At 45.3% G+C, this 71229-nt stretch overlaps 2 protein-coding genes, 1 non-coding gene and 1 pseudogene across 6 annotated transcripts; 2 read left to right on the top strand and 2 right to left on the bottom strand.

Annotated features, from left to right (window-relative positions):
• Window positions 1-11353: 11353 nt before the first annotated feature.
• Window positions 11354-21982, bottom strand: LOC100387103 (BLCAP apoptosis inducing factor). Its single transcript, XR_013535151.1, has 3 exons — window positions 21740-21982; window positions 14685-14910; window positions 11354-13269 (listed from the first exon to the last, which is right to left on the bottom strand). It is a non-coding gene; the product is annotated as a BLCAP apoptosis inducing factor (transcript).
• Window positions 21983-30707: 8725 nt separating this feature from the next.
• Window positions 30708-41063, bottom strand: BLCAP (BLCAP apoptosis inducing factor). The gene is made up of 2 exons (XM_002747543.8): window positions 40981-41063; window positions 30708-32646 (listed from the first exon to the last, which is right to left on the bottom strand). The coding sequence occupies exon 2, from the start codon at window positions 32468-32470 to the stop codon at window positions 32207-32209; it is 264 nt and encodes an 87-aa protein (XP_002747589.1). The 5' UTR covers window positions 32471-32646; window positions 40981-41063; the 3' UTR covers window positions 30708-32206.
• On the top strand, window positions 34554-36970 carry NNAT (neuronatin). 3 transcript variants are annotated; one of them, XM_002747541.6, is made up of 3 exons: window positions 34554-34709; window positions 35649-35729; window positions 35958-36970. In XM_002747541.6, exons 1-3 carry the CDS (start codon window positions 34638-34640, stop codon window positions 36048-36050), a joined length of 246 nt encoding a protein of 81 aa, XP_002747587.1. In that variant the 5' UTR covers window positions 34554-34637; the 3' UTR covers window positions 36051-36970. The 3 variants fall into 3 exon arrangements, with proteins under 3 accessions (XP_002747587.1, XP_008994154.1, XP_008994155.1); XM_008995906.4 differs by having other exon boundaries at window positions 35649-35724; XM_008995907.4 differs by lacking the exon at window positions 35649-35729.
• LOC144582799 (peptidyl-prolyl cis-trans isomerase A pseudogene) lies at window positions 40855-43952 on the top strand (annotated as a pseudogene). The gene is made up of 3 exons (XR_013536255.1): window positions 40855-40899; window positions 41103-41259; window positions 43162-43952. The product of XR_013536255.1 is annotated as a peptidyl-prolyl cis-trans isomerase A pseudogene (transcript).
• The last annotated feature ends 27277 nt before the right edge of the window (window positions 43953-71229 follow it).

Here is a 71229-nt window from a genome sequence, read left to right on the forward strand (position 1 = left end):
GCTCAGAGGATAGATTTCAGTTCACTTACAAATCTTTCTACTTTTCATCCTCTCCCTTTCTGGGGGTGCCCTCTTTCAAGACCAGGAAATTCTAGGGTTTCTCTTGTTTTCAAAAACCGTCGCTTGATTGCCCACATTTTTCTTGCTGCCATTCAACTCCTTCCCTATTCTGCCACTCCTCCACCTATGCAGTCCGCTGACCCTGAGGAAGCTAGCTTTTACCCCTTTGCCCCCAAAATAGTTCCTGCCAAGATTCATAGTAGCCCCTTGATTGCTGCATTCAAAGACTTTGTGCTTCTTATTTTTCTGAGATTCGGGGCATTGAGCAGTGTTGATTACTTTCTCCGTGAAACTCTTCCCTACCTTGGTCACCATGGCAACCCCCTCTCTTAGTTATTTGTCTCATTGCTCAGGTCCTTCCTTTCCTCTCTCCTTTGTCACCCACCCACACCTCAATCAGCCCTCACATGTCTCTGGGACTTAGGATTCTGCCGTGAGCCCTCTCCCATCTTCCCTCTACACTCTGCACCTGACGGTCCCATTAACCTCTGTCCCCGGGTTGGTCCCTCCAGTCAGATCTCTTCCTGAGTCCTGGCTGTGGCATCCAGCTGTCTGCTAACCTCTTCCTGGCTGTGCCCCGGGCCCCTCAGCTCTACTTCTCTGAGACTGAGTTCATTTTGCCCTCCCCCAAATGGGCTACCATGCCGTGTTCCCCATCTCAAGCACCTCCCCACCATCTGCCAAGGATCCCAATCAAGACACATGGGAATCACTCTTGGTTCTACCCTCTCACCCCAACAGCCAACAATCCTTATGCATTTCTGACTGTTTTCTAAATTGGTCTCCCTGCCTAGAGACTTATCACCTTCCAAATGTAGTCTTTGCACTGACCACCTCAATGATCTTCCCAAATCATAAATCTGAACGCATCAGATTTATGTAGTGTAAAAACTTTCAACAGTGCCCAATGGCTGCAGAACAGTGTCTGAACTCCTTGACATGGGGGCATCCAAGGCCCTGCAGGGTCTCTCTCCACTTAATCTTGCTCTTCCCATCCCCTCCACCTCCTCCTTTTTCTTCTTCTTTTTTTTGAGACAGAGTCTCACTCTGTCAACCAGGCTGCAGTGCAATCTCAGCTCACTGCAACCTCCACCTCCTGGGTTCAAATGATTCTCCTGCCTCAGCCTCCTGAGTAGCTGGGACTACAGGCATGCACCACCATGCCTGGCTAATTTTTGTATTTTTTAAGTAAAGACAGGGTTTTGCTGTATTGGCCAGGCTGGTCTCCAACTCCTGACCTCGTGATCCGCCCACCTCGGCTTCCCAAAGTGCTGGGATTACAGGTGTTAGCCGCCATGCCCAGCCTTCTCCTTCTTTTCCTATAGTCCAGGAACACCAAATTCCCTCCAGCTCACTCTTGCTGCTTCTCCTTCCTAGGGCTATGCTTGTGCTGTTTCCTCTGTTTGAAATGTCCTTCCAGTCCCTTCTACCTTGCTCATTCCTGCTCATCTCTAAGAAGTCAGATCAATGGTCACCTCTTCTGGAAAGTTCTGTGCATATTTATGGTTCATTACTGCACTTACCATACTGCACTATGGTGGAACATTTAAATGCTGTGTGGTAGGATCATATTTTATATATTATTTGATGTGCTTCCCCCCCACACACTTCCTTGCCCATCACCGTTTTGCTGCACAACAAACTACCCCAAAGATTAGTGGCGTACAAACACAATTTATTGGCTGGGCACAGTGGCTCATGCCTGTAATCCCAGCACTTTGGGAGGCCGAGGCGGGCAAAATACTTGAGTTCAGGAGTTTGAGACCAGCCATGGCAACATGGGGAAGCCCCCTCACTACAGAAAATACAAAAGTTAGCCAGGTGTGGTGCACATCTATAGTTACAAGGAGGCTGAGGTGAAAGGATCGCCTGAGCTGAGGAGGTCCGAGGCTGCAGTGAGCCATGATTGTGCCACTGTACTCCAGCCTAGATGACACAGCAAGACCCTGTCTCAAAAACAACAACAACAAAACCCCAAGAACACAGTTTATTATTCCTCATGGTTCTGGGGTTGATAGAGCTCAACAAGGTGGTTCTTATAAGTGTTTCATGTAGCCGCAGTCAGATGGCAGCTGGGGCTGGAGTCACCAGAAGGCTCCTTCACAGTTGGCTGGGGGCTTGCTGAGGCCATTGACTGGAGTGCCCACATGTGGATTCACCATAGGCTTGGACTTCTCATAGCACGGCAGCCAGTTTGCAAGGAGTGTTCCAAGGCCAAGCATTGCAAGATCCTGGCAGAGGCTACAAGACTTCCTGTGACCTAGCCTTACAAGTCCCAGAATGTCCCTTCTGCTATATTCGACTGGCCAAGAAAGTCACTAAGGCCAGGATAGATTCATGGGGAGGGAGTTACACGTCTCTTCCTGATATGAGGAGTATGATATATATAACAGGAGGGCAAGTATGGGTGGTGGCCATCTTTGGAGACTAACTACCGAGGTCACTGGTTCCTGATTCAGTCAGAGCTTTGCAGGATTTGGGTTGCTGCAGCATGAATGCAGTGAGAAAGATGGTCAGTAGTTTCAAAGAGTCTCTTGAAACCTACAGCAGAGACAGACAGGGTGGTTGGTTGCAGTAGCTAGGCTTTTGTAAAGAGGAAAGAGCTTGAGGGACTGAGCACTTGAAACTGATGCCAGAATGGTAAACAGGGAAGAATGCAGAAGTTGTTTTTCTGCCTAAAAGGAAATAAAAGTTTGACAACTACTGGGAGGAGAGGAATCACATACAGATGTAGCTAAGGGTAGATACTAGAGCTCCCAGAATAATTTGAGGTACCCCAGAGCAGAAGGGGACTGTTGCCCAGCTCCTCAGGTGTTGCCTGGGAGACCAGAAGCTCCTGGCATGGGCTGGAGAGGCTGAGGAGCCCTGGTGGGAGAAGGTGGCCTGGAGGTCTCCTCCAGGATCCTGTTTGTCTTTGTAACATGGTGTTAGTGGTGAGGGTGTACAGAAGAGGGTGAGTGTAGCCAGTGGACTTGGAGGTGCCTCGTGGTCAGGACAAGGATTCAGCAGGGATCCTATGGCTCAGTGGATGGCAGTGGATAGTTGCTGGCAGGCCTGGATCACCTGCATGCCCTGGTGCCAGGTCAGAATAGAAGCTCCCAGAACACCAACCACCCACAAGGAGAAGGAGCAGTGGGAAGCAGAGAAGCTGGAAGTGGGCCAAGAATCTACTTAAGAGAGACTTTGGAAATGCCCAGATGTGGCTGTGTTTACCTTCAACTCAGTTTGTGCTACTGAGCAGAACGAGTGGCGGTGGTGGTGGGAAGAGTTAACTTGAGTAACGAAGCGACGTTTTCAAGAGGCTCTGTTTGTAGGTGTCCGGGCTAGCACCTGGGGCCACCTTCAACCTTTCATTCTCTCTCATCTCTCTGGTGCACTTGGCACCATGACCCCTATTTCTACCTCCAAAACTTCTCTTGGCTCCGCCTTCTCTGTCCCTGCACTGTTGCTTAGCTCAGGTCTGCACCATTTCTTACCTGGACAGCTGTGATACCTCTTAGGTATCTCCCTGCCTCCAGGCTGTTGGGGCCTGATCAAACCCTTTTCTGCTGGCAGATGAGGGATGACCTCTGTTCTTTACCTAGAACTGTGCCAACCCTTCTGGGAAATCATTCCGCACCCCACCCTATTTGTTTTGAAATTCACCCTTCTTATTTGTTATGCAAACCACCTTAATGGCCATCATTGATTTGCCAGAGGTGAGCCCCAACTCAACTGGGCCAGTGGAAGCCTTTCTGCAGATTTCTGGACTTGGGAACAGAGAGAGCTCATAACTAACATTCACGGAGCACTTAGTGTCGATCCCGAGCTGAGTACCTGATGGGCATCATCTCCTTTGACCCTCACAACACTAGGCTGGTGCAGTTTTTATCCCTGTTTCCCAAGTGAGGACACTGAAGGCAGAAATTAGACAAAACAGTGAGTAAGCAAGTAGCTCTGCCTCTTAACCAAGTTCCTACAATCCCACCTTGGTCTCTTCATGGTCATAAACCTAAGAGACGTGAAACCTTGGTAGTCACGAATGCCAGTGTGTGGAAGAAGCATACCCGAGAGAGGGAGCTGCCAGACAGAGAGACGTGGAGACATAGAGATGAGAGAGGGGAGAGGGGCAGGCTGCCAGTCGAGTCCCTGGCCCCAGGGGACTGGAAGGTCAACTGAACCTAGCCTGGCTTGTGGTTTGCTTATAGAAGCCAGTTAAGTTCTCTCTGTGTCTGAGCTGGTTTGAGTTGAGCTTCTTTCACTGGCAAAGAAAAGAAACTTGACTAAATGAAAGTGATCACACCTGTCTTCCTGCTTAAGCACAGCCACAGCTGGGCACAGTGGCTCATGCCTGTAATCCCTGCACTTTGAGAGGCCAAGACGGGCAGATCATCTGAGGTCAGGAGTTCGAGACCATCCTGGCTAACATGGTGAAACCCCGTCTCCACTAAAAATATAAAAATTAACCGGGTATGGTGGCACATGCCTGTAATCCCAGATACTCTGGAGACTGAGGCAGGAGAATCGCTGACACGGGAGGCAGACATTGCAGTGAGTGGAGATTGCGCCACTGCACTCCAGCCTGGGGGACAGGGTGAGGCTCCATCTCACACACACAAAAAAACACAAAAAAACACAAAAACAGCCACCAGTTCCTCATTACCCTTGGCTCACTCCTTGTCATGACACAACAGCAATGCATGTGCGGCCAGCCTGGTCTGTCACTGCTCTCCCTCCTGCCACACCCATGCCCCCAACCCTATGTGTCCCAAATCAGCTGGACCCCTGCAGTTCCTTTAAGAACCCAGGAAGGTTGCTGGCCCTCTCCAGGATCAGGCGGATCTCACATCCACCCACAGTTTGCTCCTCATCCCCAGCTCTAATGCCCCTTGAATCCATCTAGGATTTCACTGGTCGGTCTCACCAGCTGTGGGCCTTTTCTTTTCCGGAGTCAAAAACTTAACCTCTCTTACATGTCAGCCATTAAGAATATTTGACATCTTAGAAAATCGCAAAGTACCCAAAGGTACCCAGAGGCAACCACTGTTAACATCTTAACACACTTCTTATCAAAGTTGTTTTTAGGGAAGTGTCTCGTCTCTGTTGACCAGGCTGGAATGCAGTGGTTATTCACAGGCACGATCACAGTGCATTGCAGCCTTGAGCTGCTGGGCTCAGGAGATCCTCCCGCCTCAGCCTCCCAAGTAGGTGGGAATACAGGTGCACAACATGCCCAGCTTATCAGACTGTTTTTTTTTTTTAAACTTCTATTTCTATTCAAGTAATCCATGCATATCGTTTTTTAAAAAATCCAAGAGAATCAAAGGGCTTTTGATGAAGAGCAGCAAGTTTGGGATGGGCCCTCTCCCAACCTCAAACTCTTACCCCAGAGTGTGTGATCTCTGCTCCTGGAGGTTGTCTCCTAACTCTAAGCTTGCAGGTTGTTTGTATTAGGAAGGACGCTTTCACCAGAATGTAACAGATCACCTAAGAGTGGCTAAACAATAAGAACATTTATTTCAAGTAATGAAAGTTCAAGTCAGTGGTTCCCGGTAGCTGAGATCTGAGTAAGCTGAGAGCCACAAGTCTCCGGGCCTTCCCCTCCTGGTCACAAGATAGATAGCTGTCAGGGCTCCAAGCATCATGTTTTCACTCAACAGCACCTAGGCAGAAAGAAAGAGGGCAGCCAAGAAACCTCTCCAAGTACATCTCTCTTTCTCTCTCTCTCTCTCTCTCTCTCTTGAGACATGGTCTCACTCTGCCATCCAGGCTGGAGTATAATGGCATGATAATAACTCACTGTAGCCTCAACCTCCCAGGCTAAAGCAATCTCCTCACTTCAGCCCCTTGAGCAGCTGGGACGACAGGTGCATGCCACCACGCCTGGCTAACTTTTATATTTTTTGCAGAGACGGGGTTTCACAATGTTGCCCAGGCTGGTCTCGAACTCCTGGGCTCAAGCGATCTGCCCACCTCAGCCTCCCAAAGTGCCTGGGGCTACAGGCGAGAGCCACTGTGCCTGGCCCCAAGTGCATCTCTTTAATTAGGGAGGAAAGTGTTTCCCTGAAGCTGCCTGAAGATATCCCCTTTCAAGTCCCAAGTCAAAATTGGGTCACGGGAGTTCTCTAGACAGCATCTGCTATAACCTATTTCTAGTTCATAAGATCCACTGATGTCTCGGTGGATTAGACATTGGGTCCCTTGGAAACTACTCCCCTCTATCCTTACTTCTCCTCTTAAGTACTTCTGTTGGTTATCTACTTAATTTTAAGAAACCTACTTGGCCCTTCATTCCTTGTTCTACCACATGTCTACAGAAGCTCTTGCTTCCCTACTATTGTCCCTGTCAGCCTTCCTACCCTCCTCCCTCCGTTGCTACCTCCCAACTTTTATATCTTTACTTTCACATTGTGACAGATGATAACGCTGACATTCTATTTTGTAACCATAATAAAATTCAGGTCAATATAAAAGTTTGATATTAATAAAAACTAGAAAGGAAAAACAAAATTTTCATTATTTGAGACAACTATACCATATATTTCCTTTGGGTACCTATCTATGTATTTTTAAGTTTTTAGAAAGGTCTAGAAAAGTACACATTGAGTCCATGACAGTGGTTACTGCTGGAGAGGAGGAAGGGAATAGGGTGGCAGTGGGTGGCCAAAAAGGACTCTAGCTTCACCTGCAACGTTCTCTTTTGTAAAGAGGGGAATGTATTCATGTTTCGCTTGTGTCATTAGACTTCAATTTTTTTTAATGGCTATTCATTTTCAGTCATTTATGTGGGCTCCGTGTGTTTGGCTGTGCTTGTGTGTTTGTGCCTAGGGACGAGGAACATTTACTTTGTGTGTGCCTGTGAATAAAATAGAGTGATTAGTAAGTAGATGAAAAAAGAAATGTAGGAAGCAAAAGCAAAACAAAAAAGGGCGGTGGAGAGAACTCATTCACAACAATAATAAAAACTACAGGAATAAACCCATTAGGAAATGGGCAAGTTCTTTATGGGGAGAACAATAGTGTGTGAGTGAAGGATATACAAGATAAATAAGAATAAATGTGGAGCTCAACCGTATTCATGAATTCAAAGCCTCGGTATTGTATTGATGTCAATTTCTCCAACATGACAAGCAGGCTTTAAAATTCATGTGGAGGAGTTAATGTGCGGTACTAGTTAGCTAAGACAGCTGAGAAGGAAGCACAATGAAACATGGCATTTGACTTCACAGGTATCAAAAGGTGGGATGGCAAATAAAATAGTCTGGTACTGAAAGGAATAAACAGACTAGTGGGAAAAACAGGGGCTTCAGACCCACCTAGCCAACATGACTCAGAATATGAGGGAGTTTTACCTCAGATCAGAGGGGAAAGGAAGAACTAGTTAACTCCTCATTGTGATACTTGGCTGCCCATTTGGAGAAAGGTTAGATCATTTCTCAATGTGATCATCAAAATATATTCCAGATGCATCAAAGAACCAAATAAAAACAAAATTATAAAATTATTAGAAAAGAAGAAATATTTAAATCTTAGGAGTAGGGAAGGACTAAACATGGTATCTGTATAAAAACGATCAAAAGAAAAGATTGATAAATTGGATTATGTCCAAACTAACTTTTGTCTAGCAAAAGATTGTACAAAGAGTTAAAGGCAATGACAAGCTGGAAGAAAATATGTGTCACATATCCACAAAAGATCAATATCCAGATTATATTAGAATATTCCACAAACCAGTGGGATAAAGACAACCTAATGTTTAAAATGAGAAAACATAAACAGACAATTCAGAAAAGAGAACATACAAATGCCCGATATGCATATGAAAATCTCACAAGCAAACAGGAAAATACAAATTTTTAAAAGGATTCAATTTTTCACCCATGAGATTGGCAAATATTTAAAACAACTGTTTACGGATGTGGGGATTAGAGCCCTCTCAGACCCCCTGACTGGAAGCTTAAATGGTTTAGAAATCATGGAGGGCACTTTGGTAGTATCTGCTAAAACTAAAACTGTGGACATCTTGAGACCCAACATTTCATTTCTCAATCACTCCAGAGAGATCCCACCACAGAGGAACGTGAAATGTGATTTCTGCAGCACTGCTCATGATGGAGGAGAGAAAGGGAAGCAATTAACTGTCCATGAAGCTTACAGAAGATAAAATGTGTTACATTCATGGGAATGAATACAATATAGCTATTAAAGGCAAAAGCTCTATGTATCAATATGAGTATATTGTAAAAATGTAAGGGCCAGCTTGGTGGCTCAAGCCTGTAATCTCAGCACTTTGGGAGGCCGAGGTGGGTGGATCACGAGGTCAAGAGATCGAGACCATCCCGGTCAACATGGTGCAACCCCGTCTCTACTAAAAATACAAAAAATTAGCTGGATATGTTGGCGTGTGCCTGTAATCCCAGCTACTCAGGAGGCTGAGGCAAGAGAATTGCCTGAACCCAGGAGGCGGAGGTTGTGGTTAGCCGAGATCGCGCCATTGCACTCCAGCCTGGGTAATAAGAGCGAAACTCCGTCTCAACAGAAAAAAAAAAAGTAAGACTGAGTGAAAAAACCCTGCAGCTTATAGTAAAATCCCTATAATGTGGTATGACTCATTGAAAACACATCAGGACTATGTGTCACTGTGGAGGGAGACACATAAAACTGTGGAGCCGGTAGGAAATAAGGACTTCAGAGGGCGGCCAAAGGGGATGACAGTTATATTTATACTGTGCTACTTTTAAAAAGGAGAATGTATGCACACTTTACTTGTTTAAAGTATAATTTGAAAAGATTCTAATTTGTTTTCAGCCAATTACACCACCTCTGTGCATTTGGCTGTGCTCAAATGTTTGTGCCCTGGGAGGGAGAACGTTTACTTTGTGTGTGTGTCTGCGAATCAAGCACAGTGATTAGTAAACAGGTTGAAATGGGATATGAAAAAGCAAGGGCCAAACAAATAGGAGCAGAGGGCAAACTATTCACAGTTAACAGCAAAGCCTATAATATACCTAGGAATACATTCAACAAGAAATATACCAGACTTTAACCAGAGAAAACCATAAAACTTTCCTGAAAGACATAAAAGATGACCTGAATTGAGAGTAGAGCAATGTGCCTTGGTAGGAAGACTCTATATTATAAAGATGTCAGTTTTCCTTAAATTTATCCATAAACTCAAGTAACCCCAACAAAATTCCAGTAAGAATTCTGAAACTTAACAAGCTGATTCTAAAATTCATACAATGGGGCCAGGTGCAGCAACTCACACCTGCACAGCTAGCACTTTGGGAGGCTATAGTGGGAGGATCACTTGAGCTCAGGAGTCCAAGACTGGCCTGGGCAACATAGTGAGACCCGCTTCTCTAAAAATATATACAAAAAATTAGCTGGGTGTGACGGCATGCACCTGCAGTCACAGCTACTTGGGAGGCTGAGGCAGGAGGATCACTCGAGCCAGGGAAGTTGAGGCTGTAGTATAGTGGTCTATGATCGTGCCACTGTACTCTAGCCTGTACCCTGCCTCAAAAAATAAAATAAAATGTATATATTGGAACAAATATGCAAGAAAGACTAAGGCAATTTTACAGAAACAATGAAGAGAGGGATATTTGTCTTTCCAGTTAGCAAAGCCCAGGAGCAGACAATAGATGAATAAACCAGAAAGAGCCAACACAGACTTGCATTGGGATTTGCTCTCAAAGGCAGCAATTTTAAATCATGGGGGAAATCACAGATTATCCAATAAACAGTATTGAAAAGGTTGGTTCTTAATTTTGAGATTTATTAACATTAAACACCAATATCACACTAAAAATAACTTTCACATTCTGTAAAGGCTTAAACATGAAAATGACAAAATAATGTAATATATAAATGCAAGAAAGAAAACAAAGTTTTAGGAAAAATATAGAAAAAAATAGTTGTGATCTTGGTGTGTAGAGAGACTTTTTATGATGAAATAACATTCTAAATTTTTATAAAAATAAAAACTTCAGTAATAAAAGATACAATACAGTTAAAAGATAAGGGTCAGAATGGTAGAGAATTATGTATAATGCATAGAATAATTAATATCAAGAAAACATAAAGAATTCCCGTAAATCAGTAAGAAAAAGACAACCCAGCAGAAAGATGGACAAAGAATATCCAAAGATAAGCCCAACAGGAGGAAAGAAAAATGATCAGTAAGCCCACGAGGAGAACTGGTCACTAGTGTGACCAGTCATTCAAGAGATACAAATTAAAGACATAAGAAGAAACCACATTTTCACCTCTCAGATCTGTGAAGTTGAAAATCTGGCAGTGATGTGGAAAAATGAGGATCCACATTTACTTGTGGAGGGAGTTCAAACTGGCACAGCCACTTCAGAAGACAGGTGGGCTTTATCTACTAAAACTTAAACAGCAGACAATCCTAGGACTCAGAGTTCCACTCTCAGTACCTATCCTAGAGAAGCATTTCAGGAGGAGGCATGTACCAAGATGCTCTCTGCAGCACTCCTCATAACAGACAGGAAAAAAAAACTAACTAAAGGTCTATGGATGGGCCTGGCACGGTGACTCATGCCTGTAATCCCATAATTTTGGGAGGCCGAGGCAGGTGGATCACGAGATCAGGAATTTGAGACCATCCCGGCCAACATGGTGAAACCCCATCTCCACTAAAAATATGAAAATTAGCCAGGCGTGGTGGCGCATGCCTGTAAGCCCAGCTACTCTCGAGGCTGAGACAGGAGAATTGCTTAAACTGGGGAGGCAGAGACTGCAGTGAGCCAAGATTGTGCCACTGCACTCCAGCCTGGCGACAGAGCAAGACTCTGTCTCAAAAATAATAATAATAATAATAAAAGGTCTATGGATGTTACAGAAGGGGAAACATGGAACATTCATATGGAGTATGACACAGCTGCTCAAAGGAGCAAACATGGCTGGGTGTGGTGGCTTATGCCTGTAATCTCAGCCCTTTGGGAGGCTGAGGGTGGATCACATGAGGTCAGGAGTTCCAGACTAGCCTGGTCAATATGATGAAACCCCATCTCTACTAAAAACACAAAAATTAGCTGGGCTTGGTGGCACACGCCTGTAATGCCAGCTACTCGAAGGGCTGAGGCAAGAGAATCACTTGAACCCGGGAGCTGGAGGTTACAGTGAGCTGAGATTGTGCCACTGCACTCCAGCTTGGCCAACAGAGTGAGACTCTGTCTTAAGAACAAAAGAAGAATTGGGGGGCAAACAAGAGTTGCTATAGGAACCAACACAGGTGGAGCTCGAAGATATAACTAAGTGAAAAACAGAGGATACAGAGTATAATATCTATGTTGTGGGATAATTTATTCAAAATATCTACATCAATACTATATGTTACTATGGAAGGAAATACATAATTACAGTAGCTACCTCTGTGGAGGGGGCAGGAGCCAGAATCTCAGGTGGCCAAAGGGGACTACAGTTATATTCATATTGTTCCACTTTTAAGGAGAATGTATGCACACTTTACTTGTTTAAAGTATAATTTGAAAAGATTCTAATTTGTTTTCAGCCAATTACGCCACCTCTGTGCATTTGGCTGTGCTCAAATGTTTGTGCCCTGGGAGGGAGAACATTTACTTTGTGTGTGTGTCTGCGAATCAAGCACAGTGATTAGTAAACATGTTGAAATGGGATATGAAAAAGCAAGGGCCAAACAAATAGGAGCAGAGGGCAAACTATTCACAGTTAACAGCAAAGCCTATAATATACCTAGGAATACTTTCAACAAGAAATATACCAGACTTTAACCAGAGAAAACCATAAAACTCACCTGTAACCCCATTAAAATCCCAGCAGAAATTTTCCCAAAACTTGAAAGGCTTATTTTAAAATTCATATGATAGGACTAATATGCAAGAATGGCCAAGGTAATTTTGCAAAAACAACAAAGAGGGTGAGATTTGTCCTGCTAGTTAGCAAAGCATATTATGAAGCTCAAGAGCAAACAAATAGATCAGTGGACCAGAAAGAGCCCTACTGGGATTTAGTATCAGACAAAGGTAGCAATTTTAAATTAGTGGGAAAATGATATAGAATTCTACAAGTGGTAATGGGACAATTACTTATCTATTGTTGGGAGGATCAGGGGGAATTAAAGTTAGATCCTAAGATTCATGCATGCATATGGAATTTTATTTTTTGCATGTGGTAAAAAGGCTTAAATAGCTAGGCTCAGTGGCTCATGCCTGTAATCCCAGTAATTTGGGAGGCTGAGACGGGGAGATCACGAGGTCAAGAGATTGAGACTATCTTGGCCAACATGCTGAAACCCCATCTCTACTAAACATACAAGAATTAGCTGGGCATGGTGCCACACCCCCTGTAGTCCCAGCTACCCGGGAGGCTAAGGCAGGAGAATCACTTGAACCTGGGAGGCAGACATTGCAGTGAGCCGAGATCATGCCACTGTAGTCCAGCCTGGTGACAGAGTGAGATTCCCTCTCAAACACACACACACACACACACACGATAAATGTTAGAGAAGAAATACAGGAAAAATGCATAGGACCTCGATGCAGGAAAGGCTTTCTGAAATACATTGCAAAAAGACATAAAATTCAAATAGATATCAAAATTTTAAATTTCTCAAAAGACATACTACAATTAAATGACAAGAATCACAATGCAGAAAATATTTGCAATATGCATAAAGTATACAAAATACATAAAGAGCGTCTTAAAAAAATCAATAAGGAAAAGAAAACATACCCTAAAAAAAAAAGGGTAAAAGATATGGACAAGTAATGCAGAGAAGGAACTATAAATGGACAGGAAATACACAGACTTCAGCCATCCTGGTAATTCAGAAAAATGCAAACTAAAACAAGATACTATTTTTCTCCCCTCCAGATTGGTTAAAATGTAAAACCTGGAGATGGTCTGGAGAAATGGACATACATACTGCTGGCATGAAATTAAATTAGAAAGGCACTTTGAAGAACATTTTGGCAGTGTTTGTTAGAATTTAAGATGTGTACACTTTATGACCCATCGATTCCGTTTCTAAGTATCGGAGATAGTTAGAACTATCCGATTTATAAGCAGCAACTAAATAAATCATAGCACCATCAGTTCTGGTTGCCAGCAGCCAGCTGAAAGGGGCAGTGGAGCCCGCTGTGGCAGGCGATGTGCAACATGAAGAGAGTCCCGTAGGGCACCCTGAGCTCAGGAGCAGCACCTCCAGTGTGTACACCACCACATCTATGCAAGCAAACAAAAACAACAATAGAACACAGGACATGTTTCAATGTGCAGAGGAAAACATTTTGGATCAACAGCAAATGCCTCACAGCAGCTACTTCTAGAGTGGGGGCCCTGACATCAGGCTGGGGAGGCCAGTGGAGACTTCTTTACCTGAAATGCTCTAATTCTATTTAAAGGAAAATGTATTCATGTATTACTTGTATAATTAAAATTTAATTCAAAAATTCTACTTCATTTTCAGCTAATTAGCTCTGATTTACATGTGTGCTGTGTTTCATTTGTGTGTCCAGGGACAAAGCACATTTGCTGTGTGTGTGTCTGAATGAAACATAGTGATTAGTGAACTGATTAAAATTTGGAAAGCAAAATCAAAAAAAAAAAAAGGAAAGTTTTTCCACTCACAAAAGCAGCAAAACTAATAAGGTACTCAGGAATAAACCTATTAAGAAATGTGAAAAATCTTTATGACAAAAGCCACCAACCTTTACTAAAAGGCATTAAAAACAAAATAACATCAATACAATTCTGATTAAAAGGAGACAGACACCATGTTCACAGACGGGAAAAACTGATGTTCTAAGGATGTTAATTTCTCCTTTAATGCAATTCTTCTCAAACTTCCAACAGATATTTTGTTCATGGAAGCTGATTATAAAATGTACCTGAAAAAGTAAATGTGCAATATGACCAAGACGATTTTTAAAAAGAATAAGGGGCTGGGTGCGGTGGCTTACACCTGTAATCCCAACATTTTGGGAGGCTGAGGTGGGTGGATCACTTGAGGTCAGGAGTTCACCACCAGCCTGGCCAAGATGGTGAAACCTCATCTCTACCAACAACATACAAAAATTAGCCAGGCATGGTGGCATGTGCCTATCGTCCCAGCCACTCAGGAGGCTGAGGCAGGAGAATCACTTGAATCTGGGAGGTGGAGGTTGAAGTGAGCAGAGATTGCATCACTGCACCCCAGCCTGGACGACAGTGAGACTCCGTCTCAGAAAGAAAAAAAAGAATAAAGGCCTTGGTGGAAGGGGTGGAGTGCGTCTCTCAACAGGCCATAAGACACTTTATAAAGCTTTGCTCATTAATATGTACTATTAGCTCAGAAATAGACAAATAGATCAATAGAACTGGAGTCTAGACATAGGAAATTGAGAGAAAAGGTGGTATTGGAACAATAAATGGTGCTTAGCAAACTGGATATCTATTTGGAAAAAGAGCAAATTAGAGCTCTGTGTCACACCATACATGAAAATACATTTCAGATGGGCTAAAGATTTAAACATTTCAAACAACTATAGATGTTTTAGATGCAAACACACAATGTATATACGCTGTGGTGGGGACCTGATTTCATCAGCAGAGTGCAACAGGACACTTTAGCACCTGGTAGGGTTCCAGGCAGACCTCACCTCCCACCTTTGGCAAGGGCCTGCCGAGCATCTCCATCTGGACCTCACAAACTCCTCTTCCTCTTTCTCTCCAGCTCCACCTGGTCCTGGGAAGAGGGACTGCCATACCGGATGGACTGAGGTCTGAAGCCAGCTCCTGCTGCTTGTGCTCTGTGTCAATAAGGCATCTCCTCCTCTGGCTTCCAGTTCCACCTTTATGAGTAGGTGACGAGGTAACGCTCCATTTCTTGTGGGGAAATGTGAAGGTCGTATGAGATGATGAATGTTAGCATAGATAAATGGCATCGAGCTTACAAGGATGAGGGGAGCAGATACCTCTACTTTTTCTTGACCCACCCCCCCCCCCCATAACCCCTGCTACGCAAGACTTAATGTCCAGCTTTCTTTGTGGCACTGTAACTTCTGGATAATTGTCATAGATTCTTTTTGGTCAAAATAAGTTTGAATGTTGACTTCTGACATTTGATTCAAAGGCAGAAAATACTGATTCGGCACCCAAAGAGCTTACTACCTGTTGCTAGGTGCTAAGAAGCACACAAACTAGTAAGACACAATCCCAGCCACAAGACAAGACAAGACTGGTGTTAATTAGCACTACAGTTGGTACACAGTTCAGATAAAAGCTCCCAAAAGAACATGGAGATCAAGTTACTCTCTAAAAGGTACATAATTTTGCCCCATTCAGTCAAATATACATTATCCCCCCAAACTAATTTATCCACCTCCACAGTTGATCCCAGCCCCTTTGGGAGCTCATTTCACGAATTGTCTTCATCCCTAATCACTCAGCTACTGAGGCTGCTTACCCTCAGAATGTTCATCTGCCAGCATTGCTCCCTCCTTTAAGATTAAGATGTAAATGCCCTGGATCTTCCTCCTCCTTTCCTTAATGGACTTCCACCCAAACTGCTCTGGCAGATTCTAAGAGGTCACTTGGGTTGCCAATCAGCAGGGCCACCATGCTGCCCAGTTCCAGAGGCACCACTGGTGCAGGTGTACACTCGAGGAGCTCAGGGATCACCTGGTCCTCCTGACCTCTCTGTACACACCCACTGCTGACCACCTCGTCTTTCTGCTGATACACCTCCTGGCTCTTTCTTTTCAGTGCTCTCAGATGATTCCTCTTCTCTTTTCTAATCTCTGAATGTTGGTGCTCCTTGGGCTTGATTTCATTGTCCTCAGCCATTCTCTGGCCTCAAAATGCCCCAGAAGCCTGTCAACCTCTGAATCCATATTTTCATTTGGGAGCCCCTCTGAGCTCTGGACTGGTCTCCATAATTTCTCACCTTGTGCTCAGGAGCTGTGCCTTCAGCCATTTCTTCCCTATCTCCATTGGGATGTCTCAGCTATTACCACCAGACTTGGGACTACCTTACAGACCTGGCCCCTTTCCAGGGCTCCCAGCTCTCAAAATGGCACTGCCATCTCACCAGTAAGGCAAGCCAGAAGCTCAGGAGTCATCCAGAACACTGTCCTCTTCCAGCCCCTCTTCATTCCATTCAACACCAAGACTAACCAGAATATGCAGATTGTGTCCAAATCCTGTCCACCACCACAAAGCTTCCAAACTTGCCTAAGTCTACCCATGCTGCCTTAATAATTTCTCCACAGAACAGCCAGAGTGTCAGGCAGATTACAGCCACACACCAGGGCAGGTCACATCCCCTGCTTCCCTCGCTCTCAGGAGGCTGGCAGGAGCTCAGCCCTGGTCTCCAAAGCTCTGCATAGCCAGAACTGCTTGCCTGTCTGGTCTCACTTCTCCTTCCTCCCTAGGCCGGCTCTTTGCTCAGAATGCTTTCCAATTTGCTTTGTCCAGTTAACTTTGTTCCCTTCTTCCTATCTTGGTTAGGAGGATCACCTCTTCAGGGAAGCCCCCCAGAGTCAGATGAGAGTAAGTCCCCTTGTGGCACACCCTCCAGTACTCAGTATCTTTCCTTCAGAGTGCCTATCAATGCTGGAAATTGTACATTCATGTAGGTGATTATCTGATTATGTCTTTCTCCCCTACTACCATGCACGAACCAGGAGAGCAGGGATTCTGACTATTTCAATTCATTCACCCAAGTATCCATGGTGCTAGGCACACTGCTGGGCTGGGCACACAATTTTGTTAAAAGAGAATGATGTGGAATGTATCAACTTTAGCATTAAACAATGGATGCTTAACACTTTGGGAGCTGAACCCATACACCTGTTCATCTTTCCTAGCCTCAGCCTCCCAGCCCCTATCCTTCATGTCTCCAAATCTTACTTCTGGACTTCTTAGAGGACTCTTAGTGACAGATCCATGTCCTCTCACATCTCATCATTACTCCAGCTTAGGCCATCATTCCCTCAACATGCTCTTATGAAGGCCATCCAAACTTACTAATCATGGAATCCAAAGGAAAAATTCTCTATATCTTATTGGAATTCTCTGCTGCATTTGACAGTGTTGATTACTTTCTCCTTGAAACGCTTCCCTACCTTGGTTGTCATGGCAACCCACTCTCCTGGTTGTTTGTCGCATCTCTCAGGCCCTTCCTTCTCTTTCTCCTTTTCGCCTGCCCACACCTTGATTGGTTCCTTAAATGTCTCTGTGACTCATGATTCTGCCCTGGGCCCTCTCCCATTTTCTCTCTACACTCTCCCTGGTGATCTCACTTATGCCCAGGGTCCCCATTGCTCTGAGTGGGGACATCCCTGGGCTAGTGCTTCCAGCTGAATATCTTCCTGAGTCCTAGACACCAGGATCCAAGTGTCTGCTGGGCCCCACTTGGCTGTGTCTGAGTCCACTATCTTGTCCCTCAAACTGGCTCACCTTGCTGTGTTGCCCACTCCAGAGTCCCCCTACCATCCACCGAGGACTCCAGTCAAGACACACGGGGCTGGGCACAGTGGCTCATGCCTGTAATCTCAGCACTTTGGGAGGCCAAAGTGGGAGGACTGCTTGAGCCCTGCAGATGGAGACCAGCCTGGACAACATGGTGAGACCCTGTTTCTACAAACAAACCAACAAAAACCCAACAAACAAACAAACCAAACCAAAACACATAGGAATCACCTTTGGCTTGACCTTCTCCTCACTCTCACAGATAATTACTCACTAATTATTTCTGGTTTTTATCTACCACAAGTTCTGATCTATCTCCTCCCCACTGGTCTAGTTCAGGCCTTTCCCTCTCTCACCTGGAAGTCTCCAGCTTCCGAGCTGGCTACTTCTTCTAACGGATATCTGGGAGTTTTGGCTTTTAAGCATGCTTATTCTTCCCTGAAGCCCCTTATTATATTTTAGGAAATTTGTCATCTTATGTGGCTGTGGTGGGACATGAACTGTTCTCTCACATGGAAGCCATGGAGGTCCCTCCTCTAGGTCCTGTCTCTTACCACTCTGGTCCTATCAGGGAGTGGTACAAGGCCCAAGCCTCTCTCTGGACTTTGACTTCTGTCCAGATAGGGAAGAAATAGAATTCTTTGATGTCTAGGCAATACCACCAAATAGAACTGCTATGATTGTGGGGGCCGGGGGGCTGGGGGGGAAGGGGCAGAGCAAAAAAAGAAAATAGAACTGCTACGGCGACCCTGAATGTCACATTCAAGCCTGTGACCCAAGCCTTACCTATTTCATTGCATCCTGGATATTGTCACGAAGTCTTTTTGATACAAAGAAAAATTTCTGAATTCCCATTTTAGACAATGGATTTCAAGCAGAAAATAATTACTCTCCCCCTACCTAGCTAGCTGCCTGTTGCTAGGTGCTGAAAGGTATGAAAAAATGAGAAAGACATGGCCCCAGCCACGAGGCAGATGAAACCACTGCTAATTAGAGCTGGAATCAGTACCCAGAGGGCAGAGAAAAGGTTCCTAAAGAACCTGAAGATTAGGTTACTTGCTAAAATGTACATAATTTACTTTTGTCCCTTTCCACCAACACAGCTAATCCCTTCACCTCTACACTTAATCCCAGCGCTCCTGGGCCCCTCTCACTGCCCGGCCCTGCTCTACCAACTGGGCTTGCACAGCTTCCTCCTTCCCAGGTCTCCTGGAAGAATCAGCTCCTTTCTGGACCCTCTGCCTGCTCCAGCTCCCTCTCCCTCCTTTCTCAGCCAGACCCAGTTCATTCCCCACACACCAAGAGGGACTTCTGCCCCTTGACCAGAAGTCGCTGTAACAAAAGTCCCCAAAGGCCAATCTAGGAGATGCCTGAGCCTCCACTAACCTTTGTGAATATGACCCACCAGTGGCCACTGTCTTTCTGGGAACTCTCCTCCCTGGGCTTCTAGAAACCCAATGTTTTTGGTCTTCTCCTCTGGCGCCTACTTCTCAGTGTCCTCAGCAGGACTCTTCTGTACTCATTCCTAAAATGTCACGAACTCCTTTCTGGCCCTGTCCTTCTTTGAGTGCATCTCTGGTTCATCTATTCCTGTTGAGATGTGCAAACTTCTTTGGTAAGCTCCTAACAGGCACATACACTTTCCTACTTGATGCCAACTATGGTCAAGGTCACTAATGCACATTTTCCTTCCTTGCCCACCCTTGTCCTTTGCTCCTGCCTCTGACTCAGACAGGCAGGAGGACTCTAGGTGACAGCCTTTTGGACTGCCCCATCACATCTATCCTTATGTCATCTCAGTCCAGATCCAGCTCAGAAATTGTCCCGTGGCCCAAACTGTTATTATAGCTGCTTCTCCCCGAGAGGTGGCCATGCTGCCTGCTTTCTTTGCCTTTTCATTTTCCTCTGCCCAATCTGTCACAGGAAACTGCTCTTGATGAGGGTCTCTACATCCAGTGGGCTCTCAGTCCCCATCTAGCTGGACTTTCTCTTGTGTCTGCTGCCAATTCTCTTTTGGAAACACTCCGCATCCCCAGGTTTCCATGCCAACACAGGCTGCAGGTGCTCTATGTCTCTCAGACTTCTTTTTCACCTTTGTGGGCTCGCCTCTCTCTGTCTGCCTCTCAAATGGGGGCAAACTCTTGTTCCTGGACACCCTGTCTTTTCTCAGCTGGCATGTTCTCCTAGAGCCAGTTCACTGAAGCCCATGGCTACAAGCACCATAGTCTCAACCCAAATTTCTTGTCTAAATCTCCTGCTGGGATGCAGACCCTCTATCTAGCTCCTTTCAGGCCACCTCCTCCTGGATGCCCAACTCTGATTCAGCTTGTCCAAAAATGAGCTTAATAATTTTCTCTCAGCCCCCAAACCTGCTCTTTCTCCTGGGTGTTCTTCCTTTCACCCAGTACTCAAGACGAAAGAGGAAAGGTATCCTTTACTCTCTTTCATTAACACCATCAACCTACCAGTTAGCAGATTCTCCCAGTTTCACCTCCTGGATCTGACCACTTCCACCCTCTTGCCCCTACCCTTATCCTTCCTGGACCCCACCTGGACCAAGGGAATCACCTCCTCTCTGGCTCTCATACCTCCAAATTTCTCCAAGCAACTAATCACCCTAAAAAAGAAATCCTACCATGGACCTGCTTGCAGTGAATGCTACAGGGGCTCTTTGTTGTTTAACTGAAGACCCAAGTCTTGAATTAGATGTACGTATTAGCACTATGTGACCTGGTTCTGCTTTCTCCACCCCAACCTCTCATTTCATGCTTCAACAACTCCCAGCTGTCTACGAGTTCATCCATGATGCCGCTCACCTCTGCCTCTGCTTTCTACTTGAATAACTCCTACCCATCCAGTCACCTCTTCTAGGAACCTCCTTGGATATTCCCATAAAATTTCACACCTGTACCACCAACCCTAGCTGCCCCATGCTACCATGTCCCAGGCATAGCTCTGGCCTTCTTCCTATGTATCTGTTTGTCTGTGTGTCTTTCTTACCTCTCTGTCCTCCTGAGGAAAGGGATATTTATCTTTGTGTGTGTGCACACGTGTATTTTTATAGATACAGGGTCTGGCTATGTTGCCCAGGCTGGTCTTGAACTTCTGAGCTCAAGCAACCCTCTTGCCTTGGCCTCCTAAACTTCTGGGACTACAACCGTGAGCCACTGTGCCTGGCCAATATTTTAAAACCTAGCATCATGCCTGACACCTAGTAGACACTCAATAAATGTTGAATCAAGTTACAGGCTACTTACCGTCTCTTAAAACTTCTCTCTTCTTTCCAAGAAGTGTACACAATTCACATTCACCCAGTAGTGTGTAACAGTGCCTATTCCACTGTATCCTCATCAACATTGGGTATTCTTAATTTTTTTCCCCTAATTTGTTAGGGAAAATTTGTATTTTCTTATCGTTTTCATTATTGATCTTTGGTTATTAGTGAAGCTGAACATTTTTTCAACAAGTTTTCCAGTCAATTCCATTTCTTTTCCTATAAACTCAATTCAGGTGACTTACACACACTTACCTGTTTTGCTTTTACTATTAAAGTTTTGGGTGTGTTCTTTTATACTTCAAGAATCTGCAACCCTCTGCTTTTTGGTTGTTTGTGATATTACTCGACTTTGAAAATATTTTGTTTTAGTGTAGTCAAATTGGTTGGCCTTTGCCTTCTTGATATCATTTTGTTGCTTTTTAGCTTAAATGGGCTCTCCCATTCAGTCACTTGTTAAATATTCTTTTCCCCACTGGTTTTTAAAGGGTTCAGTTTTTCTTTTGATCTTTGAAAATAATTTCTGAATTTGGGTGTGTGCTCTGAAGTTGGAACAGACTCTTTCTCTTTGTATTGAATCAACAGTCCATGCCTCAATTTTGGGTAACCCTTCCATTCCTGGCTCTGGCTCTGAGCTTAGCTATGCCTGGCTGATTGTGGCACTTATGGTCACAGCCTTCTCAGAGCACATACCAACAGAGCAGGGAACTGGAACGCTACAGGAAGGTATGATTCCAGGCACAGTGACAGTGAAATACATGGAGGTGTTTAAGGGATGGAGCAGAAAGCCTTTCTGGAAGCCCTGACAGAAGAGTGTGTGGAAAGATGGGTCACCTGCCTTGCCAATGTGAATGGCTAAATCTAGCTGGCAACAATCTGTCCTGGAGGCTTCCAGTTCTGCAAGGAAACATTACTCAGGGGTCACAAGAGACAAAGTGCCCACCCCATTCCTCACCTGCACCAACCTACCTGTATAGACCCTGTCAGCACGTTTCACCATCAGCAGAAAAAGATCATCTCAGCCAGCTCCTGCCAAATTAATCTTCCAGGGGCTGCGGCCATCATCACGATTCCTCCATGCTCCAAGATGAGGACTTGACCCAGAACGCGGGGTCACCGTGCTCCTTGTTCAATTACTGCTCTAGGCACCAGGGTATCTGAGGGTGATGCTAGAGCTGGAAGGGAACTGTGGAATTATCTAATGCAACTACCTCATTTCACAGATGGGGAAACCAAGGCCCAGTGAGGGGAGGTGATTCACAGCCACCCAGCAAGTGAGTGGAAAGCATCCTTGCTGGGAGAACTCAGTGTGAGGACTTTGCTCATCAAATCTTGACCATAAAAATATTTGAACCTGGGTTCTAAAATAATTACATGGTGAACTTGTATATTGTTCAGGAAAGTGGCATATTGTTTAAGTATATTGTTCAAGATAGTGAAGTCAGAGGAGGACAGGCCTATTTGCCAATTCTTTCTAGAAGACCAGAAGTTTGTTCTCGCCTCTAAAAAATAGGGATAATCAAGAATCCAAGTGATAGAAGCAAACTCACCCAACAGACTGAGGGTAAGTCTATACAGGGTCCTCAAACCTCAAGACCCTAAATGGGGAATACCATGAGTATGTGAGACCCCTCCTGCCAAAAATAAATAAATAAAATTAATTAATTAAAAAAAAAAACACCCTTGTAAACTGTGCCCATAGGAGGTGTTGGTTATCTTAGTCCTGACTGCCATGTAGGTATCAATTCTCAATACTCTAGGCAGCCCCACTTAACTGGCCAAGGATGAATCCTGGCCTTCGTCTATCATCTTTTTCTTTTTTTGTTGAGACAGGGTCTTACTCTGTTGCCCAGGCTGGAGTGCAGTGGCATGATCTCGGCTCACTGTAGCTCTGCCTCCCGAGTTTAAGTGATTCTCATGCCTATCACCCGAATAAGTGGGATTACAGGTGCACGCCACCATGCCCAGATAATTTTTTGTATTTTTAGTAAAGAGAGGGGTTTGCCATGTTGTACAGGCTACTCTTGAACTCCTAGCCTCAGGTGATCCACCCGCTTGGCCTCCCAAAGTGCTGGAATTATAAGTGTGAGCCACAGCACCCAGCCACTTCTATCATCAATAGCTTAACAACGGTTATTTTTCCTCTTTGATTTAATTCCCCATTTCAGTTGTTTATTTCACCCCAGCAAATATTTATTGAGCATCTCCCAGTGATGGCTTGAGGACAGATGAGGTCACCTGCTGAGTGCTAAGCCTCCCAGGTTTGGGTGGGTGGGTCGTTGCATGCTTGCTATCCAAGGCTAAGCCCCCACCTGTCCATAGAGTGCCGTCCACTCCAGGCCGCTTTGGACACAGGCCATCATTTATCCCAGTTTGCTGTTGGCCTTTGTCTTCTTGATGTCATTTCATTACTTTTCAGATTATCCTCTACTCAGATATTTTTTCAACATTTTATTCCTTACTTTTCAGATTATCCTCACTCAGATACTTGTTCAACATTTTATTCCTTTCTTCCTCATTTTTAATGGGCTCACATCTCCTATTTTGCTTTTAAAAATAGTCTTTTTCTTCCCTAGTCCCTTCTCCTTCTGAAAAGTGGTGTGTCCCAGACGTCCAGTCCTATCTGAGCACCGGGAGCCTCCCTGGTGCCTTTGCCCCAGCTCCCTAACTGCAGGCAGCCCTCCACCTCCTCATTCTACCTTCCCTCACAACCGCAGGGAAGACAGGGACAGTGGTGAAAGTGAGGCTCTGGAAGATGACCAAATGGGGCACAAATCCCAGCTCTGCCCCCCATCTTGGACAAGTGGCTTCATCTTTTGAAGCTCTTCTGTATAGTGGGCAAAACCATGTCAACTCTAGGATGTTCTCTGAAGGTTTCAGAGAGGTATTGTTGACAAAATGCTCATCAGGGCCTTATCCAGAAAAGCACAGGCCAAATATTAGCTAATCAAAAAAGAACAATCCAAACAGGTCACTTCAACTTATCTGTCTCTTTCCTTTCATAGTTGGAAGAGGTGATCCGTTCTTCTCATCTCCACTTCTTCCTCTCATTCTCTTCTCTTCCCATGGTGATGTGATGTCTGTCTCCATTGCTCTGCTGACCCCAATATGGATGACAAGACCTCCTGACTAGCCCAATTGCCTCTTCTTGGTCATCTTGCTGGTGCTGCTTACCACAAGAGACTTCACATTCCTTCTCAAAACCCCTCCCTCCACACCTTCTCCCTGGGCAATCTCCTGGACTCTCATATGACACAGGCCATCTCTTCCAGGAGGACAGGTGGGCTCATCTGGCTGGGCACCTGCAGAAGCAGAGCAGGAACACCTAGGGGAAGGTGGGAACCAGACTGAAATGCTCTGCTCCATTAACAGAGAGAATGCCATCCTCTAGGCAATAGGGAAGGACAAAGTTAAGCTAAGAGCCACAGAAGATGACCTAAGCTGGTAAAGATGGCCAACGGTGGCCAATTGGTTGATGGGTTGAAAGAGAGAAGATTGGAAGCAGAGAGACATCTGTTCAGCAACATTCAGAGAGATGACTGTTCAGCAAGAGATGGATTAAAAGAATTAAAAGAAGGAGATGGATATGGGAAAGATCAAGGGACTGGAGAGACAGGACTAGAGGTGCAGTGGTGTTGTCACGACCAGGGATCAGGAGGCCCAATCCAATCTTTCTGGTTCTGAACATCACTCATACTGCACGCCCAGACTGTTAGGAGGGCACAGCTGCCAGAGCGATTAGTCACAGTAGCTGTGGTGTGTGCTATGCGCCTGTGGTCCCCAGTTCCTGTCAGTACAAAATGGAACCATATGGCATTCTTAAAAATGGCTCTGAGGGTGGAAATAAGAACTGGATCCTATCTGGCCAGTAAGTAAAAACAAACAAAACCAAAAGCCAACCACCAAAGAGCAGCCCCCAAATGGCCCAGCCCATCTTGAATAGTAGTCTAACCCCCACAGTATTGCAGCTGGGATCTGGGGGTTGGACTGAGGCAGGTTTTTCCTCAGAGTGATCTGAGGGAATAGGACCAAAGGACTTAAATCTCAGTGACATGCTCAGATGGGTGTGTGTGGCAGTGAGGCAGGGCTGCAGCGAGTTCTCAGACTGTGACTCTAAAGAAGACACTCATGATCTAGAAGGGGAGGAGAAGACGGAAATGGAAAACGAGCAACGCAGAGGACCACCTAAGTATGTGGTCAGAGTTCAGGAATCAAAGGCCAACCTGGCCTAACTGTGAACTCTTGGGCAAGTTGGAGAAACCTCTCAGCAGAGCTTCAGTCCACTCCCTGTGAAGCAGTGGTTCACACTCTACACTCCTGTCTGCCAGCCTATGGGGAGGCACTCATAAAAGTGGGAAAGCTGGGGAGTGACATATCCAGGGTAGATAGCGCCATATCCAGGGTTAGGGTGTGAGAAGAGTAGAAAGAAGGAAGCAGAGGGAATTCCCCTCAGCTTACCAGTGACTCAGGAGCCCACCTACATCCAGATCTTACAGGGTATCTACCACCTGGCGGGGCTACTCCTAAACCACATGTGGGCTGTTGCCACAGTGAGGATGCCAGGCCATGTAACCCTTTATAAGGTTCTCACATAACTTTGTCCAAATACTAGTCTGGAGGCTGGAAAATAATCTCTGTTACTTCAGAGTTTCCAAGAGATTTGGGAGGCAAACTGAATTCCTTTCCTTCTAGGAAAGACTAGGTCACCCAATTACTTAGGGACTCTTAGCAACTGAGCCACCTATCCATCTAGCCACCAGGTCAGCCAACCAGCATGTACCATGGCAGGCCTGGTCGGGCAGGTTTCGTGCTTGGTAAAGGAATAAAGACTAAGCCCTTATCTTCAAAGGTTGTGCAGGGCCTTGATGTCCAAGCCAAGGGACTGGGACCATAACAATATGGAATTACTGAAGGGCTTTGTCTATCTTTCCTGCCTCATAGACCCTTCCACGTCTTATTTGGCTCTAAACTGAGATCCTTGACAGTTCTGCACCCAAGAGATTTAAAGTTTATTTTTTTAATGCAAAAGATCTTTTGATTAAACACTTGTCTTAATACCCTTTCAATCACTATCTCTAAGACTAAAATAACAAGGATAAATGTCACTGATGTTTCACAGAAGACAGCTTTGGAAATGTTAAAGACTTCTTGGTCCAGCCCCCTCCTTGACTTATAAATGGGGAAACAGGCCTAGAGAAGAGTAAGAACAAGGCCACGTGGTTCCCTGCCCCCTCCTTGGAGATCACCACTATCAGTGTGGGGCATGAGGCTGGCAGAGGGTTTGGCTTTGAAAGAGGTGTTGAGCTGTCAAAGTACAGGCTCTCCACAAGCTGTCCAGGAAAAGGAGTGAGAAGCCAGAACCACCCAGAGGATTAGTCTTTGGAGAAGGGTCATATCTGACCCTTTGGGATATTTGACAAAGTATTCTCAAACATATGCCTGCTCTGATTCCTCACTGGGAGGAGGCTAGACACACAGGGATTATTCTCCAAGAGAGGGAAATCCATGGAGGATTGCTGGGCAAGCTGGTGGCTAAGTAGGGACTCAAACTGAGGATTTTGGTCTCCTAGAAAAAAAAGCTACACCTTAGTGTTTTCCTTTTTAGGATACTGCCTCTTCAGAGAAAGTAAAAAAATGATTAATGAACTCACATAGATGTACTGAGATATGGTCTCCCAAATAATCTCTCCCTAACTCTACTAATGCCTTAATGACATGGTATTATCTTCCCACAAGAATGACTCAGTGCCCTCCCTCCTGCTGATCTGAGTTCCTCAAGGATGGCATGGTCTTATTCTGCACCAGCTTCTCAGGGCTTGGAAAAGAGCCTGGCAAATGTTCCTCATGTGAATGAATGAGTGGGAGAGCTGGAGGATCAGATCATATCCCTACGGGCTGGAGCTTAGTAAAGGCCAGTGGCAGGGGGCCACAAAACAGAGGAAATAACATTTGTGGAGACTGTGCCTTGAGGCAGATGCTGTGGTGGTGGTAGGTCTCAATTTGATGGGTGAGGTGCAGTCACAAAGGCAGGGCGTAAGGCCTGGGGCTCCCTGAAGCCTTGCACCAAGCTTCTTCAGTCCTTCAAGTCTATCTGGGCCCAAGCTCTGAGGCCTTTTCCATATCCCAAAGGGAGACCCAGGGCTTCTGTCTGAGGCCTTCAGTTGCTGCTTAGCCAGGTTCTCTTCCTTACCTCAAGCCTGCTCTACAATCGAAGTTTTTCTCAACATACTTCTTTCTCTCACTGAAGCCTGGCAGATCAAACTCTGTTCTTCCTGGAACTTTTAGGAAGATACTGGGGAGGGAGGGTTGCTGGGCTGACACTGGCCAAGCCCCCCAAGCAGGAGCATCTTCCATCAAGGAGAGCACTTCTTCAGTCATTCCTCTTTTCAGAAAGGTGGCCCTTTCACACATTTTGGTGGGTTGGTAAGTGAGCTGTGCATTGGCTGCCAGGAGACAGGGTTTGGCTCTGCCCACTGAATGGACACAGGTGAAATCTCTGGCCTCCTTTCCTGCAGCTATTCGACAGGAATTGGCTTTCCTTCTAACATCTCTCACTGCTTCCTCCTCCCCAGCCTGCCCCTTCACCTACCATCCCTTCCTCGTCCACACTCACTCCTTAGGTCTACTTCTCCCCAATCCCAGTGATCTAGAGAAGGCAGTAGCTATGTCTGTGGCCCTGCTCCTTTCACCACTCAAATGCTGTCCTGTTCCTTCCTGACGGAATCCCATCTTAAAGCCTGTTCTGAGTGGGTTACTCCCCAACTCCCATTAGAACCTTGTGATGGTTCCCAGTCAATTGAAAATGAAGCGTTCTCAGGACTGAGTTTTGGGGCCTGCCACCAGCATTTCAGCCTTAGATTCCCTTTGTATCTCCCAACAGTTCTCTGGCTTTAGGTAGACTGACTTCTTTATCCCCAGAAGCCTTTTTGGCTTCTGATTCTAGGGCAGCCAGATAGTGGTGGTCCTTCATTTTACTTTCACCCCAGTCTCTTTATCTGTAAGCAGAGATGCTTGATTAGATGGTTAAAATATATATATATATACACACACATACATATATATATAATTTATTACTTCACTGCTCAAACCTTTATACTTGTTCTTCAGGGCTCCACCTGAAGGTCAATCCTTCCAGGCCTACATTAGGTCCCCTCTTAGACCCCCTCTTCTAGGAGCTGACACAGTCCATAGTTGTGTATCGCTGGCATTATCTGCTCAATGCCGTGCCCTTTCCCATTAGCCTGGAGGGCTCCCTGATGGCAGGAACTGTCTACCCTGTAGTCCCAAGGCCTCTTCCTGCATGGAATTCTGACAAATAACTGCCAAATAATTGACAATGCAGGCCTCCTTGGGAGACAAGAGGAGTCCTCATGAGCCATGCCCTCTAGGAACTCAGTCGCTACAGAAGAGCAAGTCTGCCTAACACTAGCAGTAGCATTCAACAGAAGGCTGAGCCGGGCACGGTGGCTCAAGCCTGTAATCCCAGCACTTTGGGAGGCCGAGGTGGGTGGATCACGAGGTCAAGAGATCAAGACCATCTCGGTCAACATGGTGAAACCCCGTCTCTACTAAAAATACAAAAAATTAGCTGGGCATGGTGGTGCGTGCCTGTAATCCCAGCTACTCAGGAGGCTGAGGCAGGAGAACTGCCTGAACCCAGGAGGTGGAGGTTGCGGTGAGCCGAGATCGCGCCATTGCACTCCAGCCTGGGTAACAAGAGCGAAACTCCGTCTCAAAAAAAAAAACCAACAAAAAACAGAAGGCTGAATGAAATGATCCAGGCAAGTACATCTCCTGGGAGAGGAAATCCAGGAAAGCTTCCTGACAGAGGAAATACCTAGGTCCACATGGTACACTGACTAAAGCATAAGGCACATGCTATCCTGAAAGTGCACTGCCACCTACTCAGAGCCCAGCTACCATCCTCAAATGGGTCCAGGGAGACCCTAGATCTTGGGAGAAAGAACTCCCAGGGTATTAGGACTAGAAAAACCGTGCTCCAAAGACCACATTTTACCTATATGGAAACTGAGGCCCAGAGCAGGTCAAGTACCAGTTCCTAAAGAAGCCCAGACTTAGGCCTCGTGGGGTCTTGTGGTTACTAGGTACCACGTGGGCAACCATTTCATACTAGGAGCCACAGTGACCAATGGAATTGCACAGCATGTTTTCTAAGGCCTGCTGTCCCTACTCTTTTCCAGAAAAGGTATCTATTTTTCATTTTCCTAAAAGGCAGTTCAGGAAGAGGGGACGGGTACTTGGCAAGGTAGGAAGCACTGTGGGGCAACAGAATGCTGATTTGGCAGTCACTTTGGGTAGGGGTGGGCTGCAGGCTCCCTGCTGGAAAGGGCCACAAATCTTTCAGAGGGAGGCCTGTTTGTGACTCTTAAAGCAGGCTTGACCTAAAACAGAAAGCTGCTTTCTGAGAAAGAGCAAAATAAGCAATAATCTTGGCTTCATTTATCATCCAGGTGCTGCCATGGGAGAGTAGGGACACAAAAGCCTTTTTTGGTTTGTTTGTTTTGTTTTTGGAATTTGCAATTGTCTATTTTGTTAAGTCTCCCCATTAGGCTACAATCATGAGCTCCTGGAGAGTCAGGCCTGAATCTTGCCCCTGAAATCCCTGGCAAGCCTAGTACAGGGTCTCAGTGTTTGTTGAACAAACCATCCTTTCCAGGTATGACTCCTCAGCTTGTTAAGACTTTGCAAAACTATGAAATCTATCCAGAAACCCAGAAAAGAAGAATTCAGAGATAAAAGCACATAAGAATCATATAAGAAAATTACCCAGCAGATATGATCAATACAAGTTTGGTTCTTTGAAAACACCTCTAAAACAGACAAATATTTGGCAAGTTTTGATCAAGGGAAAGCATCAATAAGCAACACCAATAAGGAAAAAAGAGATAAAGTGACAATGGAGAGACTTATCTGAACAGGAGAAAATCACACTCAATTTTATAGCAGCCAGTTTAAAGCCTAGGTAAAACAGGTGACTGTCTATGAAATTACCAGAAAAGGTATCTATTTTTCATTTTCCTAAAAGGCAGTTCAGGAAGAGGGGACAGGTACCTGGCAAGGTAGGAAGCACTGTGGGGCAACAGAATGCTGATTTGGCAGTCACTTTGGGGAGGGGTGGGCTGTAGGCTCCCTGCTGGAAAGGGCCACAAATCTTTCAGAGGGAGGCCTGTTTGTGACTCTAGAGCAGGCTTGACCTAAAACAGAAAGCTGCTTTCTGAGGAAGAGCAAAATAAGCAATAATCTTGGCTTCATTTACACAAGTCCTTCACAATTGTGACTCAAGCCTCACGACAGCCCTGTGCCTTGGACAGGCAGTACTCCCACTGTGCTTTCTAGAAGGAGATTCAGAGGTGAACACACATCACAGGGCCTGACAAACTAGCCTACACTGTCTCAAAGGTCACGGCCATGGGGGCACGTGCATATCTATGACATGGAACCATACCACTCTTGTACTTCTGGCCATTCACCTTACGTCTGGCTGGTTGGACAGCCAGTCTTATTTATTTTTCCACTTGAAATGCCATAAGGAGTTTCACTTTATTTTTACTTCAAAAGCAGCACCATAAAAATCCTTGATGATTAGAGCTCCAGCTGTCTTAAGTTGTTTGTCAAGGGATCGGTTACTCAAATCTCCTATGGAGGGAAACAATTTCAGGCGAGAAGCCATGGGAGCTGAGAAACGCAAATGTCTCATCTCTGAAAACTTTCAGACTCCCTCCTGTTCACCGCCTGTCCTGTCCCCTGCTCCCCACCCCTACCCCCACCATCTGCTCTCCAGAGAACAGATCAAATTTTCGGGCTAAGGTGCTCTGGCGCCAAGGAATCAGCCCCTCCATGCTTCCCCCTGCCCCCTACCAACTCCGAAATCCAATACCACGACCCAAATGGACTGCAGCCATATAAAACCACAAAGTAAAGTTTATAAAGCTTTATTAAACATTTCAAACAGCTGTGCAATGAACACACCAAATAAAAGCTCTAGAATAGCAGTCCAAACGTTTCACAAGTATGGCCTCACAGTCCCATTCCGTAGATGGACTGGCTCCAGTTCTGTTCTCTGCCTGGCCCACCTCCCTTTCCCTTCAGGCAAGAGAGAGATGGATGGATCAGATGGAAAGGACAGACATGCTGATCTCCAGTAGGCAGGGGCCAGGAGAAAGTCTCGTTTGCCAACACTTGTTACTGAAGCGCAGAAAAAGCATCAAGTGACAGTCACAAAGTCTTCCTGGGTATTCTTCATAATGTACAGTCTATATGCGCAGGAATGGAGAAGCTCCTGGCAGGAGGATGATGGCCACTGCTCCCCTCTGTCTTGTCTGAACCACCTCGGAGTCCAGTGTGCTGGTCACTCTGCAATCCCCATGCTAAATAAAAACTGTAGCGGCACCTACTATATATAGCTAGCTATTGCTAAACCTCAAAATCAGAATACGTTCGATAAAGCTTCTTTAAAAGGAATATACACATGTATTTGTACACACACACACACACACACACACACGGCACACCAAAAAATATCCAAACATCAAGGGGATCATGGCTGTTATGAAATACACAGGTACTTGCCCATTCACTCAGCTGGGACTGCTAGAACTACGTGAACACACCATACTTCAATGCTGAAGAGCATGCACAGGAAGACACAATGAGGCCCCCCTCCTTGGGACAGCTGAGAAGGGCAGGAGGAAGGGCAAAGGAAGTGAGGCTGGGCAGGAAAGCATGAGCCCAGACACCCAGGCAAAAGAGCAACATCTATCTGTTGCTTCCTTTCTTAAAAATGAAGCAGAGAAAATACTGAAGATCTGTGGACAACAAACAGTCAAGACATGTATTTGTCTAGCCTGCTGAACAAGGAAAGAAGGATGAAAAAGCGAGGCTCTTGGGCGTCAGCAATCTCTTCAAATTCGAGATAAGTGCAAAAATGAGCCCTGTCTTGGACAGGTACTCCCCAAAAAAGGAAAGGGGTTGAAGAGAAGTAAAGGGAAACCAGGAGAGGGACTGAGGAGTCAATAACATTCTGGGAAGAAAGGAGACCCTGACAAGGAGGGTTCACAGAGGTGACAATGAGACTGGCATTTATCTGCCCAGATCATGCTGGGGCGGTTGACCAGGATGGGCCCAGACTCCTCACAATAATGAGGCGAGGGGGGTGGCCATGCCGCCAGCCAGGACCTAGATGGGGACAGAATACACACAACCACAAGACCACCCACAACTATAGGATTTTACAATAAAAGCACCGGTCAGTGCCATTATTCACATTATAAGGATAAAACATCACAGGCCAAAAAGGCGCCGTCAGGAATGTGACACCCACAAGGCAGCGGGATTTGAAACTCCAATGCTTTATGACCTATGTCAATGCCTCCCCTCCCGTCTTCTGCTTCCTTGGAAAGCTAACAGGGCAGGCCGTTAGGTGCCCACAACACCAGGATCATGCGCCGATTCTGGAAGCGGAGAATCGGAGCAGTGGTACAGGAAACAGTTTCCCCAGCAGCTATAGCAGATGAGAAACAGGGCTGCCAGGAAAACCAAGGCACAAATTGTGCAAGGCTTCCGTTCCAGGAGGAAGCTAAGCAGGTAGAAGCCCATGAACATGGAGTGGCTGAACCACAGGGCGGGGTTGAGGGGCTTGGGGATGAGGAGGACGGGCAGCAGCCACTGGAGGCAATACATGATCTCTGCCGGGCAGGGCCTTCACCAAGGCTGCCAGGCACCGCTGCAGGAACCGACCTAATGGGAGCCAGCGGGCGCAGGCGGCTGCCCTCCGCTTTCTTCAACCCTCACTCTCCAGGAGCTGAGCCGCTGTGCTCTCTGGCTGTCAGCCCGGGATCACCAAGGCAGCAGGGATCCTGAAGAGAAAAGTCAACACAACAGACAGACAAAGAACAGACAGACAGACAGACAAAAAAAAAAAAAAAAAAAACAGGAACAGAATGTATACTTATTTGGGAAAATGGATCATGGTTAACAACAGCAAATGTGAAATGCCCTTTCCTCCCTGCCCACCCATGGAAGTTCTACTCCTCTTCAAGTCACTAATGTGGAAAGCCTCCTGGGATGTCTCCCTGGGGCTTCGCCTACGGGATTGGGGAGAGGGCTCTTTGGCACGGTTTCACACAGTGGACTGGCTTTGCCTGGGCCCTGCCCAGCAGAGATCATGTATCGCCTCCTGGGGCTGCAGCCCGTCCTCAATGGGCCCAGACCTCACAATACCGCCCAGTGGTTGCCAAAGGAAGGCCAAGGGCTCCCTGCTGTGCCCCCACGTGGTAAGGACAGGTTCTGTATCTAGCATCTCTCCTAGCCTTAGGTGCTCAGGCACTGAGTAGAGAGTTAAAGCTGTTAGCAGCAGCAGCACACTGCTGGCCACAAGACGACAGGCAAAGGATCTTCAGGCAGCTGCAGTGGCACCACGAAAATTTTTAAGATGGCACTCTCGGCTGGGCTTGCCTTTTTCAAATAGCCCGGCATCACTTTGCCAGAACCTGCTAACTTCTCCCAAAGTCAATGCAGAAAAAAAGTCATTATGTTACTTTGTCCAAACTGAAGTCGCTTGGATCATTAAACCTCCATCTGCCGCTGGCACTGTATAGAAGCTGACCTCTAGGAGCTTTTAATGAAAATTAATTTTCTATCCACTTAGGGGCAAATGCCAGTTGGCCCCTGTGCCAGTCAGCTTGTTGGAAAGAGGTGTTTTCGGTGGGCCACCGGTGCGCAGGGATCACGCTCCCAAACCGCATTCCGGTCTTCTAGCCCCGCTGTGCGAGGGACCCGCAAGACGGGCGATCTGAAAGGGACTTGCCTCGCTTGGAAATGGAGCCGCGGTAGCCATAACACTCCGGTAGCGGTAGCGAACCCGGTTCAGTGATCCAGCCGCCCCGCACAACGGGTACAAAGAACCCCGCCGGCCAAGGCAGACTTACCAGGGCTTGGGGGAGGGGAGCGGAAGACAGAGGTCGAAACGACCGACTGTCCAGCAGAAAACTATCCCCGAGCATATTCCAACCACTTCTCCACAGAGCTCATTCCTTCCGCGCATACGAAGGGCGCAAATCGTTCCTGTATCCCTCCCACAGATACCATGTAACTACTGCTTTTGCGCCCAAAGCGCGGTGCCCCAGCTCGGCTCCCTATGGTAGCGACCTCCACACCACAGATCCGATCGCCCCGCTACCAATACCATAGGAAGAGGGATGTAAAAAATCAGAGATGGGTTACGCGCTCAGGGACCCTCACAAAGCAGGGGATCTGTGCTTAAAACTCATTCAATATTAGGGAAAGAGTGCCAAGCACGGGCATATTATGTATGCCAAGGCTTCTGAAAGAGGCACCAATTTTTTTGCTCTATGGGGCAGATGAACCCTCCCTAATTTCGGTTTTCCATCCATCCCCAGGGTAGGTTGTGGAGTGGCACCGGAGACTGAGCTCAAATTTGGAGGCCAGGGATTGGAGAGTAGGGCGCCACACCAAGAGACTTGCACCCCCAATCCTCGCCCGGTACTCTACCCAGAGTCGTGGTACCCCTCCATTTTAAAGCAAAATCCAAAAGCAAGCACGGCGGAATCTTCTGGAAGGGGGCTAAGATGGAACTCAGGAGGCGGGGGTCGGTATGGAAAGAGCAGATGGATTATTTTTTTCCTCTCCTGGCGAATGAGGAGCGCCCCCCGCCACCCCTCCTCATAAACACCCCCCAAACAGGGTGCGCATGCGCAGTTGAGTGGCGGGCGGGTACTTAAGGCGCGGCCACCGCGGCTGCGGCAGTGCACCCAACAGCGGACTCCGAGAGACCAGTGGATCTCGGCAAAACCTCTCTCTCGACCACCGACCTACCGCGCTTGGAACCATGGCGGCAGTGGCGGCAGCCTCGGCTGAACTGCTCATCATCGGCTGGTACATTTTCCGCGTGCTGCTGCAGGTAAGTGTGCTGGGGTTTCGGATGGGAGAGGGTTCCCAACTCACACCCCCAGAACCCACAACCCGCGTCGCGATTGCCGCCTCCCGGACCCGTCCTATTCCGATTGCCGCGATCCCTGCCTGTTCAAGTGCCTCCATCGGCACCGCACGCCCCCTGACCATTCCCCACTATGTCCTCCTCGCACTGACCCTCCCTAGTGCGCCCGCGCCTGCCCGGGAACAAAGACTCGGGGCGCGGCGGGCGACCGCTGCGGACGATCACCCAGGCTTTTTAGCGACCTACGCGGTAAGAAAAACCCACTACAACCGGACTCAACCCCAGGAGGGAGGCGGGGCACTACTGTGTTGCAAGACTTTATAGCTCGTAGAGTGAAAATTTTCCACCTTAAAAAATTGCGCATTGCGGGGAAATTTTATTTTTAAAAAACATATAGCGCTTGTGGGGGTAGAACAAAAAATAAGTTAGAAAAAGGCACTTTTCAGAAAAAATAAAAATTACTTCGCAAAAAAACCCACACAACGATTAGAGAAAAAGTAATTCACAGGAAAAGAGAAAAACGCGCATTGCAGGAAAAATAAATTGGAGAAAAGCACTTGGCGGAAAAAAAAATGCATTAGATTAAAAACGCACTGCAGAAAAAAATTAGACAAGGGAGCTAACGGAAAAAAGTGAATCGAGCAAAAATGGTTACAAGAAAAAAATTAGAAGAAAAAGCCCCTCGAGTGAAAAACAGAAGGGGAAAATAGCGCGTCCAAAACTGGACAACTGCTTTATGGGGGGAAAAAAAAATAAAAAAGAGGCAAAAGCGCTTTGTGTAAAAAGAAATAAATCAGAAGAATGTGCTTTGCCCGTAAAATCATTTACCTAAAAGCTCCCTTTGCAGGAAGAATTCCCTGCTAAAGGAATCCTTTGCCAAAGGCATCGCGTATTTCCTTCAAGGTGTTCCTGGAATGCTGCATTTACTGGGTAGGATTCGCTTTTCGAAATCCTCCAGGGACACAGCCCATTGCAAGAAGTGAGGTATACCTAAGTTGTGGGTCCAATCAGCTTGCCGCCATGCAGCTCTCAGCACAGTTGGAAAAGCTCCAGCTGCCCTGACTCGTGGACAAGCTGCGCCCGCGCCCGCCTCTCCAGCCTACGCTGGATGGGTGGGCGGGGCAGGGGGTGGGGCGGGGGTGGGCATGGCAGCACGGCAGACATGCTGCGGGTGCTCTCCACTAAGGGTGGGTCCTGGGTTTCTTGCCACAGGTGTTCAGGTACTCCCTGCAGAAGCTGGCGTACACCGTGTCGCGGACCGGGCGGCAGGTGTTGGGGGAGCGCAGGCAGCGAGCCCCCAACTGAGGCCCCAGCTCCCAGCCCTGGGCGGCCGTATCATCAGGTGCTCCTGTGCATCTCCGCCAGCATGGGAGCCGGTGCCGCGCAGGAATGGGGGGTCCCCTGTGCTCCCTCGCCAGAGGAGCACTTGGCAAGGTCAGTGAGGGGCCAGTAGGCCCCCAGAGAAGCAGTACTGACAATGACGAAAATACCAGATCCCTTCCCAACCCCTTTGCCCGGTCACACTAAGGGGCAGGGTCCGGGGGGTGGGGGGAGCAGATCCCTGAGATCTGGGCATAGGCACCGCATTCTGATCTGGACAAAGTCGGGACAGCACCATCCCAGCCCCGAAGCCAGGGCCGTGCCAGCAGGCCCCACCATGGAGATCCAAACACCACACCAGCCAGCAGAATGGATATTCTGACATCGCCAGCCGAAGCCCTGAATCTTGGTGCAGCACCAACCACGTGCCTGTGTGGCGGGACTGGAGGGCACAGTTGAGGAAGGAGGGGGTTAAGAAATACAGTGGGGCCCTCTCACTGTCCCTTGCCTAGGGCACCTGCATTCCAGCCTTGCTGCATTTGCTCCCTCTATTCCCCTTTCCCTCTCACTGTCTCCCAAGCCCATCCTACTCCAAAGTAATGTGTCACTTGATTTGGAACTATTCAAGAAGCAAAAGTAAATGAATCCCATCTTTACTAAAACACCTTCTCTGAAACCCGCTGCCCCTCACTGATCTTGCTTTTCCCTGGTCTCAAGCAATTGTGGTAAATATTGTGGTAATCGCTAATTGTACTGATTGTTTAAGTGTGCATTAGTTGTGTCTCCCCAGCTAGATTGTAAGCTCCTGGAGGACAGGGACCACCTCTACAAAAAATAAAAAAAAGTACCTCCCCTGTCTCGCACAGTATTCTAGGACCCTGCGGGGCAGTGGAGGCGCACCAAAACTTTGTCTCTTGTGATTTCTTTAGCGGCATCAACACACACTTCTAAGACTCAGCTGATGTGCCCACTGTGGAATAGGCACACTACTTGGGGGAGGGAGGAAAAGGAGGGCCATTTAAATTGCAATAAGCTGGCCCCTCACACACCCAACCCCATCTCAATGCTGTCCTGTGATAAAGGACCATCTCTCCCCTCCCCAAAGAGAAAGGCTGACATCTTCACTTGTGGTCCTGGAATAAGGGGCACTTTCCCCTCCTCAAAGGGATAGATGCTCTACTTGTGGTCCTAAGATAAGGGGCCAAAAGCAGGTAATCACTTAGGGAAAGATGAGAGGAAGGGGAAAAGGTGGGAGTAGCCTTCCACAGAGGTGCTGGGGACCAAGGGGGTGATTTCAGATCACAAAGTCTTACTCCAGGTCTCCATCCAGGAGCCCCATGGAGAGGAGTACTGGGCAGGATAGACACAGGCTTAGACGAGTGTGGGATAAGAGGTGTGCTGTGGCGCCTTCTCCACCCAGCTTAACGCTGTAGGCCCCATACCCACCAGGACCACCACAAAGAAAATCTGCCTGACCTTGCTACTCTGCAGGGGCTCCTGGCCCCACCTCATGCCAGAAACCTCTCTCCCCAATACTGGGTTCCTGCTTTTCCCAGCACAAGCCTCCTTATTCTTAGGGATGCTTACCGGGTCCCTGGCCCTGGGCTCTCCTTTGCAATCATGTCAGGGTGCATGGTGGGTTGGCTGCTCGGCCTCTGACTTGCCTTCCCTCTCTCCCTCCCCAGGGCTCTTTCTACATGGGGTCAGCTGACTGTCTCACCAAATGGCCCTGCCACCTGTTCAGCCTTGTCTCTGGCTTTACGTGTCCCTGTCACTACACACCTGTCGGTCAGCACCAAGGGAGGGAGTTGAGGCCATAAATGTCTCTTCCTGCCACTTCTTCAAATCTCTTAGTCACAGCTGTCACAAATACTTCTGGAGCACAAAGTACCTCGCCCTCATGAGCCTGATCATGTTTCCCACTCCTAAGCAAGCTGTTAAGTTTCTTAGCCCAATCACCAGCACCTCTATCTAAACGCATCTAAAACTTTATTCAGTAAAGGAGAATCACAGGGGTGGGGAGATGTAGATCTTGGTTCTGGTCTTGGCTTTGCCATCAATCAGCCTAGGGAAACTGGACACATCACCTTACACCCCTCATCTTCAGTTTCCCCCTCTAAGAGGGCCTCTGAGATGCCAGTGAACCCTAACATACTAGAAACTCTGACATCACAGTGGCAATCAGGACTCAACAGGACTCAAAGAGGATGCGCAGTCTGAGACTTCATCTTCCATAGCTGGGTGACTATAGCTGCTACCATAGCCTGAAGGTATGGCAGGTCTCCTCTTGCCCCAGAGTGACTCATCAGCAGGCAATGCTCGCACCTACTCCCTTCTGAATCCCGTATCTTGGCAGGCCTCAAAACTTGGAGTTTCTGTGGTTTTCCACACTAAACCCAGAGAATCATGAACATACGTCAACATGTGTTCTCAATGAAGGCTGACCCTTTTGAGGGGTGTGCCCACAGCCCCACTGCCCTTGATGCTCTAACCTCAGCCCAAGTGACAAGGTTCAGGGAGGTGGGCCAAAGCAGCATGATAAGGCTGCTCTGGACACAGCACCTCCTGTGCCCCCACTTAGAAGACAAGAGGCTGCTGGTAGCCCCAGAGCTTTCCATATAATCCTGGCAAAGCCCTTTTCCTCCATCCATCCATCCATCAGCAGGGCTGTGAGTACATCAAGGTGAGATGACAGACTTCCAGACAAGGGCTGCCCTGGTGGCCTGCACATGTGGGCTTCAATGTGCAAGGTCCACTCCCCATTTTCGTCCTCCACCCACAAAACCTCATGTTCTGGCAGCAAAGTTAACCCACCAGAGAAGACAATGCATTCACTTTCCATCCAGTGCAATGCCATGCAATGCCTAGATGGTCCAAACACACCTTGTTTAGAAATTTTTTTTTCCACAAACTATACCATTAAACACTTTATTCTGATAGACAGCAATGGGAAGAATTGAAAATGACTAAGAGCCCTTAGTCACAGTGCTGAATGTCCCCTTTTCCTAAATTCTCATTGCTCCCAGATTTTGCCCCCACAAGACCAAGGACAGAGCAGATGAGTTGGGAGGGGATTGGGAATGGCTCTGTCGGACTCCAGCAATAGGTGAGAGACCCCGGGACTAATGCTCCATGATGCTGGTTTCTTAGCCTAATCAGCTGAGGTTAAGTCCAGAGGGGGCGGATTTAGGTACCATGACTTTCAGGGGTGCAGGGTGCTATGTGACACTGCTACCTTTATCTGTGGAATATCTGAAGTGTGACTGAAGGAAGGGATGTCTGCTGTCAGGGCAGGGCAGGGCAGGGCAGGGGCAAGTTCCTTGAGCTTTGGCAAGAGATTACTGTTGGATGGGGGAGCAGGTTTGCTGTGAGCCATTTACTAGATATCTATTTTGAAATGTGTATCTCCTCAGGAGCCAACACGCCAAAGGGAGATCCTGAATTTGCAGTTAACTTCCCCCCAGAGATTTAAATGTGTGCACTCATGCACATCCACAAAACACTAGTCAAACAACAATCTCTTTTCCCCCGGTGACCTCTGACTTCCTCTGTGTGCCCCAGAGACAGGTTGTCACCATCTTCCCTAGCAATTATTCCATTTATCCTCCACACCCCCACTTGCCCTCCCACAGGGCCCAGCCCCAGCAGGATCCAGATTCCTGAGCATTTCCAGAGCAGGAAGTCAGAGAGGCAGGCAACGCATGGTCCTTGGTATATCATACAGGGACAGGCTTGAAACGGAACGCATGTGTTTCAAAGATAGGAGAACAACAACAAAAAAAGACAGCCTGACCCAGATTCCTCTTTGAAACAACATATTACAGATTAAAGGTTAAACTGTTTTTGGCAGCAACGCTAACAAGACCAATTTCAGATATGAAATTGACCTTGTCGGTTTCCAGTGATCAAATCTCTTAACAGATTTGCTTGACATTAATTAGTCTTTGATTTAAAACAAACAAGCAAACAAGAGCTAACACTTCACATTAGCACTTAAGCTGGAACTTTTTTGGTCCCAGCTTTGGTGTTGCCGTCCTGACGGGATGACTGGACCATGTCAGGCAGGGCAGAGAAGCCGTCCCCAACACACCAGTTCCCTGAAAGGGATAAAGACGATCCAAACCTATAAACAGAAAGGTTGTTTCTTTCCGAGGACAGACCCCAGTCTCACAACAGTTAGCGCTGAAATGGAACACGGAGGCCTGGAAGGAAACTAAAGGAGATTTGGAAAGGGAAAGGAAAAAGCAATTGTCCCCCATCCCCCATGCTTCCTTTCCAGGCCATTAGTGTGCAGGCATTCCGCTCCTTCAGCTGCCCTTGAGGGCCACTCCCCACGTCTATAGAAGGAAAGGGAACGGGTGTCCATCCATGATGTAAAGTTGGAGGGAGTAAGAAGCTCCTGCGACTCTTAGCAGAGCGTCAGCCTATCACCTCAGACACTGAAGCGGGGCCCCGAGCGGGAGACCCTCTCTCCTCTCATCCCCACGCCCCAGCACCACCAAAAAAAAAAAGCAACTGCACTGACAGGGACTGAGTGACAGGCCTCTCACAAGCTGGGCACCCTGCCGTGGAACTCGGGGCCGCAGAGGTGGTCGTCGTCGCGCTCCCCAGCTCTGCGCCCCCGGCTCTGTCTGCCTCATTCTGCAAAGGCGCTGACCTCGGAGGCCGGAGCGAGTACCCAGAAGTCCCGTGACCCACCCCCGGGCTGGACAGGGACCCTCAAGGCCCAGGCTAGGTCCTAGCACAGCAATCTCCTGAAGCCGGACAGGGGCACCCTCCCTTCGCCGGTATGCGGAAGGAAAACGCCAGTGACGGGGACCCGGCGACGCCTAAGGTGACCCAGAAGGGACAATATGGCGGCGCGGCCGCATAGAAAGCCTCCCATCCTGCCCCAAGCAGGTTGACGCCACGGTACCTGCAAGCCCTGCCATGGCGTCGCCGCCACTGTCGCCGTCTGCCGCAGCCTGCCTCCACCTCAGCTCGCCACCGACGCCGCAGGAAGCTGGGGAGACGCCCCCTTCGTCTTCTAGTTAACAGGCCGAGGACCCATCCTGGGATCGGGCTGTCTACCGCAGACGCCTGATCACACGGTCGGAAGAAGGGCCTTACCCTCGATCCATCGCCCCTCAGTATCCCCCACAGACTACCTTTGAGAGCTTTGTATGGACTTTTACAAGAATGCGGGGGCGCCGAGGTCCTCAAATCCCGAATAATTTTTGTCAGGCGCAGTGTGGATGGCCCCAAAGCGCGGCCCGGTCCCCTCATGCATATGCAGCGGATTGTGATCTTTACTCCGTGAGCGCGGGGCGGGCTGGGCTGCGATCTTGTGGGTGAGCCCGCTTCGCACTGCCCGGCGTGGACTGTCCTTGGACTCGGAGAAGACCTTCTCGTGGCTCAAAGTCCATCCCCTCCCTGGCGTTTCAACACACGGCCAGGGCTCAGGAGCGGAAAGGTCCGGGCTCAGAACTTGGGACGGCCTTGGGTCAGGTCCCGGCTCCTCCCCTTGCCCTGTACCTGGCGCGAGCGACTAACTCGCCTGCCCCGACTCGGCTTCCTCCTGTCTGATGAAATACCCACCTCACGGCTGTTATGGGGCTTGAATGAGTCCGTGTAGTCATTTATTAGCTAATTAAGCATATTCCTTAGGCGCTTACTGTACGCAAGCGCAGTGCTAAGGGTGGGTAGAGTGGGTGACCTCGGTCTGTTCCTGACCTCAAGGCGTTACCAGTCTAATGGCAGGTAGGCGGGGAGACAGTGATATAATTATTGTATATTAGTGACTTTAATCAACGCATCATGGGAAGTACTGTGAGAGGAAGTAGAGAGTGTTAGGAGAAATTAATGAAGTCCTAAAGTAGGCAGAGGGTGGAACCTACTTGGGAAGATGGCATTTAGGTTGAGAAACCAAGGGCGATTAGGAGTTGTACAGGGCAAGAGTGAGCGGGGAAATGTTCTAGGCAGAAAGAACATCTTGTTCCAGATGTGGACCTGGGAAGGGGCAGAGTGAGGGTGAGAGGTGAGCACGGAAGAAGACAGGTCGCCTATATACTGAATTTGGCTTTTCTCTTGAGAGTCAAGGGAAGCCATTTTCATCAGGGAAAAGATGTCAAGTTTGGATTTCTAAAAGGCCATGTAGGCCGCTTGGCTTGAAGGGCACTCAGGAGTGGGTGAAGGGAGGCCAGTTAGGAGGTGGTTACAGCTTCCAGACATAAGCTAATGCTGACTCAGGGTAGCGATTTGGGGAGGTGAAAGGAAGTGTGGAAGACTGGATGTGGGTGGATGCGGAGGCATTGGCAATAACACCTCGCTAGGTTTTAGCCTTGAGTAAATGAAAGGGTAAAAGAGACCTTGGTCAAGACAATAAAGCTTGAAAAAGGAAGACTGAGGGGAAAGATCAAGTTTGGCTTTGAGAAGTTAAGGTTGAAATGCCTAGGCAACATGCAGGGCAGAGAGGGTGAGTAGGCAGATGTATGTGACACAGGAGCTCAGAACAGAAGCTGGGGTTGGAGATACCTATTTGGGGGTCATCAACACAAAGGTCATGGTGCTGGGTGAGAACTCAAGGGAAGGAAAGTAGAGAAGAAAGTGGGCAGAAGAGGAGGGTCAATGACAGGAGACTGAGAAGCAGTGGCCAGTGGGGTAGAAAAAGGACCAAGTGAGTGTTGGTCCTAGAGAGGAGGTTTCAAGAAAGGAGTGCTCAGTGGGGCCGATGCTGTGGAGGACAGAAATGGGGCCAGTGGGGTTTGGGAATAAAGAAGGTTGGTGAACTCTGTCTTTTACGTTGCTAGTTTAAAAAAAAAAACTACATCAATTGGCTTAAAAAAAAATAAGTAGCCTGCCACTCAGTGGTTAGGTAGTGTCATCAAGGACCCAGGTTCATTTTATCTTCTGCTCTCCTTGAGCTAGTTTCATGCTCATGGCCACAAGATGGCTATCCAGTTCCTGGGGTCACATCCAAAGCAAAGAGATGTCCATTTCTCCTCTGGCTGAGACTCAAACAGGCCTGAATGTGGCCTCCCACTGTCCTGCTGCTTACAGGCTAAAGGATGAATGCATCCATGGCATCCACACTCAGTATTCAACACTGAATAAAAAGAGGAGTCTTGGAGTGGAAGCCCATGCTTAGAAAAAGAGAGAGCTGGCTTTGCAGATGCTGCCCGGATCCCCATACTATCCTCAGCTGTGGTCAGCCCCACTGTGTTCGACATCGATGTCAACAGTGAGCCTTTGGGCCATGTCTCCTTCGAGCTGTTTGCAGACAAGTTTCCAAAGACAGCAGAAAACTTTCATGCTCTGAGCACTGGAGAAAAAACTTCTGGTTATAAGGGTTCCTGCTTTCACAGAATTATTCCAGAGCTTATGTGTCAGAGTGGAGACTTCACACGCCATAATGGCTCTGGTGGCAAGTCCATCTGTGGGGAGAAATCTGATGATGAGAACTTCATTGTAAAGCATGCAGATCCTGGCATCTTGTCCATGGCAAATGCTGGACCCAACACAAATGGTTCCCAGTTTTTCATCAAGACTGAGTGATTGGGTGACAAGCATGTGGTCTTTGCTAGGTGAAAGAAGGCATGAATACTGTGGAGGCCATGGAGTGCTTTGGGTCCGGGAATGACAGGACCAGCAAGAAGATCACCAGTGCTGACTGTGGACAGCTCCAGTAAGTTTGACTCTGTTTAATCTTAACCACCAGACCATTCCTTCTGTAGCTCAGGGAAGTGCACTCCACCCCATCTGCTGGTAGTATCCTAGAACCTTGTGCTCTCCCTGTACTCCCTGCAGTTCCCTTTGGGTTCCATGTTTTCCTTGCTCCCTTCCATCCCTGGCTCAATTGCAGAGTTAAGTTTATGATTATGAAATAAAAACTAAATAACAAAAGAAAAAGCTGAATGTTGAGAGGTTACGAAGCAACAAATTCTTGCAGATTGCTGGCGGCAGAGGAAATTGGTTCGGCCATTTTGGAAAACTGGCGTATCTACAAAATCTAAGCACACACCTATGCTGGGACCTGGAATTTCCACTCTTAGGTATATACCCAAGAGAAATGAGTGCCTTTGTCTACCTGGAGACTTGTGCAAGAAGGTTCACAGCTCAATTTGGAAATAGTTCAATGTCCATCACTGGCAAATGGATAAACAAATTGTGGCATGTTCATGCAATGGAATACTGCGTTTTACATATAAAAGAACAAACTGATACATGTAACACCACCAGTTAATCTCACATATAGTATGTGGACTAAAAGAAGCCAGATACAAAACAGTAGATACCATATGAATATATGTATATGAAGCTGAACTAATGTATAAGGTTAGAAATCAAAATGGTAGTGACCTGGGTCAGGTCGGGATTAGGGGTGGGAAAGGAGCAAGAGGAGCTTTTCTGGGCTGCCAGAAGGATTGTATCTTCTGGCTGGTGATTACATAAGTGAAAATTCATCGAGTAAAAATTATAAGACTCGGAGACTTTGGGAGGTGAAGGCTGCAATTAGCCAATATCATGCCACTGCTCTTCAGCCTGGGCAATAGAGTGAGACTCTGTCTCGGGGCGCTGGGGAGAAAAAAGACAGGGCTTTATGTACTTTTCATATGTTATACCTCAAGAAAAATAGAAGAAAGGGGCCAGGCATGGTGGCTCATGCCTGTAATCCTAGCACTTTGGGAGGCCAAGGCAGGCGGATCACCTGAGGTTAGGAGTTTGAGACCAGCCTGGCCAACATGGTGAAACCCCATCTCTACTAAAAGTACAAAAATTAGCCAGGCATGGTAGTAGGTGCCTGTTATCCCAGCTACTTGGGAGGTTGAGGCAGGAGAATCACTTGAACCTGTGAGGCAGAGGTTGCAGTGAACCGAGATCACACCACTGCACTCCAGCCTGGGCAGCAGAGCAAGATTCCATCTCAAAAACAAAAACAAGAAAAATAGATGAAAGGAAAGGGTCTTGCCATCATGGAATATGACATGCTGCTAAACAAGGATCAGATCTGTTTTTCGGGGACACCACCTCCAGTAACCTTCAGGCTGAGTGTTAGCATGTACAGGGCCTCATGGCCAACCCTTTCTCCCTGGGGACCCATAAAACTGGGGAAGCTGAGGCAGGGCTTCTCTTGCACATGGAACTCCCTCATGTTCAGCTGGGTCCTTTCCTCTGTGCCCTCAAGACTGCTCTACCTTCCCAGCTCAGTTCCAGGCTGTAGAAACATCACTAACACCAGCTCTGACTTTTGGGGCCTGGAAGGTCATTCTGCCCTAAAATTTTGCTGAGCCAAACTCAGCTTCCTACCAAGGCCTCCTCAACTTGCTCCCACCTACCAGACACCTAGAGTCACCCATGACTCCTGCTCCCTCTTGCTCTATACTCCTCAACTCTTGCCCATTCCTCCTGAATTTCCTTCAGGCCATTCTCTGTCCCCTGAACCCTGCAGCAACCTCCTCACTGGTCTCCCTGCCGCCTGTCTCACCCAGAACCTTCATCTTCCACCCAGAATGAATTTTGTTTTTTCAGACAGAGTCTTACTCTGTTACCCAGGCTGGAGTGCAGTGGTGTGATCTCGGCTCACTGTGACCTCTGCCTCCTGGGTTCAAGTGATCCTCCTGCCTCAACCTCCCAAGTAGCTGGGAGTACAAGTGTACACCACCACACCCAGCTAATTTTTGTATTTTTAGTAGAGATGGGGTTTCACCATATTGACTAGGCTGGTCTCGAACTCGTGACCTCAGATGATCTGGCCTCCCAAAGTGCTGGGATTACAGGCATGAGCCACCGTGCCCAGCCCAGGATGATCTTTCTAAAATGATCTTGTCACTTTTCTTGAGGGGGTGTCCCCTCACCCCTGTCTTTATCTGTCAAGATCTTCCCCAGTCTTCAAAGGCCCAGATCAAATGCCACCCCTTCCATGAAGCCTTTGTATTCATTCATGAAATATTTTTTGGTTACCTAAAATGTGCCTAGCACTGTGCTAGGCATGGAAGATAGAAAAGAGAATAAGAGCCACATGGTGGCTCATACCTGTAATCCCAACACTTTGGGAGGCCAAGGTGGGTGAATCACTTGAACTCAGGAGTTCGAGACCAGCCTGGGTAACATAGTGAAATCTTGTCTTTACAAAAAATAAAAGAATTACCTGGGTGTGCTGGTGCGTGCCTGTGGTCCCATCTACTTGGAGACTGAGGTGAGAGGATTGCTTGAGTCCGGGAAGACGAGGCCACAAGTGAGCTGTGATTGTGCCACTGTACTCTAACCTGGGTGACAGAGTGAGACCCTGTCTAAAAAAAAGAAAAAATAATACAGATGTTGTCTACAAACACTACAGTCTGGAGAGATGGGCAGTATGCAGTGCCAGTGCATGTGCATTTCCTGTCTGTTAACCCCTGTGAAACGTTGAGCTCTTGGAGGGCAGGGCTCATTTTGGGTCTGGCAGGAAGGAAGAGGCATTAACTGTTGAATGAATACGTGAATGATTGAAAGGCCAGACCGAGCTCCTGCCGTTGTCATTTATCCTCCAGACCTCTGAGTCAGCTGGTAATGAGGTCCATGGAATTCAGTTGGGACTGGATGACCAATCTGGGGCTAAATGATAAAGAATCAGGAAATGGTTATGTTATGAATAGAACAATGTTTTGTGAAATCACAATACTTGCTTTCCTATACATCACTCTGTTTAACAGTTATGGTTTTTTTTTTTTTTTTAAATCAACATTATTTCCTTACCAAGACTTATATATTCAGGAAATTCAACTATGTGACATCAAGAGATTTAAAAAGGGATAAAAAACATCATTACCAAAGTGACCAGAGAATGGAATAAGTTTCAGGATGGCGCAGGCTACAGCCAGAATGCCAGGGTCCATTTCCATTTTGCATTTACTGGCTGTATGTCCTTGAGCAAGTTAATAAAATCTCTCTATGCCTCAATTTCTCCATCTGTGAAATGGGACACATTTGGCTCTACCTCATGTAATCATTTGTGGAGATTCAATGAATTTTTATTATAAAATACTTAGAATAGCACTGGTTGGCCGGGCACAGGGGCTCATGCCTGTAATCCCAGCACTTTGGGAGGCCAAGGTAGGCGGATCATCTAAGATCACGAGTTCAAGAGGACCCCGGCCAACGTGGTGAAACCCCACCTCTACAAAAAGTGGGAAAATTAGCCAGGTGTGGTGGTGCATGCCTATAATCCCAGCTATTAGGGAGACTGAGGCAGGAGAATCACATGAACCCAGGAGACAGAGGTTGCAGTGACCAGAGATTATACCGCTGTACTCCAGCCTGGGAGACAAGAGCAAAACTCCTCTTAAAGAAAAAGAAATAGCACTGGTTACATAAGTTAGCACGCTTAGTCACCTATTATTACAAATATGTAAAATTACCCTGGGGACAGGAGGCACTGTGGGTGTCCTGGCAGGGAGGGCCTCTCCCCACCATGGCTTTTAAGGTGTCAGGGCAACTGGGTTTAAATCCCTGACCTACTTTCCTGACTGGGAAACCTTCCCAACTCTAAGGCCCTTTTGTTCCAGACTGCTCAGGGCTTCCTTATCTGGGAAGCAAGTGCTGCTATTTTAGTCGGGTCTGTAGTGACACCTAATGGTAAAATGGGGAACTGCTGATCTTACTAAACTCATCAACCTATCAATGGTATAAGCAGTAACTATATATCATGCTCTTATCGTGTGCCAGACACTGAAAACTGTGTGAACTGTTTTAGTTCACAGCTTGGGCTGATTGATTTAACCAGTAAGCAAGTCCTGACAGCCCTGCCTCCAAAATAAGTCACAACCTAGCCCATCACCTTATATCACCACTGCCTCTGTGCTTGACAAAGCCACCGCCACCCAGACACCTGCCTCCACCTCCCCACCCTCTCTTCCCATTTCCTCTCTTGCTCTCCAATTCATCTAAATCCTCCTAAAAAAGAAAAAGGGAAGGCCAGTGGAAGGTTTTAAAGAGGAAAGTGATCTGATCTGATTGGCAATTTTAAAAGATTACTGTAGCTGATGTAAATGGATTGGAGAGCAAGAAAGGAAGTTGGAGGTGGTGGGGAGGTGGAGGCAGGTGTCTGGGTGGCAGTGGCTTGGTTAAGCATGGAGGCAGTGGTGATATAGGAAAGTAGGCTAGTTTGTGACTTTCTTTGGAGGCAGGGCTGTCAGGACTTGTTGGTGGGTTAAATTGTTCAGTAGGTAGTTAGTCAGACATGCTCAGGGCGGCAGAGCTCTTCCCCCTGCCTCCCCACCCACCAGGATTGTCAGGCGACCATCAGGTGATGGTCAGGTGGTTGTTAAAACTGTCCCAGTCAAATAATAATTGGTTGCAGCTGGTGTCAGGAAGGCAGTAAATAGAAACACCTGAAACTGGTGATAAGCAGCTTCCTGATAAGATCATAGGAGTTGGGTGAGTGGGCTCAAGAATTCACACTATGGGCTCGGGCGGGGTGGCTCACGCCTGTAATCCTAGCACTTTGGGAGGCCGAGGTGGGTGGATCACCTGAGGTCAGGAGTTTAAGGCCAGCCTGGCCATCATGGTGAAATGCTATCTTTAAAAAGAAAAAAATAATAATAAATAAAAAGAAAAAAAAAATTCACACTATGAGGCAAAAATGGTGGCATTTAACTGGTATGTGGCCTTCTAGGAACACTTGAATGGTAAGGGAAGAACGCCTCAAGTGAGCATGTGCGCAACGCCAGTAAACACACTGTGCATGTGGTCCCTCCCAAGGGTTATCCTTAAAGACTCTGCTCCCCAAATGCTCAGGGAGACTGATTTGAGTAATAATAAAACTCCAGTCTCCTGCAAAGCCGGCTCTGCATGAATTACTCTTTCTCGATTGGGAGACAAATGGAGACAAAACACAGCTGGCAGGCCACTGTGCATGCAGACAGCCCACCCCAAGGGAAGAATCAGGGGAGAAGTAATGCAGCCCCGGAAGCATGCCAATATATGAAACCCCAAGTCAAAGGTCAAACCATACACTTGACTTTCTCAAGTCGCCAGCATGGCCTTCTTCCAAGTGTACTTCACTTCCTTTCATTCCTGCTGTGAAGCTTTTTAATAAACCAAAAACCACCTTTGCAAAATTATGACTGAGACAGTGAAAGAGATCCAACTTACCTGACTCTTCCTTTTAACCTCCAAGCTGTCCTTGTTCATTCCTGGGCATAGGCCTAACTAACTTTGGGAGAAACTTAGTTTATGGTTTATAGTTAAAACAAAGACAGTAACAGCCCTTTCCCAAAGCAGACCTCCTTGCCTGGGAACCAGACTGCCTTAGCAGGACTAACATTAGACGCAAGTTTAGAATTAAGGTTTAGGAGTCATGCAGCTGGAGGCTACAAGATTCTGACCCTCCCTAAACTGCTCCCAAGATCAGTGCTTGAGATATTTTGTAGACCCTGCACTTGATGGATCAGCTGGCACCATTCAGATCAATAAACTGGCTCATCAGATCTTGTGGCCCCCACCTAGGAACTGACTCAGCTCCGACTTCCTGTGATTTCATCTCTGACCAATCAGCACTCCTCGCTCACTGGCTTCCCCCTACCCACCAAGTTATCCTTAAAAACTCTGCTCCTCAAGGCCGGGCGAGGTGGTTCATGCCTATAATCCCAGCACTATGGGAGGCTGAGGCAGGTGGATCACTAGGTCAAGAGATCGAGACCATCCTGGTCAACATGGTGAAACCCTGTCTCTACTAAAAATACAAAAACTTAGCTGGGCATGGTGGCGCAGCCTGTAGTCCCAGCTACCCGGGAGGCTGAGGTAGGAGAATTGCTTGAACCCAGGAGGCGGAGGTTGCGGTGAGCCGAGATCGCGCCATTGCACCCCAGCCTGGGTAGTAAGAGGGAAACTCTGTCTTGAAAAAAAAAAAAAAACAAAACTCTGCTCCTCAAATGCTAGGGGAGACTGATTTGAGTAATAATAAAACTCTGGTCTCCTGCACAGCCCGCTCTGAGTGAATGACTTTTTTTTTTTTTTTTTTTAAGACTGGGTTTCACCATGTTGGTCAGGCTGGTCTTGAACTCCCGACCTCAGGTGATCCACCCGTCTTGGCCTCCAAAGTGCTTGGATTACAGGCATGAGCCACCACGTCCAGCCAAATTATTCTTTCTTGATTGCAATTCCCCTCTCTTGATGAATCAGCTCTATCTAGGCAGCAAGCAAGGTGAACCCCTTGGGCTGTTATAAACCCCTTGGGCGGTTGCTTTCACTCCTGCTCTGGAAACTTGCCTCAGTCTCTCACTTATGCCACCTCAATTGAATGCTGTCTTCTGAGGAAGCAAGAATTGAGGTTGCTGCAGATCCATATGGATTCACCACCAGTAATAAAATTAATCAATTGCTCCTCTCCTTGGCCTGTAAGACACTGTGTGATATGACCATGACCCAAGTTGCTCCTTTCTCACTCTCAGAGTTTCAATCACACTGACCTGCTTTTTTGGTCTCTGCATCTCTGCTCCCTCAGATTCCTTTCTCTTTGATGGGTTGAGGAGAGGACTCAAGGATCATTCTTGGAATTTTGGCTTGAAAAATGGATGGATTTAGTGAAATGGGTAAAACCTAGGGAAGAGCAGATTCAGGCAGACTATCTTGAGTTCCGTTGCGCAGAGGATGGAGAATCTTCTTTGTTCTGTTTGTTTCAGATTATCCCGGGAGATGACCCCGACACAGGAATGGGAGGCAGTAATAGGTATCAGTGTTGCTCAAAGAGACTCCTGGGCTTCTGCTGCCCTGGCCATTGTATGGGACAGTGCCAGTGATTCTTTCTGAAGAATCAACAAAAGGATAAAGGAAATCAGAGTGCTTTTCAATACTTAGTTGCTCAAGAGGATACTTTTGATTATTTCTTGTAGAAGCCAGATGAGCCCAAAGATGCATTAGAATAGGAACTTCTTTCTGGCAAATGAGTCCATTGAGGTGGAAATTTATTTGAAAGACTCAGGTTAATGTGATTCCCACAAAAGTGTACAGAAACTGTGGCCCCAAATTCCTACCTAAAATATACGTGTACCCCTTTAATTCCTTTGGTGGAAAACAGCTAATTTAAGTACAAGGGAAATGTATCAGCAGGACTTTGGGGCTCATGGAATTGAGAGGCAAGTGAAGACACAAACTTGGAAAACTCAGGAACCCAGCAGGCTCCCTTCCTGCCTCAGGGCCTTTGCACATGCTGTTCCCTCTGCTGGAAGATCTTTCCTGCCCTTCACCTGGCTGAATCCAGCTCACTGTTACGGTCTTAGCTTTATGTTGCTTCCTTAAAATCCCTACCTGATTTTTCTGATGAAGCTGATATTCCTGGCAGATGCTGTCCAGGTACCCGGTCCTCCTTCTTTTGTAGCCCTTAACATTGTTATAACTAAATAATTACTCATTTGATTAACATCTGTCGTCCCAAGTAGACTGTGAACTCCATGAGGGCAGGCGCTGTTTGTCTTGGTTCCTGTTGTACTTTCAGAACCTAGCACAGAGAATGGTTAGGTTATGCTTCGGGGACAAACAACTCCAAAACTTCAGTGGCTGATGGTGACAGATGTTTCTTTCTCGTTCATGCTACATGTGCATTGTAGCTCAGCGGTATCTGCTCCATGTTGTTTCATTCTGGGACCGGGTCTGATGGAGCAGCCTCAGATATGGGAAGTGCAGGGTATAACTCACCGGTGTGTGTCAAGCCTCTATCAATGGACAGAGCAGAGGCTGATGCAACTTGAAGTTGGTTGAGAAGAATTGTGCTGATGCTGAGATCCTGGCAGGGAAGAGGGAGTTTAATAATTTTAATAATTAAATAATTTTTAATATTCCCTTAAAAATGATTTTAATAATTATACTGTGGTTACATAAGACTAGATCCTCGTTCACCTGAAATCTTTAGAAAAATAGAGGCATGATGTCTGCAACTTACTTTCAAATGATTCACATCTATCTTATCTATCTATCTATCCTGGATGAAAAGAGTCACACTCTGTAAAATATTTGAAGAAATTTATTCTGAGCCAAGTATGAGTGACCATGGCCCATGACACAGACCTCAGGAGGTCCTGAGAACATGTGCCCCAGGTGGTCGGGGTGCAGCTTGGTTTTATACATTTTAGGGAGGCATGAAACTTCAATCAAATACATTTAAGAAATACATTGGTTTGGCCAGGCATGGTGGCTCACGCCTGTAATCCCAGCAGTTTAGGAGGCTGAGGCAGGCAGATCGTTTGAGATCAAGAGTTTGAGACCAGCCTGGCCAACATGGTGAAAACCCGTTTTCACTAAACATACAAAAATTAGCTGGGTGTGGTGGCACGTGCCTGTAATCCCAGCTACTTGGGATGCTGAGGCAGGAGAATTGCTTAAACCTGAGAGGTGGAGGTTGCAGTGAGCCAAGATCACACCACTGTACTCCAGCCTGGGTGACAGAGTAAGACTTTGTCTCAAAAAAAAAAGAAAAAGAAAAAAGGAATACATTGGTTTGGTCCAAAAAGGCGGGGCAACTTGAAGCAGAAGTCAGGGAAATGAGGTGTTCCAACTTACAGATAGATTTAAAAATTTTCTGGTTGACAATTGGTTGACTGTATCTAAAGACCTGGAATCAGAAGGAAGGAACGTCTGGGTGAAGATATTGTGGAGACCAAAGTTCTCATTTGCAGAGGAACCCTTCAGGAAGCAGGCTCCAGAGAGAACAGGTTGCAAATGTTTCTTATCAGATTTAAAGTCTGTGTTGATGTTCATCTGGTGAAGTGGAAGGAGGCATGTTCGACCCCACTTCCCATCATGCCTCTAAACAGTCTCTCCAGTTAAATTTTAAAACAGCCCTGACTGAGGAGGAAGTCCATTCAGATGGTTTGGGACGGGGTGGGGGGGACTCAGAATTTTATTTCTCATTTACACTATCTATCTGAGAGAAAGAATTTTAAAATAGATATGGCAAAATGTTAACAATATGTGAATTCGAGGTGAAGGGCATATGGGAAATCTTTGTGCTATTCTCATAATTGTTTTTGTAAGTTAGAAATGACTTCAGAATGAAAGTTAAAAACTTACAAAACAACCCATTTAAAAATCATGGTTTCTGTCAGTTCGGGTTCACAAGAAATTAAAAGGAAAAGAAAAAAAACATGGCTTCTCTATTTACTCTATATTTCATCAAAATCCCAATTTTCGCAGTGTGAAAAAAAAAACCTGTCAGAACTGAATACACATGGCCAGGTGCAGTGGCTTATGCCTGTAATCCCAGCACTTTGGGAGCCCGAGGAGGGCGGATCACCTGAGGTCAGGAGTTCAAGACTAGCTTGAACCAGGGAGTCGGAGGTTGCAGTGAGCCAAGAGTGTGCCACTGTACTCCAGCCTGGGCAACGAAGCCAGACTCTGTCTTAAAAAAAAAAAAAAACGTAATACGCAAACTGAAAAAATAGAAGAGAAACAGACCAAACGTTATAGATAATAGATGAATCTCAAAAATGTTTATGTCGAGTGAAAGAAACTAGACAGAAGAGACTGCGTGCCATCTGATCCATTCTATGAAGTTTTAGAACTGGTGAAACTAATCCATGGTGGAACATCAGAACGATGATTGGCGGGGTCAGGGATTGCTGGGAAGGGGCGTGAGGGAAGTTTCTGGATTGATGACCTTGTTTTACATCTTCATTGTTTCTCTGTGAGCAGGAAGGCCAAGGGAGCTGAGAGACCCAATTAAAAGGCAAACTAATCTAGTTTATCGGAAACATTTAATAGGGACTTACAAACCAAAGCAACGTCTTGGGCAGCCTCAGGATGATGGCTCCCTGCACCTTCCCTCCAGATCCTTTTTATAGCAAGCTTTTAGGGAAAAACTTGTGCAGCTGGTCACGTCTCAGACTTTCTTTTGAAAATCATGAGCACTGGAAGTTAGATAAACATCTTTATGAGGGATGACCTATGCTATAGGCTTTGTCTGTTTATGAGGGATTGTCTATGCTACAGGAAGTCATTGATATGCAGGAGTCAAACATCAGTCATCATGGTTTCGCTTCAAGATGGCGTCACCCTTGTCATGCAATAGGCTGTTTTTCTACATTCATACAGGTTTGGGTTACCCAGGTGTGTGAATTTGCCAAAGCTCAGAATGATCCACTTAAGATTTGTGCCTTCCACAACATGTATTTATTTATTTATTTTTTTGAGACAGAGTCTTGCTCTGTTGCCAGGCTGGAGTGCAATGGCGCCATCTTGGCTCACTGCAACCTCCGACTCCCTGGTTCAAGAGATTCTCCTGCCTCAGCCTCCTGAGTAGCTGGAATTACAGGCATATGCCACCACACCAGGCTAATTTTGGGATTTTTAGTAGAGACGGGGTTTCAACATGTTGGCCTGGATGGTCTCGATCTCCTGACCTCATGATCTGCCTGCCTCCTCAGCCTTCCAAAGTTCTGGGATTACAGGCGTGAGCTACTGTGCCCGGCTGACATGTAACTTTTACATAAGCAAATATTGAACTCTGGTTAATGATACAGATGTTGAGGCCGGGCATGGTGGCATGCACTTGTAATCTCACTACTAGGGAGGCTGAGACAGGAGAATCACTTGAACCCAGGAGGCAGAGGTTGCAGTGAGCTGAGATTGCACCACTGCACTCCAGCCTGGTCAAGAGAGCAAAACTCTGTCTCAAAAAAAAAAAAAAAAAAATTATACAGTTGCTGAAGTGTTTAGAAAGGAGTGTACTGATATTTGCAACTTACTTTGAAATGTATCAGAAAGTAAGATGGCCGGGCAAGAAGGCTCATGTCTGTAATCCCAGTGCTTTGGGAGGCAGAAACAGAAGCTCAGGAGTTCAAGTTAGAGGCCAGTCTGGGCAACATGGTGAGACTCCCCAACTACAAAAAAAAATTAAAAATTAGCCAAGTGTCAGCGTGTGCCTGTAGTCCCAGCTACTCAGGAAGCAGAGACAGCAGGATTGCTTGACCTAGGAGTCTGAGGCTGCAGTAAGCTGAGGTTGCGCCACTGCACTTCAGCTTGAAAGACAGCATGAGAACCTGTCTAAATAGTAATAATAATGTGCATGGATGGACAGAGAGGTCAATATTTGATAAAGCAAATATAACAAAATGTTACATGTAGAATCTAGGTGGGATATATGTAGGAATTAACTGTAAAACTATTTAATCTTTTCTGTAAGTTTGAAATGTTTCATTCAAAATGTTGGAGAAAAAACAAGCAAAAGACCCAGTATTGGCAAGTTGTTAAAATACTACTGTCTAATAAGACATGTGCAGGGCAGCTGCAAGAGAGAAATCCTCAAGAAGAAGTCTGCATCAGGGCATTTTCCAAGTCTTGAATTCTCATTTCATTTTAAAGACACCAAAACTGGGAATCATAGCTGTAGTAATGAACTGGAATTCTGATCAATGGACTCCTCAAAGAAAAGCCTTAGCCCCATTTCAAAAGATTGGAGAGTGAATACACATTTATATGTTTTCAGTCAAAATAAAACACTTAAGCTTTGTATCTAGCATTTTAAGACTTAAAAAACGTTCACTGACTACCAGCGCATAGAGCGTGTTTGTGTGAATCAGAAACAGTCGCGCCCTCTTCTGGCTGGATGCAGCTCCACAGCGAGGGAGCAAAGTCAGATTTTGTCCCTTCTTGGCTGAATGTGCTGGTGCGATGTACACCCCACTCAACTGCCCATGTTAGACACTAATTTCCAGGCCCAAACCAGATAGGTAAGAGGACTGTGGCTGGTTGCATCACCCATCTCCCAAGTCTGAGGGGACCTCACACTCAATAGAAAGGTCCCTATCAGAATGCCACCCTCCTCTGCCACCACTCCCCTCCGCCAGCTTCCTTGGGCCTCGCCCCAATTCCATGATCACCTTGACCTCCTCCCTCCCTGTCTGTCCATCTCCTAGGAATGGGGCTGGTGGTGATGGGAGGAGAATGGAGGGGGATCTCAAGGATTATCAGGGTGATCATCAGAGAGAAACTGATTTTTCAAAAAAGTGATTCATAACCCTCTCCTGCCCTCAACACCCTACCTGTTTTCATTTTTTTATTAAAAAAAAATTTTTTTTGAGACAGAGTTTCACTCTGTCACCCAGATTGGGTGCAGTGGCACAATCTCGACTCACTGCAACCTCTGCTTCCTGGGTTCAAGTGACTCTCCTGCCTCAGTCTCCTGAGTAGCTGTGATTACAAGCACATGCTACCATGCCCAGCTAATTTTTGTGTTTTTAGTAGAGACACTGTTTCTTTTTTTTTTTTTTGGCAACTTAATTCAGTAACAGAAGACCAAATACCACATGTTCTCACTTGTAATAGTAGGAGCTAAACATTGAGCACACATGGAGATAAATGTGAGAACAATAGACACTGCAGACTACCAGAGGGCTGTGGGGTGGTTTTAAAAACTACCTGTCAGGTACTATGCTCACTACCTGCGTTATAGGATTTATACACCAAACCTCAGCATGATGCAATATTCTCTCTTTTTTTTTTTTTTTAACAGGAATATTGCTTTATTGCCCAGGCTAGAATGCAGTCTAAAAATGGGTATTGAAAACCTCTTTTATGCCAATAATTGTGCTTAATAATGGAGACAGGAAAAAATGAGGGAAGAAAATAACAAACAAGTAGCCAACCAATATTTCATTTAAACCTGTGAGTAGGTGTGATGTGGTACTGATAAGAGTGTATATTTTGTGTATTAAAAGTGAAGAGATCTATAAATGTTTATTAAGTTTACTTGTTCCAGATCCGAGTTCAAGTCCTGGATATCCTTGTTGATTTTCTGTCTCGTTGATCTACCTAATATTGATAAAGTCTCTTTATAAGTCTTATGTATCTTGGTGTTCGTACTGGGTGCGTATATATTTAGGATCATTAGCTCTTCTTGTTGCATTGATCCTTTTACCATCTTTACCTCTTTTGATCTTTGTTGCTTTAAAATCTATTTTATCAGAGGTGAGAATTGAAACTCCCGCTTTTTATTTATTTATTTCTTTATTTATTTTTGCTCTCCATTTGGTTGGTAAATCTTTTTCCATCCCTTTGTTTTGAGTCTTTGTGTATCCTTGCATGTAAGATGGGTCTGGATGCAACATACCAATGGGTTTTGGCTGTGTCTTTTGATTGGGGGATTTAGTCAATTTAAATTTAGGATTAATAATAATATATGTGAGTTTATTGCTGCCATTTGATGTTAGCTGGCTGTTTTGCCCATTAGTTGATGTAAATTCTTTATTATGTTTATGCTTTTTAGTTTTTGGTGTATTTTTGGAAAGGCTGATACTGGTTGTTCCTTTCTATGTGTAATGCTTCTTTCAGAAGCTCTTGTAAAGCAGGCCTGGTGATAATAAAATCTCGGAGTACTTGCTTGTTCACAAAAGATTTTATTTTTCCTTCACTTGTGAAGCTTAGTTTGGCTGCATATGAAATTCTGGTTTGAAAGTTCTTTTCTTTAAGGATGTTGAATATTGGCCCCCACTCTCTTCTGGCTTGTAGGGTTTCTGCTGAGAGATCCAATGTGAGTCTGATAGGCTTCCCTTTGTGGGTAACCTGACCTTTCTCTCTGGCTGCCCTTAGTATTTACTCCTTCATTTCCACCCTGGTGAATCTAACAATTATGTGCCTTGGGGTTGCTCTTCTTGAGGAATATCTTTGTGGTGTTCTCTGTATTACCTGGAGTTGAATATTGTCCTGCCTTGCTAGGTTGGGAAAGTTTTCCTGAATAATATCCTGAAGAGTATTTTCCTGCTTGGATTCATTCTCTTTGTCACATTCAGGTACACCTATCAAACGTAGATTAGGTCCTTTCACATAGTCCCATATTTCTTGGAGACTTTGCTCATTCCTTTTTATCCTTTTTTCTCTATTCCTGTCTTCTCGTTTTATTTCATTAAGTTGGTCTTCGACTTCTGATATCCTTTCTTCTGTTTGATCAATTTGGCTGTTATAACTTGTGCATGCTTCATGAAGTTCTCGTGTTGTTTTTCTACTCTGTTAATTCACTTATATTCCTCTCTAAATTGTCTATTCTCATTAGCATTTCATCAAACCTTTTTTCAAAGTTCTTAGTTTCTTTGCATTGGGTTAGAACAAGTTATTTTAACTCCCAGAAGTTTCTTATCATCACCTTCTGAAGCCTACTTCTGATAATGGAACACACTCGTTCTCCATCAGGTCTTGTTCCATTGCTGATGAGGAACTGTGATCCCCTGTAGAGGGAGAGGCATTCTGATTTTGGGTATTCTCAGCCTTTTTAGGCTGGTTTCTTCTCTTCGTTATAAATTTATCTATCTGTCATCTTTGTAATTACTGTCTTTCTAATTAGGTTTCTGAGTGGACGTCCAATTTATTGATTCCCAGTGCCAGAATCTGAGCAACCCACTGCACCGGCTAAAATAGCGGCATTAAGATTGGTGGTGCTTTTCTGCCCGGGAATCTCTGGTCTGGCTTCCTTCCTGAGCCCGTCCTTCAGTCAGCTGAATAGGCGACTCTGCCTTCCTGGAGCTCCAAATGTCGGCCCAAAGGAGACACAGTACCGTTTACTCTGCACCAAGAACTGCCGTACCAGCCACAAGAGTAGCACTGGCGACCCCTGGGGCTCCTCCGCTTGGAATCTCCTGGTCTGTGAGTAACAAAAATTCGTCTGAAAGTGTGGCATCCTTTCGTTCTCTGTGCTCTTTCACTGGGAGCTACAATCCCGAGCTGCTAGTGATCAGCCATCTTGGATCTCGAGACAGGGTTTCATCATGTTAGCCAGGCTGGTCTCGAACTCCAGACCTTGTGATCCGCCCACCTCGGCCTCCCAAAGTGCTGGAATTACTGGCATGAGCCACTGTGCCCAGACCCTACCTGTTTTTAAAGAGTAGATGGGGGGCATTCTAAGTGGTGTAAGGAAGGAGGTCTGAAAAGAAGGAGAAATGGGAGCAGGGGCTCTGAGGGACTCTTTTCAATCCTTAGTGTCCTCCCACACACACCTAGCAGTGGCCGTCCTGTCCCCACGGCCCCTCCATGGGGACTACAGACTAGCAGGGACATGGGTCTTGAGGCCAGGCCCATGAAGTCAGAATGGAGGCTGGGTGTCCTAGCCCTCAGCCAAGGCTCAGAGAGGGAAGCTAGAGCCTGCAACGCCCCTGACCCTGAATCAGCCGCCACTGCACTGAGCCAGCAGAGCTCAGCAGCTTGGATTCAAGGACACCACTGTGGTCCCTCAGAGTATTTCAGTCATGCCTGCAACATTCATGCACTGTGTGACTTTGGGCAAATCAGTTTACCTCGTGGAGCATCAGATTGCTCAGTTATCTGGGTCTAATCATAGCACTTTTCTCCTGGGATAGTTGTGACGTTCAGTTTGTTTATGCAGAGGCAGTGCTTGGCACAGGATATGGTGTGCAGAGAACACTCAGGAAGCAGCAGCTGTCCTTGTAGCCCCCGAGATCCCACGCCATCCTCTGGGTCCTACGAAGGAGCTCTCTATCCCCACACATTTGTCATCCATAAGACAAATGCTGAAAACCTTTTTGTGGTCTCAATGATCACGTTGTAAACTCAGCTGAAGAACTTGCTGAAAGCATTTTGAACCTGATGAAGAGATATTTAAACGATTGAATTAAAAGGTCTTTGTAAGTATTTTCCCAAGCTGGAAAGCAGCTGTGAGTGGATAAGAACCCTTCTCCCAGCCAGGTGCAGTAGCTCACGCCTGTAATCCCACTTTGGGAGGCTGAGGCGGGAGGATCACCTGAGGTCAGGAGTTTGGACCAACCTGGCCAAAATGGTGAAACCCTGTCTCTACTAAAAATACAAAAAATTTAGCTGGGCATGGTGGCACATGGCTGTAATCCCAGCTACTTGGGAGGCTGAGGCAGGAGAATCGCTTGAACCTGGGAGGCGGAGGTTACAGTGAGCGGAGATCGCGCCACTTCATTCCAGTCTGGGCAACAAGAGCGAAACTCTGTCTCACAAAACATACAAACAAACAAAAACCCAACAAAAATCAACGAATAACTTGACATACTCCATGGAAGGACAGATTCTGGAGATTCCTTCATATGGCTTCCAGAAATAATAGGTTGTTGTACAAAAGTCATGACATCATTTTGATAAGGAATGAATTATCAGTGTCCACCTCTATCAGAGAAGGGGGTTAATATCACTCTTCTGAACTCCAACTGTGTATGTTCAACTGTCTACTGGCTACCTTCATTTGTATGTCTAAGAGGCATCTCAAATCCAACATGTCCAAAACAGAAATCTTGACACTTGTTTCTGGATCCCAAACTGCGCTACCTGTGGTCCCGTCTCATTGATGGCAATGCTAGCCTTCCATTTTCTCAGGTGAAACACGTTCAAGTCATCCTTCACTCTTCTTTCTCTACATCTGGTCAATCTCTGTGACTCTATGTCTCACCATTTCTATGACTAATACCCTGGTCCAAGGTAGGATCATCTCTCACCTGGATTATCGCAAATGCCTCCTTCCTACCCTTTGTGTTTCTGGCCTTGAAGGCAAAGTAGCCAGATAATTTTGCTAAAAATAAATCAGACAGGTGTGGTGGCACGCGCCTGTAGTCCCAGCTACTCAAGAGGCTAAGGTGGGAAACTCGCTTGAGTCAGGATGAACCTGCTGCACTCCAGCCTGAGCGATAGAGCGAGACCTTGTCTCAAAACAAAAACAAAACCCAAAACCACATTATATCAATACTGTACTCATATCTTCGCTGTACCTCTGTCTCTTCCAGAATTAAATCCTAAATCCTGTCAGACTGTCTGTGAATTGACTCTCTGCTACCCCTCTGACATCATCGTCACACCCCTCCAGCCTCATTGTCATTCCTTGAAGATTCCAGACAAGCTCCCCACTTACAGGCTTGCACTGGCTATTCCCTCTGCTGGAATGCTCTTCCCCAGATATTCTCATGATTTGCTCCTTCATGTCCTGTAAGTCTTTACTCAAATATGACCTATAATGAGGCTGACCTTGACCATCCTATCTGAAACTGCAACCAACTCCCACCCCCAAATCTCTCTGGCCCTGCTCTATATGTTTCCCCATAGCACTGATGGCCTGGTAACATATGATGTAATTTTTGTTTAGTATGCCTATTGTTCTTTTTTGTTTTGAGACAGGGCGTTGCTCTGTCACCTAGGCTGGAGTGCAGTGCCATGATCTTAGCTCAGTGCAGCCTATCCCTCCTGGGCTTAAGCGATTCTCCCACCTTAGCCTCCTGAGTAGCTGGGACCAGAAGCCCACACCACCACACCAGCTAATTTTTGTGTTTTTGGTAGAGACGGGGTTTTGCCATGTTGCCTAGGCTGGTCTTGAATTCCTGACCTCAAACTATCCGTCCACCTTAGCCTCCCAAAATGCTGGGATTACAGGCGTGAGCCACTGCTCCTGGCTATGGTTAGTGTTTATTACCTGTCTCCTCCTCTACAATGAAAGCTCCATGTGGGCAGGGATAGTTGCCTGTTGCATTCACTGATGTAACTCTTTATAGCATAGTACTTGGTGAAACAGTATACGTGCTCAGTGAATATTTGTTGAATGAATCCGAGACCTTTCTGAGTAGATATACATTTGAGGAGGGATTCTTACCACTAGATCTTTAAAAAATCTAAAAACTAAAATTATCCAATCACTTTATGGCTTAGAACTTCATCTTCATCCAAAACGAAGCAGCATTGACAGGCGTGTTCTGATTAATCATAAACATTGCTTTCTCCTTACAGAGAAGCCTATGTACTCACACGCTACACTCTAAAATTTAAAAGTTCTATAAAAGATAAATGAATAAATTCCTATCTACTAGCAGCAAATAATTGGAAATGAATTTTTTAAACTTCCATTTACATAGCATCAAAAAAAAATAAAATATTTAGGAATGAATTTCACAAAAGATGTCCAAGACATTTTGTGTAGGGAAAACTCTAATTGTGTTTTTCCTCTGCTCTCACATGACAACAATAATCAATGCAGAAGACTTCTGTGACCAAATGTGTGGAGTTTTGTCCCTATACACCAAGCAGGGGACACCAGCTGGGTGTTCTCTAATTCAGTTCCAACAGTGTCTACACTGAGATAGTGTCAAATCGCACAGGTTGAGGGCTCCATCCCCAAGACTACCACCCGCTACCCACCAGTCTGGGCCTCCAGAACTTCTGACTGATCAGCTTTTTACATAATTTATAATTTGATTTTGGAAACTTTGCACATATCAAAGGTTTAAAACACTTGATCACACAAAATAGGATTACAGGTTATTGCAAAATCATTCATTTAACCAAAGTGATAACTCAATTTTTTTAAAAAGCAAAAATCTTCATTCTTTGAGAGAGGGGACTTAACTTTCCAAACAAGAAGCCCTGATAAAAACAGCAGGAAGCCAATTAAATTTTTTCCAAAATTGTGTAGGCCAGGCATGGTGGTTTATGCCTGTAATCCTGGTACTTTGGGAGGCTGAGATGGGTGGATCACCTAAGGTTAGGAGTTTGAAACCAGCCTGGCCAACATGGTGAAACCCCATCTCTACTAAAAATATAAAAAAATTAGCCAGACGTGGTGGTGCTAGCCTGTAATCCCAGCTACTCAGGAGGCTGAGGCTGGAGAATTGCTTGAACTTCAGAGGCAGAGGTTGCAGTGAGCTGAGAATGCACCATTGAACTCCAGCCTTGGCAGCTGAATGAGACTCCATCTCAAAACAAAAAAAATTTTTTGTAAACAATCTATAAAATTTAATTTTGATTGTAAGGTGTAACTTCCATAAGCCTTTTATAACCTTTATTAAGGAGTTGGTTAATGCTTCAAGAAAACCTTGTTAATCTGACACAGATGTCCATATGTCTTATATCACTATGCATTTGATATTAATAATTAATTTATAGAGAAACTGAACTTATTTTGTCTCTTAAAATTGACCCTTACAGGCTGGGTGTGGTGGCTCATGCCTATAATCCCAGCACTTTGGGAGGCCAAGGTGGGCAAATCATGAGGTCAGGAGATTGAGACCATCCTGGCCATGGCAAAACCCCGTCTCTACTAAAATACAAACAATTAGCTGGGTGTGGTGGCATGCGCCTGTAGTCCCAGCTACTCAGGAGGCTGAGGCAGGGGAATCGCTTGAACCTGGGAGATGGATGTTGTAGAGAGCCGAGATCGCACCACTGCATTCCAGCCTGACAACAGAGCAAGACTCCGTCTCAAAATAATAATAACAATAAATTGACCCTTACAATCTCACATGTCCACCTCCTCTGTGATAGTCCTTGGGCCTTGAGGAGTTGAATGGCTTTGATTTCTGACCCTGTGTCTCAGTAATGCAGTTTATTTTGATTGGCTGCTTCTGCGGGGCCTGAAGATGAGGCTTTAATTGCTGTCAGTGTTTAAGATTTAGAGAGGTTTGGTGTCCTTTTTAGACTCAGAAGTCAACGCCCTTTAACTCAATGTCACAAGTACTTTAAAAGCACATATAGGAAGATAAATTGGTGTAATAATGTTATTTTTTCAAAAAAAATTTATCTCAGTTTTTTTCCCCTAAGAAAACCAAAACTTACTACAGCAACTTGATCATATTAAAGTTTTTGTTTTTCAAAATAAATCCTCTAATTGTAACTCGTACCAACTGTTCATAACATGCTTGGACCTTCTAGTTTGTCCTGAACATATCTTTTTCCTAAACAACCCGTCATTTTATTTTAGGACTAAATTTACCATACAATATTCTTTCACATATAAAATTATTTCTCTTTAAGCTTTCTTACCACACACACACACACAAAACCCCTAGTTTTATAACTTTCTTTATGTCTCTCTTTATTTCCTATTTCCTTTTACCTTTTTTTATACATAATTTTTTTTTTGTTTTGGAGTCTTGCTCTGTCACCCAGGCTGGAGTACAGTGGTGTGATCTCAGCTCACTGCAACCTCCACCTCCTAGGTTCAAGTGATTCTCCTGCCTCAGCCTCCCAAGTAGCTGGGACTACAGGTGCCTGCCACCATGCCTGGCTAATTTTTTGTATTTTTAGTAGAGACAGTGTTTCACCATGTTAGCCCGGGTGGTCTCAATCTCCTGACCTTGGCTTCCCAAAGTGCTGGGATTATAGGCATGAGTCACTGCACCTGGCCATAACTTTTAAATAAGCTTTGAATTAAACAAAACTCATTCACTTTTTTTTTTTTAAAGGGCACCCTTTTTAAAAAAAAAAAAAAAAAAGGCTGTTTTCTTACGATATATATTTATTGGAAAATACCCAAATAATGAAATAGCTATTATTTATTTAATGTAACTTTATATTCTAAATTATGACAAATTTGTCTACAAGTATTTATCCTATTATACTTACCTAATTATTTTATTTTAATTGTTTACCTAGACGATGATGATGATGATGATGATGATTATTATTATTATTTTAAAGACGGGGTTTCACCATGTTTGTCAGGCTGGTCTTGAACTCTCGACCTCAGGTGATCCGCCTGCCTTGGCCTCCAAAGTGCTTGGATTACAGGAGTGAGCCACCACGCCCGGCCCTGTTTACCTGGATTATTTAGGAAACCTGCAATAGTCATGATTTAAAGTTATGAAACCACCATCACAAAATTATAACTGAGACAGTGAAAAAAATTTGACCTAACTGACTCCATCTTGCTTTTAGCCTCCAAGCTGTTGTTGTTCATTCCTGGACATAGGCTAAACTAACTTTGGGAGAAACTTAGTTTACAGTTTAGCTTTGAAACAAAGATGACAGGGCCGGTCGTGGTGGTTTACGCCTGTAATCCAAGCACTTTGGAGGCCAAGGCGGGCGGATCACCTGAGGTCGGGAGTTCAAGACCAGCCTGACCAACATGGTGAAACCCCATCTTTATTATTAAACAAAACAAAACAAAGATGGAAACAGTCCTTTTTTCAAAACAAAAACTTCTTACTGCCTGTGAACAAGACTGCCTAAAGCCACAGGATTAGGAGTTATGGTAATCTTACTAAATTCAAGATGCAGCTGTTTTCATTAAACCAATATTAATGTCTTATTTATTAAAAATTACACAAGCAAGCCAGGCACGGTGGCTCACGTCTATAATCCCAGCACTTTGGGAGGCTGAGGCAGGTGGATCACGAGATCAAGAGATGGAGACCATCCTGGTCAACGAGGTGAAACACCATCTCTACTAAAAATACAAAAATTAGCTGGGCATGGTGGTGCGTGCCTGTAGCCCCAGCTACTTGGGAGGCTGAGGCAGAAGAATTGCTTGAACCCAGGAGGCGGAGGTTGCAGTGAGCCAAGATCGTGCCATTGCACTCCAGTCTGGGTAACAACAGTGGAACTCCGTCTCAAAAAAAAAAAAAAAAAATTACACAAGTAAAGATCATCCTGATTTGGGCTGGGTTTATAGTTTTGTAACCCCTATGCCAAAATTTGACACCTTATAGTATTTTGCAGGGATAAGAATGAAATTGCTTGACTAATAAATGCAAACAAAAATGTATGCTGGAAATTCTTAAGACATTTCTAATGTCTTAAACTTTAAAATAATTTTAAAGCTAACTTATTTATTAAATATTTTACTTAAGTTACATAATCTTGGAAAAGCATTTGACTAGTCTTTCTCTTTTTGCTGATAAAGTGTTTGAGTTAAATGCTTTTATTTTTCTTTAAGTCAATTAATTAGAGCCCTTTTCTATACTTTCAGTAGTGAAACATTGTGTATACAATACATAAATATATAGACATATTAGGCATGCCCATAGATTTATAAAGACCATTCTATTTTTTCTTATCTTAGACTTTCAGATTCCTGATAATCTGTTTCACAACCCTAGGGAGTTATCAGTTAAATTTGCATATTAAAGGAAGCAACTCAGGTGAAAGTTTGATAGCAAACTTTACCTCATAAGGTATGAGAGAATGTCTGGTGAACTAGAGGAAAATTTAAAATTATATAATTGTTAATTGAACATAAATTATAGAAATTTATCATTGGATTGTATGAGGAGACCAATTTTATTTAGATAGGGACTACCTTTTTTTTTTTTTTTCTTTTTTAACTGGATCTCTGAGCTCTGGGCAAAGCCCATGTTGAATCCTGGATCTCCAAAAAGAGAGAATTAGAGGCTAGACCACATGATGTGTTTACAGTTTTTTTTTTTAAACAAGCACATTTCTAAGTGTCTAAACTACATTCTTTCTTAAAACCCAAGAGTAGCCTCTGTTGTATAACTATTATTTTTATTTTTATTTTTTGAGATGGAGTTTTGTTCTTGTTGCCCAGGCTGGAGTGCAAGGGCAAGATCTCAGCTCACTGCAACCTCGGCCTCCCCGTTCAAGTGATTCTCCTGCCTCAGCCTCTCAAGTAGCTGGGATTACAGGCATGCACCACAATGCCTGGCTAATTTTGTATTTTTAGTAGAGGCGGGGCTCCTCCATGTTGATCAGGCTGGTATTGAACTCCCGACTTCATGTGATCTGCCATCCTCAGCCTCCCAAAGTGCTGGGATTACAGGTGTGAGCCACTGCGCCCAGCCAAATTTATTTCTAGCTATTTTTTGTGAATATTATAAATAGAATCACTTTCTTGATTTTTTTTCCAGATTGTTTGTTGTTGGCACATGTAAATGTTACTGATTCCTGTATGTTGATTTTGTATCTGCAACTTTACTGAATTTGCTTATCAGTTCTAAAAATTTTTTTGTATCTTTATATTTTTCTAAATATAAGATTGTGTTGTCTGCAAACAAGGAAATTTTGACTTCTTTCTTTCCAATTTGGATGCCCTTAATTTATTTATTTTGCCTAACTGCTCTGGCTGAGACATAAAGTGAGAATCTTTGCCTTGTTCCAGATCTTAGAGGAAATACTTTTACATTTTCCCTGTTCCATATAATGTTGCCTTGAGTTTGTCATACGTAGCCTTTATTGTTTTGAGGTTAGTTCCTTCTACAAAAACTGTTGAGAGTTTTTGTTATAAAGAGATGCTGAATTTTGTCAAATGCTTTTTCAGCATCTATTAAAATGATCACATGGCTTTTGTTCTTGAATCTGTTAATGTGATGTGTCTTGTTTTTTGATTTGCATATGTTGACTCATCCTTGTGTCCCTGGAACGAATCCCACTGGATCATGGTGAGTGATGTTTTTAATGTGTTGTTGGATTTGATTGCTAGTATTTCACTGAGGATTTTTGCATTTGTGTTCATAGGGATATTAGCTGTGGTTTTATTTTCTTGTTTTGTTTTCTTCTGGTTTTGGCATCAAGGTAATTCTGCCCTCAAAGAATAAGTTTGGAAATATTCCCTCTTCTTCAGTTTTTTGGAATAGTTTGAGTAGAATTGGTATTCTTTTTTTTTTTTAGAAAAAATATAAAATGCCCTTTTCTACTCTGTTTTTTTTTTTTATTTTTTTATTGCATTTTAGGTTTTGGGGTACATGTGCAGAAGAATTGGTATTCTTTAAGTGTTTTGTGGAATTCAGCAGTGAACCCAATCATTTCCTAGGCTTTTATTTGATGGGAGAGTTTTTGTTACTGATTTGATCTTGCTATTCATTATTGTTCTGTTCAGGTCTTGTTTTTCTTCATGGTTCAACCTTGGTAGATTGTATATGTCCAGGAATTTATGCATTTCTTCTAAGTGTTCCAATTTGTTGGTATATAGTTGTTCATAATACTCTCTAATGAGCTTTTGAATTTCTGTGGTATTGGTTGTAAGGCCTCCTTTTTAGTCTCTGCTTTCATTTATGTGGGTCCTCTCTCTTTTTTTTTTATGAGTTAGTGCTCCTGAACAACCAATGGGTCAATAAAAAAATTAAGAAGAAAATTTTAAAATGTTTTGAAACAAATGAAAATAGAAACTACATCCCCAAACCTGTGGGACACAACAAAAGTAGTGCATAAAAAGGAGGTGTAAGCACCCGTATCCAAATAAGTAGAAAGGGTTAGGTGCACTGTCTCACACCTACAATCCCAGTACCTTGGGAGGCCAAGGCAGGAGGATCACTTGAGCTCAGGAGTTTGAGGCCAGCCTGGGCAACATAGTGAGACCTTGTCTCTACAAAAAAATGAAAAATCAGCTGGGCCTGGTGGCCCACACCTGTGGTCCTAGCTACTTGAGAGGCTGAGGTGGGAGTGTTTCTTGAGCCCAGGAAGTTGAGGTTGCTATGATCTGTGATTGTGCCACTGTACTCCAGACTAGGTGACAAAGCAAGATCCAGTTTCAAAAAAAAAAAAAGTAGATAGACTTTAAATAAACAACCTAATGATATGCCTTAAAGAGCTAGAAAAGCAAGAACAAACCAGACCCAATATTACTAGAAGGAAAGAAATAAAAGTGACAAAAACAGAAATAAATGAAGTTGTAATAAAAAAAATACAAAAGATCAATGAAACGAAAAGTCGGTTTTTTGAAAATATAAACAAAATTAACAAACCTTTATCTAGATTAACCAATAGAAAAAGAGAGAAGACCCACATAAATAAAATCAGAGATGAAAAGGGAGTCCTTACAACTGCTAGCACGGAAGTTCAAAGGATCATTAGAAAGTATTATGAACAGCTGTATACCGACAAATTGGAAAACCTAGAAGAAAGTGGCAAATTCCTGGACGTGTTGTTTAATTTCCATGTATTTGTACAATTTCAAAAGTTCCCCTTGTTATTTATTTCTAGTGTCAATCCATTATGATCAGAAAAGATGCCTGATACAATTTAAATTTTTTTGCATTGTTAGAGACTTGTTTGGTGGTTTAAAATATGGCCTATCCTGGAGAATGTTCCACATGCAGATGAATAGAATGTATATTCTTCATCAGTTGGAGGAAATGGATGAAATGTTTTGGGCTGAGCACAGTGGCTCATGCTTGTAATCACAGCACTTTGAGATGCCAACGCGTGTGGATCACCTGAGGTCAGGAGTTCGAGACCAATCTGATCAACACAGTGAAACCCCATCTCTACTAAAAATACAAAAAAATCAGCCAAACATGGTGGTTGGTGGGCACCTGTAATCCCAGCTACTCGAAAGGCTGAGGCAGGAGAATCACTTGAACCCAGGAGATGGAGGTTGCAATGAGTTGAGATTGTGCCATTGCACTCCAGCCCAGATAAGAGCAAAACTCTGTCTCAAAAAAATAATAAATACATACATACATATATACATACATAAATAAAAAGAAACATTTTGTAAATGTCCGTTAGGTATAGGATTTTTTTTTTAATTCTAAAGTTTATTTGTTGATTTTCTGCCTGTATGATCTGTTCATTGCTGAGAGTGGGTGTTGAAATCTTCTACTACTATTGTATAGCAGCCTATCTTTCTCTGTTGATTTATTAATATTCGCTTTATATATTTGGGTAATCTGATATTGGATGTGCATATATTTACAATTCTTACAGCCTCTTGCTGATGACCACTTTTCATTATGTAATGACCTTCTTTGTCTCTTTTTACAGTTTTTGACTTGAAGTCTATTTTATGAGTATAGCTATGCTTTCTTTTTTTTTTTCCTTCACTGCTATACTAATGTGGATCCTACTTTTTTTCCCCCCACGAGGTGGAGTCTCACTCTGTCGTCCAGGCTGTAGTGCAATGGGGTGATCTTGGCTCACTGCAACCTCTGCCTTTTGTGTGGGGGAGCAAGCCTTAGCCTACTGAGTAGCTGGGATTATGGGCACCCATCATCTTGACCTGTATGAGCCACTACACTTGGCCCTATGACTTTTTTTTTTTATATATCTTTTTATATTGCCTATATATATATAAGCAACCTTGCAGTGAGGCAACCTCACTGCAACCTCCGCCTCCTGGGTTCAAGTGATTCACCTGCTTCAGCCTCCTGACTAATTGGGTCTACAGGCATGTGCTCCCACACCCAGCTAATTTTTGTATTTTTAGTAGGGCAGGGTTTCACTATCTTGGCCAGGCTGGTCTCAAACTGACCTCAGGTGATTCACCTGCGTCTGCCTTCCAAAGTGCTGGGATTATAGCCACCGTGCCTGGCCTATATTGCTTGTCTGTTTTTCTTTTCTTTTCTTTTCTTTTTTTTGAGACGAAGTCTAACTCTGTTTCCCAAGCTGGAGTACAGTGGCACAATCTAAGCTCACTGCAAATTTCACCTCCCAGGTTCAAGCGATTCTCCTGCCTCAGCCTCCCGAGTAGCTGGGACTACAGGCATGTACCATCATGCCCCACTAATGCTTATATTTTTAGTAGAGATAGGGTTTTGCCATGTTGGCTGGGCTGGTCTCAAACTCCTGACCTCAGGTGATCCACCTGCCTTGGCCTCCCGAAGTGCTGGGATTACAGGTGTGAGTCACGACACCCAGCCTATTAATTTTATATTTGTTATTATATATTCTCTAGACTTGGAAAGTTTTCTGTTATTATGTCTTTGAATAAAATTTCTACCCCATCATTTTCTGCACTCCCTCTTTTAGACCTATGACTCTTAACTTTGTACTTTTCAGACTATTTTTCAGATTTGTAAACATTATTTGTTTATTATTCTTTTTTTATTCTTCTGACTGTGTATTTTCAAATAGGCTGTCTTTGAGCTCACTAATTCTTTCTTCCATTTTGTCAATTCTGCTGTTGAGATAGTCTGACGTATTTTTCACTTCATTAATTGTATTTTTCAGCTCCAGGATTTCTGTTAAAAACTTTTAATCTCTTTGTTAAGTTTCTCTGATAAATTTCTGAATTACTTCTCTGTGTTTTCTTGAAGTTTGCTGAGCTTCCTCAAATAAGCTGTTTTACATTATCTGTCTGAGAGGTCAGACATCCTTATCACTCCAGGATTGGCCACTGGTGCCTTCTTTAGTCCATTTGATTAGCTCATATTTCTCTGAATATTCTTTATGCTTGTACATGTTCATCATTGTCGGGGCATTGAAGAGTTATGTATTTATTCTGGTCTTCATAGTTCGGCTTTGTTCATATCCTTCTTCAGATGGCCTTCCAAGAATTCAAAGGGGACTGATTAATGAGTTATCTAGGTCTGTGATTCCTGCTGCCATTTCAGCACTAGAGGGCATGCCAAGCTCAGTTATGCTGCAACCCTCTCTTTCCCCCAAACAGAAAGCCACCGCAGTTGACACTGTGCTGGGTGACACCTGAAACCCACGGTCACCCCGACCAGTACAGTACTGAGGCTTGTCCAGGGTCTGCAGCCACTACTGCCTGACTGCTGCTTATGTTTATTCAAGGCCCAAGGCCACTTTTGTC

This window comes from Callithrix jacchus, chromosome 5, assembly GCF_049354715.1.
Source record: "Callithrix jacchus isolate 240 chromosome 5, calJac240_pri, whole genome shotgun sequence".
NCBI lineage: Eukaryota > Metazoa > Chordata > Mammalia > Primates > Cebidae > Callithrix > Callithrix jacchus.

Excerpts from the sequence above, each read along its gene's own strand:
- BLCAP (XM_002747543.8), bottom strand. The coding sequence starts at position 32,470 with ATGTATTGCCTCCAGTGGCTGCTGCCCGTCCTCCTCATCCCCAAGCCC.
- NNAT (XM_008995906.4), top strand. The coding sequence starts at position 34,638 with ATGGCGGCAGTGGCGGCAGCCTCGGCTGAACTGCTCATCATCGGCTGG. Across the intron at positions 34,710-35,648 it reads TTTTCCGCGTGCTGCTGCAG|GTGTTCCTGGAATGCTGCAT; the intron begins GTAAGTGTGCTG and ends ATTTCCTTCAAG. Across the intron at positions 35,725-35,957 it reads GACACAGCCCATTGCAAGAA|GTGTTCAGGTACTCCCTGCA; the intron begins GTGAGGTATACC and ends TTCTTGCCACAG.